Source organism: Haliotis rufescens, unplaced genomic scaffold (assembly GCF_023055435.1).
Source record: "Haliotis rufescens isolate VD_foot unplaced genomic scaffold, xgHalRufe1.0.p SCAF_77, whole genome shotgun sequence".
NCBI classification, from domain to species: Eukaryota; Metazoa; Mollusca; class Gastropoda; order Lepetellida; family Haliotidae; genus Haliotis; species Haliotis rufescens.
Genome location: NW_025964369.1, coordinates 1,003,833 through 1,073,795, shown reverse-complemented (window position 1 = coordinate 1,073,795; position 69,963 = coordinate 1,003,833). Strand labels below are relative to the sequence as shown.

General features: G+C 39.6%; 2 protein-coding genes across 2 annotated transcripts; one reads left to right on the top strand and one right to left on the bottom strand.

The window, feature by feature from the left end:
- Positions 1–9,874: 9,874 nt before the first annotated feature.
- LOC125376782 lies at positions 9,875–40,128 on the top strand. Its single transcript, XM_048388705.1, has 5 exons — positions 9,875–9,990; positions 34,151–34,603; positions 36,453–36,599; positions 38,107–38,353; positions 40,122–40,128. The coding sequence occupies exons 1-5, from the start codon at positions 9,936–9,938 to the stop codon at positions 40,126–40,128; spliced, it is 909 nt and encodes a 302-aa protein (XP_048244662.1). The 5' UTR covers positions 9,875–9,935.
- Positions 40,129–40,268: 140 nt separating this feature from the next.
- Positions 40,269–46,697, bottom strand: LOC124111662. The gene is made up of 3 exons (XM_046471417.2): positions 46,649–46,697; positions 43,682–43,960; positions 40,269–43,346 (listed from the first exon to the last, which is right to left on the bottom strand). The coding sequence occupies exons 2-3, from the start codon at positions 43,956–43,958 to the stop codon at positions 42,232–42,234; spliced, it is 1,392 nt and encodes a 463-aa protein (XP_046327373.2). The 5' UTR covers positions 43,959–43,960; positions 46,649–46,697; the 3' UTR covers positions 40,269–42,231.
- Positions 46,698–69,963: the final 23,266 nt, after the last annotated feature.

Sequence of the window (69,963 nt, the reverse complement as noted above, 5' to 3'; positions counted from 1 at the left end):
ACAATATGTCTGATTTGGTATAGTTTGACCATAGCCCTGGACAAAATGTATTTAGATACACGTATAAAACGATCTGGTCATGCATACACTGAAGTTTTATCTTTATTCAAACATGTAAACGTCTGGGTGCATAGTCAGAAAGAAATGCCAACATTAGTGACTTGTGGTGTAACAATATAGTTCAAGATCATTTTTGTCGTTAAACGATATATCACATGACCAACCACGGGTCTGGGTAGTTCTGTGGGTACCCGGGTCCTTCTCAGTACCCACCTGACCCGAGTACCCGAGTTATCTTTCCCAACCTTAATACACATGTATGTCCATTGTTAGCGGCGCCGTTAATGTACAAGAGTAATGCAGAACACTTGTGTTACTCATATAGAATAATAAACGAGCTCCCGTGTAATACCAATTTTATGAAACGAGTGAATAGTTGTGGTATCTGACAAGCGAAAGCGAGTCAGATACCACAACTATTCACGAGTTTCATAACATTGGTTTTACACGGGAGCAAGTTTAGTATTTTATTTATTACTTGCCATTTATAACGTTTTTAGAATTATACTGTTGAGTATGAATAGGTTGACACCTTCACGATCCACGGCATAGTCCAATTGAGTTTAACAGAATAATACTTCAAACACGTCAAAAGTTGAAGCGTATGAATTTAATTCCATACAACGATCCACCTTTAGAATTCACAAAATTATCGTAGGGCTAAGACTATCGCAACTCACATTCTTTAACTAAGACTAACGACTGTCGTTGCGCTACAATACGATCGCCTTGTGGAGCGGGCCTTACACCTCAATGTTTACAATAACTTCACAATACCCGATGACGTAATTTGTGGAATTTTGTTGCAAGATCCATCAGCGAAACAATGCCATGTGACGTCAGCCTAGCAACAAGGTTGCTGGGGTCATCGAGTGTGCATAAGCTCCTCTCAGTGATCTATCAACTCCACACGCAATGTCGTTGAATAAGCCAAGGGATGTCGAGAGCTTTCAATATTTGTTCGTGAAACGTGTTCCGAGAGTACATAAGCACGCGTTTTGGTATTACACAATGTGTAATACAGCTTTGTGTTTATTAAACGGGTGATCTCTTCACGGTCAAGTAATAAATAGCTCTAGTACACATGTATGTCCATTGTTAGCAGCGCCGTTAATGTACAAGAATAATACAGAACATTTGTCAGTCATTGCCATTGGTAGTTCAATTACAGATGCCCAAACATTTCATTTCCTCCCCGTAATTGATTGTGTCAGTTCTTTTCACAAATTATTTACATGTATAAAATATCACGGAGAGCAAATTGTGATTGCACCGGTGACATGAGGCATTCTACAGTAAGACTATCTTGACCAATGAGAGCCATGCTGTCAATTCACGTAGTGTTAAACTATCCATTACTCTGATTGGTTGTTGTGTTTTATAGATCCATCTTTGTGGGTGCAGACAGGGAACTGGCCTTCTGTTTTTACCCTACTCATTACTCCTCCCTCTGTTGTTAGGGGGACGGTCGGGTAGCCTAGTGGTTAAAGTGTTCACTCGTCACGCCGAAGACCGGGGTTCGATTCTCGACATGGGTACAATGTGTGAAGCCCATTTCTGGTGTCACCCGCCGTGATATTGCTGGAATATTGCTAAAAGTGGTGTTTAACCATACTCACTCACTCACTCACTCTGTTTTTAGGCATTTCTAAATTCTGTGATGGTCTTTCAATGTTTAAGTTGTCTTTAGGGACTGGTCATTTATTATGAGGTGGGAGGTGGGGTCATGGAAAAAAGATGACACATCACAAGAGGGGGGCCAAAAAATTTCTCAGAGTAATTGTGGCACGGGGCTATGAAAAAATTACAGTTGATTTTTTTCAAATTAAAACATCACAAACTTGAAGCCAATCTCTGTGTGTGTGTGTGTGTGTGTGTGTGTGTGTGTGTGTGTGTGTGTGTGTGTGTGTGTGTGTGAGCGAGCAAAATATAATTGTTAAATCTTTTTGTCCTTTATTGATTTCCTTTCTTGCTTTAGGTTGTTTGTTTGTGGGTCACCTGTTTCAGAATAACGATTCATACTGTTTTTTTGGTTTTTTTAAATATTAAGGTGCTTCAAATATTTTTTGGATTTTATTAATTAACTCATGATGCGTATTTTGCAAGCTTAAACGTGCAACAGGAGCTGATATGTCTTGAACTGTTTGTTGCATCTTGTAGTATTTTCTGTGTATAAAACACTTTCCTGCTACTTTGTATAGTGTCACCATTTGTTTACCATGTCACTTTTAATGTATAAGGGTTGTAATTAGAATTTGATACCATGTGATTTTAGCTGACGAATGTGCACGGGCGTTGATACTTCAAGGGAGGTAACTACGGTATGGAACGTTGAGCTGGGGGCGTCAGTGACGGGCTATCTGTCCCACAGCAGATCAGCCTGAGATTTTATTTATCAAAACGTGTTTTTTTATGTTTTGGATGTGGGCTATATATTTATTGAATAAACTGTTTTATTATCAAGTTTCTATATTTGTAACTTGTTATTAGCAGAGACCTGTGAAGATCTGGGGTAGAAAAGGTCATCAGCTATCCATGCTTGCTGTAAAAGGCGACCATGCTTGTCATAAAAGGCGACTAACGGGTTGGGTGGTCAGACTCGCTGTCTTGGTTGATGCATGTCATCATATCCTAATTGCTGGATTGTCTGGTTCCAGACTTAACTATTTACAGACCGCTGTCATATAGCTGGAATATTGCTGAGCAGCATTAAACAACAAACCAACAATGTTATTAGGAGAAGTTCTATATCACAATGGTAATGTTGATAATAGTGTGTGGACCAGTCAACGATCACACACTATCAGGGTATGATGTGCATGGTACACACAATCAATCAGGCATATGGTCACAAGTATCACAGCCTCAGATTGCATGATGTTGCCGATATAATCAGGCTTCTTCAAGTGGGGTTGGTCGGTTAGCCTAGTGGTTAAAACGTTCAATCGTCACGCCAAAGACCCAGGTTCGATTCCACAGATGGGTACAATATATGAAGCTCATTTCTGGTGTCCCCCGTTGTGATATTGCTGTTTGTTTGTTGTTTAACGCCGCACTCAGCAATATTCCAGCTATATGACGGCGGTCTGTTAATAATCGAGTCTGGGCCAGACAATCCAGTGATTGATATCATGAGCATTGATCCACGCCATTTGGATACGATGACATGCATCAACCAAGTCAGCGAGCCTGACCACCTGATCCCGTTAGTCCCTTTTACCACAAGCATAGTCGCCTTTTACGGCAAGCATGGGCTGCTGAAGACCGAAAAGGGGTGTTGGATCGTAAAGACGTGTAAGTTTCCCTAAGACCGAAAAGGGGTGTTGGATCGTAAAGACGTGTAAGTTTCCCTAAGACCGAAAAGGGGTGTTGGATCGTAAAGACGTGTAAGTTTCCCCAAGACCGAAAAGGGGTGTTGGATCGTAAAGACGTGTAAGTTTCCCTAAGACCGAAAAGGGGTGTTGGATCGTAAAGACGTGTAAGTTTCCCTAAGACCAAAAAGGGGTGTTGGATCGTAAAGACGTGTAAGTTTCCCTAAGACCGAAAAGGGGTGTTGGATCGTAAAGACGTGTAAGTTTCCCCAAGACCGAAAAGGGGTGTTGGATCGTAAAGACGTGTAAGTTTCCCTAAGACCGAAAAGGGGTGTTGGATCGTAAAGACGTGTAAGTTTCCCTAAGACCGAAAAGGGGTGTTGGATCGTAAAGACGTGTAAGTTTCCCCAAGACTGAAAAGGGCTGAAAGTCACTGGAGCCTGGGCATTGAGACCAGCGTCCTTAAATTGTTGCGTCAGTCACCTCTATCTTAACTCTGCGGTTGTGTTCAGTGGCATGCGTGAGTAGGATGGTGCCGTTACTGTCATCCTCCTCCAGCAGACCAATCACAGCAACAGCCTTAGACTAATGGAAGGTGGGTTTTTATCTGGGCGCACGGATGGCCCAGTCGTCTAAGGCGCCGCGATTCGCTGTGCAGAGTTGCGTCCCTTGGAAACGCCAGAAACCTATGATTATGGGTTCGAATCCCGGTTCACCCCGATTATGTTTCCAGGTTTGTCAGCACCATACCTGTGCTCGTGGGTTTCACCGAAGTGGTAAACGTCTGAGACCTGCATCACTTCGGGCTTTCCTCCCACATTAAGCTGACACGCCGTGATATAACTGGAATAATGTTAAAAGCGGCTTTAAACACAACCAACTCACTCACTGTTATTATCAACCATAGAGGAGTCACCTGTGATTATCAGAGCATCAGGTTGACAGAGAAATCATATAACGTTGTCGCAAAAGTTTTTACACGTACGGGACATGAATTCTTAATAAATGAATTCTGTTGAGACGTCCTTGGAGACAAGATCGTGTATTGATGTCACGTGATCACTTGGGAGACAGGACATGTTTACATCAGCTCTCGTCTTTTTCCATAGTTATGGCTTAATTTGAACTCATTTTACTCAAAATAAGGCGAGAGGCGGATTTACATGATCCTCTTGTCTTAAACCATGCCAAGACAGCGACCAAGCAAGAAGAAACGGCAAGTATCTTCAAACACTTCGTCTGACTTGGACAGCTCAGCCTTCATGTCAAAAACAAACATGGCGTCACCCACTTCACCTCCGATGTCGTCAGACACAGGTAGTTTGATAAGAGAGTCACTGGACACTGTCAGGTCTGTTTTTTCTACACCATCTGATCAAACACATGATGTTATATCCTCCGAAAAAATATTGTGCAAAAAAATGTGACCTCCACGCCAACGGAAGCTGTCCTCCACACACACGTGGATAACTCCACGCGAGTGGGCGGAGGCTACCCACAGGTGGGCTACATGTACCCCTCTCCACATGACATCATACTTGAAAAACTGTCAAATATCGAAAAGCATGTGTCACGACCTGATATTATTGAAAAGAATATTGATGGCATCAAGACAGATGTTGCAAGGCTCGAACTTAAAGTTCAAGCTTTGGATAAGTTGCAAGATGACGTGAGGGGTCTAGAAGCTAGTACAAAGTACATAAGCGATACATTCGACGAGTGGAAGGTTGATATTGAAAACATGAAGAGTGACATTTCTGTATTTAAAGAAAAGACCAGTGCTCTAGATGATTTGAAATTACATAATCTTTCTTTGAAAGAATCCCTTATCGATCAACAGTGCCGATCGATGCGCGATAACCTGATCTTTTCCAATATCCCTGAAAGTCCATCCCCGGTACGAGGGCAAAATGATCAACGCTTTGAAACTGAGAACACAGAGAAGGTTCTGAGAGACTTTATTGAAAAACAGCTTAAATTTGACAGTGAGAACTTACAGTTTCAGCGAGTTCATAGAATAGGTAGGAGACGTACCCCTCAATACACGGGTGAAGTCAAATACCGCCGATTATCGCCAAATTCTTGTTAACAAAGGAACGAGACGCAGTGAAGAGATGCGGTAAAATGCTGGCCGGTACACCATATGTAATCTCAGAACAGTTCCCGGGGGAAGTCACAGATTATAGGAGAAATGTTCTTATGCCCCTGATGAAAGTTGCAAGAGCTGAGAAAAAGAGAGCTCACATCGTTGTAGATAAGCTCTACGTTGATAACCGTCTCCAGCCCGTGCCCGTGCCTCCCCCATACAGAGCCCCGGCAAGTACATTGTAGTGCAGCGAGGGCCACGAACAGTCGCACACAGGACAACAAGCAATAGGGACACGCCGGTGTTCAGGAGACCGCACAGCCGCACACAGGACAACAAGCAATAGGGACACACCATGGACAGGAGACCGCACAGCCGCACACAGGACAACAAGCAATAGGGACACGCCGGTGGACAGGAGACCGCACAGCCGCACACAGGACAACAAGCAATAGGGACACACCATGGACAGGAGACCGCACAGCCGCACACAGGACAACAAGCAATAGGGACACGCCATGGACAGGAGACCGCACAGCCGCACACAGGACAACAATCAATAGGGACACGCGTGGACAGGAGACCGCACACACTGACTCTGACTCTGACTCCAGCTCACATAGTGAGAGTGTAATAAATGATCAAAATGACTTTAATACGTTATCTCAGGAAGGTGTACGTTTAGTTAGTTTGAATTGTTGTGGTTTACGAAAAAGACTCGAGTACCCCGAGTTTATTGATTTAATTGAAAATAATGATATTTTATGTTTTCAGGAAACAAAAACTGACTCATTTGATGAATTCAGGTTGAATGGTTATAAAATATTTTTGCAACATCGTTCTAAAGCAAAGAGACGTTCTGGTGGCATTACGCTTGCAGTAAGAAATACTGTTGTACAATATATAACGTTATTACACGCTGAACATGACAACATTCTCTGGTTCAGAATCTTAAAGACTCTGCTCAACATCCCACAGGATATGGAAGCTGGGGTAGTTTTTGTCCCGACTGAAGGATCGAAATATGCTCCAGATGATGTGTTTTATCAGGTAGAACAGTCGGTTTTGCAGGCCCTGACACGCACAGATTATGTCATGTTGCTCGGTGAGTTTAATGCGAGAACGCCAACTGTGAATGATTATACTGTTCTTGATAATTTTGTTTTAGAGGAATTTGGTTTAGACTGTGATGAAATTAGTAATGAACATGATCCAGATGTAGTATTGGAAAACGCTGGTATGCCAAAACATAGGCATAGTATGGACATGGGTAAAATCAACAATTATGGTAAACAGCTTATTGACTTGTGTAGGAGCCTTAATTTATACATATGCAATGGCCGAATAGGTAATGATCTCAATATTGGAAGAACCACCTGTAATGATAAGAGTTTAATTGATTACGTCATTGTCTCTGCTGCTGGTATGCCTTTGATTAATGATTTTGATGTTCTTGATTTCTCACCTGTGTTATCAGATGTACACTGCCCTGTTACCCTATCGCTGGCGAGTAAGGTTAAAAAGAGAGATGAATCTGTCTCTGATACTTCCAATTCTTCAAAAATTAATACCGGAAACAGGCCTACAATATTGATAGGGCTAGTGTATTCCGAAATAACATAGATGTAGAAGTTATAAGGCAGTTGCGAGATAGAAGTGATGCTGTTTGTTATGACAGTGTTGATGTTGATGCTGATACTGAGGTCAATAGGTTAGCTGAGGACATAACGCACGTGCTGGTCGATGCCGCACGGACTACCTTCGGAGTCAAACGAACTACATCTTCCGGTAAAACACGTGAGCGCGTCAAGACGAATAAGCCCTGGTTCAGTAAGGAATGTCGGGACATTAGACGGCTTTACCGTAAATCGAAACGTCGTTTCAAAAAAGTTCGTAATCAAGTAAATTATTCAATGTATCGCCATCATGGCAAGTTGTATAAGAAATGCTTAAATAAGCATATAAGGGATCATAAATATGAAACAAGTATAATGTTACGTTATAAATTTAAACACTCGCCCAAAGAGTTCTGGAAAACACTTAATTCACAGGTGAATGATAATAATTCACTAACACCGAACATAGAAGTATTTCATATTTTTTTCAAATCGATTAATGCCTCATACCTCGGCGACAATGATGTTATAGAAGAAGATCTCAACCCCTGTTCATATGATAACTCGACTCTCAACAGAGATATTACTTTAGAAGAAATACGCTCAGCTATCTCGCGACTGAAGCGTAATAAATCCTCAGGCCTTGACTTAATTGAAAATGATTATTTGATTGATTCAATTGATATTCTGGGTGACCTTTACGTTTCGTTTTTTAATTTGATTTTATCCACTGGTGTTATCCCTGACTCTTGGTTGACGGGAGTGATTCGCCCAATATATAAGAAAAAAGGTGACTCTCTTGACCCGAACTCTTACAGGCCCATTACCATTCTGGGCTGTTTAGGAAAGTTATTTACTTGTCTTTTGAATTCCAGATTAAATAGTTACTTAGAATCAAATGAAATTCTTAGCTCATCACAGGCTGGCTTTCGAGAAAATATGTCAACACTTGATAATATATTCATCTTAAATATGCTAAATCAGTATTTCAAAAAATCAAAACGAAAACTTTTTTGTGCTTTTATCGATTTCACAAAAGCGTTCGACAGTATTTGGAGAGTAGGCCTATGGAACAAGATGTTATCATACAATATAGAGGGGAGATTCCTCAAGTTAGTGAAAAACATGTACAGTAATATAAAATCTTGCGTTATGGTTGATAACCAAATTTCTAACTTCTTTTATAGTTATTCCGGGGTTCGACAAGGAGAAAATCTCTCTCCATTATTATTTTCGATTTTTCTCAATGATTTAGATGTATATCTTGAGAGCAAAGTTTGTAGGGGCGTTGACATCAATTGTGTTCATGATGATTATGTGTATAATTATGTGTATTAAATTCTTTATTTTGTTGTTGATGCGATACTTTTAGGTGAATCCCAGAAAGATCTCCAAAATTCTCTTGATGTGTTAAAAAAATACTGCGATGTGTGGAACCTCAATGTTAACATTGCCAAAACTAAGATTGTTATATTTGGAGGAGGCGTGGGTAAAAAATCTAAATTATCCTTCCAATTTAATTCTAAACCAATTGAAATTGTAGATAATTATACATATCTAGGTATCAACTTTCATCGCAATAGGAGATTTAACACCGCAATAAACGATTTACTGTCTAGCTCTAAAAAGGCCATGTTTGCACTCCTGAAAAAATCAAGAAACCTCAATCTAGCACTTGATACTGTAATCCAATTGTTTGATATCTTAATACTACCTATAGCCTTGTATGGATGTGAAATATGTTATTGTGAAAATGTTATAAACATTGAAAAAATTCATCTTAAATTTCTAAAGTTTGCTACTGGGTTGCGATCATCAACTCCTAACTTTATGGTTTACGGTGAACTTGGACGTTTTCCTGTGAACATTACAATTGCTAAAAGAATGATTTCATTTTGGTATAGTTTAGAAACCATATCTTCTCCTTTCAAGTTGTCATCACGCATCCTTAAACTGTTCAAATTAGACCACACCCTCAATATTAGTAATAGTAACGTATGGATATCTCACATAAAAAGTATTTTAACAGTTGTGGCTTGACATATGTATTTGATAATCCTGGTTGCGTTTGTAAACAGTGGCTTGTCTCTATGGTAGAAACAATACTTAAAGATCATTTTATACAACAATGGAGGGATGATATAGATAAAAGTTCAAAAGGTAATTACTATAAATTGTTCAAAGATCTATCGTCGTTTGAAAAATACCTCCTGTTACCTGATTATTTCTCTCGACCTATTATGTCATTTAGGACATCGAATCATTATTTACCTGTAGAGACAGGCCGCTGGAAAAATATACCCAGAATCAATAGAAATTGTAACCTATGTAGCTCACCGGCGATAGCCGACGAGTTTCATTATTTATTTAAATGCTCCTTTTTGGATACCATGAGATCACATTATATTCCAATTTATCTTTGTAAATGGCCGAATCTGGCAAAGCTCAAAGTTTTGTTTACCTCAAATAATTGCTTAATCGTGAAAAATATCTCCTGATTTATAAGAATTATTAATAATGCTGTCAGAAGATGAGTACAACACTATAATCTACAACTTACCAAGTGATCACTACAATTTATTGTTTATCTTATAACTTTATTTGTATTGTTCCTGTACCACCTATGGTGGTTTGTTGGAATAAAACATTGATTGATTGATTGATAACACACTGAGCGTGCAACAGGAACGCGTCGACTGGAAGCAATAATAGAATCGTGATGGCACCATCAATTAACAATCGCAAACAACACAGGGACCCAGTTGCCAGCTTGGATCAAGTGTTTGGTGGGCGAACTTACAAGACACTTTTAAAGCGAGGCAGGAGGTTGACGCAAGCACAACGTGATTGAATGACAACAACATGTTAACCGCTCGCAACATATCCACGTTTATCCTTGTGATTGTTCTTTTGAAAGGTAAGACCCTGCTTAATTAACTTAACATAAGTTGTTAACACAACTTATTTGAACACTAACACAATATTAAATTGCATACATGGCTGCCCACAGCTCTCGGTAATACCTTAATTAAAACCCGTGAAGATCCGGGTTAAAATTGGTCTTCAGCACCCATGCTTGCCGTAAAAGGCGACTATGTTTGTCGTAAGCTGGAATAATGCTGAGTGATTCGTTAAACAAGAAACAAACAGAATGTAATATGATATGGTTTTTCAGGGCTATTTTGAGTCGATCATAACTATATGCAATAAACTACGGTTATAACGAACTCAAAGGGACCACTATTTTTAGTTCTTTATAACCGTAGTTCGTAATAAGGTTCCATTGGTATGCGTACGTCTTTCTCAGCGAACAGGTCAGCATGATTACAATTTCCACCGCAGCCATTGTCGTAGTCGCCGAAATTGGAGACCATTTCATCATATTTGTTTCTAAAAGGCAAGTGTCGCAAAGGTTTTTTTGTCACAATATTCTAAATGTCAACACGTGAGAACTAGAGCCCCATTCGTCTAAGGCGCCGCAATTCGATGTGCACGCCAGAAAACTATGACCCAGGGTTGGATTCCCCGTTGGCCCCGATAATGTTTCTAGGTTTGTCAGCACCATACCCATGCTCGTGGGTTTCACCGAAGTGGTAAACGTCTGAGACCTGCATCACTTCAGGCTTTCCTCCCACATTAAGCTGACACGCCGTGATATAACTAACACGTCCCATTTTAATTCTGGAAACCCAAAAGTCCAGAAACTCTACGGTCTTTACCCAGTCTCGGTTAAAGGTATTTACAAAATTAAACATGCTGTTTTCATGGGAACATACCAAGGAAGAAAAAAGGAAAAATAAATTGTTAAAAAACCCAATATTTACACTATGTTCCTTTACCCAAAACTCATGTTTTTGTATCGCAAATACATTAAATGTATTTATTCAAGTATCATGACACAAAATTTAACTCATTTTAACTTAATTCAACTATTTTATAGCGATATTGAAATATTTCGCCCATGGGCGAGAAAAAGGTTTGGCCCATGGGCGAGAATATTTTCCTTTACTCAAAACTCATTTTTTGTTTCGGAAATACATGCGGGTGTTCTTAACATTTTCATGGCACATAATGTAACTCAATTTTACTTAATTCAGCTATTTTATAGCGTTATTGAAATATTTAGCCCATGGGCGAGAAAAGGTTTGGCCCATGGGCGAGAATATTTCCCTTTGCTCAAAACTCATGTTTTAGTGTCGCATATACATAAAGGTGTTCTTAGAAGTTTCATAAATATTTCGCTCTGGACGAGAAAGATTGGCCCATGGGCGAGAATATTTTCCTTTGCTCAACAGTTTTAGCTTCGCAAATACATAAAGGTGTATCTACAAGCATGACACATGATTCAACTATTTTACGGCGTTATTAAAATATTTCGCCCATGTTTTCGTCAGTCCCTTTAAAGCATCAACTAACCGTGTGCAATGTATAGTGTAGTGTGTTAAATATACTTTATATTATATCATTACATTACTATTTAAAGATATACCTCCTGTCGGTCAATTACGATCTACCACACCACGCGTGAATAAACAGTTATGCAGGTGTTGCTGTGGGCAAACACCTAGCCTGAAAATGTTTTTTTGTTTGTGGATACATGTTTTACAAATGTTCGTTGATATGTGGATATATTAAGCACAAAGACAAACAATTGTTTATGAAAGATGAATTAGTGCCTCGAGATATTCATCAAGATGTGTATCATCGTTTAATGGGGTAGGTATGAAATATACAGGTACGCGTGCGTGTATTTTAATGAAAAAAACTATTCGTCTTTTATTGCATAACGTTTGGCTGAGTATCTTACATTCTAACGAAATCTCGAAATAATTATTTAATTACATGCGGTGGCGAACTGACCAGTGGGAAAAATCCAAGTCAGAAGTGTTCAGTACGACTTGGGCCGCGCTGTCAAAATCAAATTAAACCTCACAGATGTGTCATCAAATGGATTCACATCTATAGATTAGTATTATATCTACCTAAATACCACTTTATAGTGTCTCAGATCGCTGTACTTAAAGAAAACAAGGGGCTCAAAATGAAGCCCTTTCCCCTCTATATTCTCAACATAGTCTCTGGCTTGTGTTGGGTCCGACTTGGCCCCGGGCGGTCCAAATCGACTTTAAACACACAGATGTATCTTCAAACGTGTTTACATCTATAGAATAGTATTATACCTACCTATACACTACTTTATAATGTCCCAGTGTATTGCATTTAAAGGAATCTGAGCCGTTAAAGTCAAGCACTTTTACTGTATTTTCTTAATACAAAATGTCAAAATCAACTTAAACATCACAGATGTATCATCAAAAGGATTCACATCTATAGCGAAGTATTATATCTACCTATATACCACTTTATCATGTCACGGTACATCGTATTTAAAGAAAACAAGGTGCTCACAGTGAAGCCCTTTCCCCTCTACATTCTCAACATAGTCTCGATCAGAAGTGTTTGGCTTGTGTTGGGTCCGACTTGGCCCGGGCTGTCGAAATCGACTTTAAACACACAGATGTATCTTCAAATGGGTTTACATCTATAGATTAGTATTAAATCTACCTATGTACCACTTTACAATGTCACGGTACATCGTATTTAAAGAAAACAAGGTGCTCAAGGTGAAGCCCTTTCCCCTCTACATTCTCAACATAGTCTCTATCAGAAGTGTTTGGCTTGTATCTTCAACTCTGCACAGCGAATCGCGGCGCCTTAGACGACTGGGCCACCCGTGCCCCCGACACACAAGAGACTCAGTAACATTCACGCACAATTGGGGATATCAAAGTAAGTGTATACAGCAAACTACGGTTATAACGAATTCCAAGGGAACATTAATTGTAGATCGTAATAATTTAGTTCGCAAGACAATGGGCAATGGGCAAGCATCGTGTCCTGGAGTTAATGGAATCAAATTCCACACCAACCGTCAACTATGGCAAAACTCAACGATCGTGTCAATTATGAAAAGTGTCATTAATTTGACTTGGGGTGTGTAATTCATGATGCAGTATAATATGATCTGGACATTAAAGCAGTAGAATAACGTGCAACAAATTATTCATGATAATTTCCGTCGTTGTGTTCATGGCTTTTCACAGTGACAAACATAAACAGACGGCAGACTATCGTTGTCACAACATAATATCTCCTTGTTCAAGTTGGAGATATAATTTATTCATCTGGAAGATATTGGAATTCAAACCACAGTTAATTACGCTACACTTCAGTGCATTTTTACAAAATAAATCATATGAAACCCATACCTATTGCTGATGTGATCTCTGCTGTCACGTTGTCATTTCCGGTTTGGTTGTCTCAAACAACAATCAGTAACGTAATCAGTGGCGTTGCTTTTCAGAGGCCTATTCGGGTGCTATTGTGGCCTTACAGTAATATTGATCGCTAAGCACGCCGCAGACTCGAGTTCCATTTCAAATGTGTATCTTACTCATTCCAGAGAAAAAGTGTGTCAAGGTAAACACAACAGGTTCTCAGGATTTAGATTTAAGTCCCAAAAGGAACAGAGGCTGTGTGTGTTTTGACTAAACACGTTATGCCATATAACACAAGGCGGGTTCTCAATATCCCAAAATTTAAAAAAATCCAAAAAAAACTTTGTATTTATGTTAATGTTTTAAACTCTTTTCCGCGTCCCTTTCGCGCGTCGATGCGTTTTTAGCAATTCCACTGTTGTAACAATCGTTATATCAAACTGGTGCAGAGTCTTGGGGAAATGTAATGACTGCAATACAATCAAGCATGTCAGAAGAGAAATGTCGTTCCTTTTGTGAAACCATTAAAGTCTGTAAGTGATTAATCACATATTCTTATTTGATAATATTTCTTAAGAAAATACAGTAAAAGAGCTTGACTTTAATGGCCCAGTTTTCTTGCCATACACTGTGACATTATAAAGTGGTATATAGGTATATATAACACTAATCTATAGATGTAAACACATTTGAAGATACATCTGTGTGTTTGAAGTTGATTTTGACCGTCCGGGCCAAGTTGGACCCAACACAATCACTAGTGAGAGTGAGAGTGTAGAGGGAAAAGGGCTTCACTTTGAGCCCCTTGTTATCTATAAATACTGCGATCTGTGACATATAAAGTGGTATATAGGTAGATTTAATACTAATCTATAGATGTAAACACATTTGAAGATACATCTGTGTGTATAAAGTTGTTTTTGACCGCCTGGGCCAAGTCGGACCCAACACAAGCCAAACACTTCTGATAGAGACTATGTTGAGAATGTAGAGGGAAAAGGGCTTCACTTTGAGCCCCTTGTTTTCTTTAAATACCGCGATCTGAGACACTATAATGTGGTATTTAGGTAGATATAATACTAATCTATAGATGTGAATCCATTTGATGATAGTGAGTGAGGTTTAAGTTGATTTTGACAGCCCGGGCCAAGTCGGACCGAACACTTCTGACATAGATTTTCTTAAGAAAATACAATAAAAATGCTTCACTTTGAGCCCCTTGTTTTCTTTCAATACGATGTACCGTGACATTATAAAGTGGTATATAGGTAGATTTAATACTACTCTATAGATGTAAGCACATTTGATGATACATATGTGTGTTTAAAGTAAATTTGGACAGCCCGGGCCAAGTCGGACCCAACACAAGCCAAACACTTCTGATAGAGACTATGTTGAGAATGTAAAGGGAAAAGGGCTTCACTTTGAGCCCCTTGTTTTCTCTAAATACCGCGATCTGAGACACAATAAAGTGGTATTTAGGTAGATATAATACTAATCTATAGATGTGAATCCATTTGATGATAGTGAGTGAGGTTTAATTTGATTTTGACAGCCCGGGCCAAGTCGGACTGAACACTTCTGACATAGATTTTCTTAAGAAAATACAATAAAAATGCTTCGATTTGAGCCCCTTGTTTTCTTTCAATACGATGTACCGTGACATTATAAAGTGGTATATAGGTAGATTAAATTCTAATCTATAGATGTTAACACATTTGATGATACATCTGTGCGGTTTAAGTTGATTTTGACAGCCCGGGCCAAGTCGGACCGAACACTTCTGACATTGATTTTCTTAAGAAAATACAGTAAAAATACTTCACTTTGAGCCCCTTGTTTTCTTTCAATACGATGTACTGTGACATTATAAAGTGGTGTATAGGTAAATATAACACTATTCTATAGATGTAAACACATTTGAAGATACATCTGTGTGTTTAAAGTTGATTTTGACCGCCCGGGCCAAGTCGGACCCAACACAAGCCAAACACTTCTGATAGAGACTATGTTGAGAATGTAGAGGGAAAAGGGCTTCACTTTGAGCCCCTTGTTTTCTTTAAATACCGCGATCTGAGACATTATAATGTGGTATTTAGGTAGATATAATACTAATCTATAGATGTGAATCCATTTGATGATACATCTGTGAGGTTGAAGTTGATTTTGACAGCCCGGGCCAAGTCGGACCGAACACTTGTGTGACTGTTGAGAGTATAGGGAGAAGAGGTCTACTTTAACCAACGTGTCTGCTTTAAATACGACGAACAGTGACATTATAAAGTGGTATTTATTGAGATATATTACGTTCCTATAAATAAAAACGCTATGCCGACAGATGGAAATTTGTATCACGATAGCTAGAAGTATTTGATACGTTTTAAATCTTATTTCGGTTAACGATTGCTCTTTTACAGGTTAGCTAGATCAGCGACGCTTACACACAGCTGCACTTTCTGGTTTTCAAGCGATTTACTCCGAATTACTTAATTATGGTGCACTTTTTTGTTTGGTGATTGTTCATTCATGTCATGTGTTTATATTGCATCAATTATATGAAGGTATGATCGCCGATAATGAAGTAATTAGCCAATAACACTTTGGCCCGTCTTGGCCATGTACATGTATATTTTTTGTGGATACATGTATAACATATTTGCGTTGAGATGTGGATATATTAAGCACAAAGGCACAAAAAGTTTATGAAAGATGAATTGGTGCCTTGATATATATATTCAACGAGAACGAATCTTGTATTTTCTCCGCGATCCTGATGTGTATCATCGTTTAATGGGACATTCATTAAAAGTATGTTGTGAGGCGATATTAAAGGAGCCGCTCAATTTACACAGTGTCGTCCGTTTCGGTGAACTACCACCCTACCCTGTCAGTAAGAGTTATGTAATCGGTACACAAATATATTTGGTGCGATGTCAGTGTGGAAGGAGTTTGAATTAAGTCCGCCACTGGCCACAGAAATCCTCAAAGTAGAGTAACAATCAACAAGGCCAATGCCGTACTAATAACCTAGTGACTCACATAACAACGGCTGTCAATCTGTCTGCTACAGCTACCATACCATCACCCCTGTCACAACTGGCGTATTAACGGCTTATTCAAAATATTACTTGTAGAAACGTCGTTAACAGACTAAAGTACGTCGTATTCAGTCCTCAACTGGATGTTACCTTCCTTATATCATCTAACAGCCCTGTTTGTGAAAATATGTACTAGACATAAGATTTAAAGACTAATTAAATCAATTGTAAGACCGCATAGACCATAAAACCGAATAAAATATGTCTTGGTATCATCTCTTGTGTATTAGATGATGGTAATGACCTGAAATGTTATAACGTTAGATTAAGAAGGAGAAACACTGAAGTGTTTTACAATACTTGGAAACATGAGCAATAAGATGTAGCAGCATAAACCTGCATGGAATAGGGAAAATGGTGCAAACAAATTGAAAAGGATTTTAATACAAACTTTTTACACTAAATAAGTTGCCTGAACAAAAGGGGTACCCAAACTTGTTTGACAGTTATTCGTGTGTTGTAGACAGTCGAATGGGACTCATGTGTGTACGAAGGGTACGTATATCTATTGCCAGTTTTAGTACTCATACACATTCTCTTTTTGTGTTGATATGATTTCTATTTTCGTACATGATATGATTTCATTTTTATCTTTGGCTGCTATGTTTATATATGTTCGAGTAGCTGTCTGTCCCTCATAAATTGACATTGTTCTGCCTCGCTATTGCATCTCTTGACTACAGGAGATCTACAGCATATAGGGGATCTAACTGCAATTCTTGTTTTAACCAAGCCCGGGTTTGACATTCCAGTAACTGGATTCAGGTTGATTGCAAGATATGCATACCTCGTCATAATGATTGTTGTGATTGTTTTGTTTGTTAGTTGTATTAGCAATATTTCAGCTGTATGACGGCGGTCTGTAAATAATCGAGTCTGGACCAGACAATCCAGTGATTGACATCATGTGCATCGATCCACGAAATTGGGATACGATGACATGCATCAACCAAGTCAGCGAGCCTGACCACCCGATCCCGTTAGTCGCCTCTTACGACAAGCGCTGTCGCCCTTTTACGCCAAGAATGGGTTGTTGAAGATCTTCACGGGTCCATTGACGCAGGGATTTGTGTAAAGTCATTCAGACAGTACACAATGCCAACTCAAAAATTATACCCAGTGTCTCCGCAAAGTAATATAGTACGGTACTTAGGGTATATGTGAGATTATACTCAGGTTAAGGGGATGTTTAATCCATATAACGTGTTATCATTCTACCTAACAATGTATTTAATGAAATGAATGCAAAACAAACTCAACGGCTAAGAGGTTTAATTGAAAAAGACTACCCCTGGTCTTGCCTAATAAAACAACTGCAACCCGACACAGATTAAACGCAAGTTACAAACACAATCATAATCTGGTTAATCTGTATCACTCAACGAGTTGGAGCCGCTTACTCTGCCGACAGTATGGCAGTATTGGGCAGCTCGGTAATTAGGAGGTAAAACCAGGCAGGTACACTGGTCACACTTGACTGGTCTGACTGATGATTAGGTCGTGTGTCAATTGGGAGTGAACCATAGCAAGTAGTATCTGCGAAACTATTTGCTCCTTTTATGGGACCGATTAGTTTTATGACCATGGGCCTCGGCATAAGCGTGGTGTTGGAAGACAAGTTATACATGTACATCCGATATGGTGACTGTTTTTCGCTATTCATATTCTAAATACATTCATAATACCACAACATTTTAGTTCTCCTTGAGTGAGTGAGTGAGTTAAATTTTAAGTCACATTGGCAATATTTCAGCCATATCGTGACTATCAATAATTAAGCATAATACATATATTGAAACTTGTATAAAAACCTGTCAACAAAGGACAGTAAAATAACTAGATTCATCACAGAAAAAGATATAAAACTAGTATGGAATTATAAAATAGAATAGCACTATACATAACGATACAAGATAAAAACAGGCTATAGATCGCCAGCAGCTGAAGGTAGACCACCATGCTAGGGTCCATGGGGACTAACAGTACTTTTGCTACCTGCATGGACCCCAGCCGGATTTACATCATCCCTTCAGCTGTTGGCGATTATGACAAATTTAGCCAAAGTTAAACCAACAGATATACTACTGTTAAAAACGTGGTAGAAATATATATACTTTGAAAGACGTAGTCTTACGTACCCTCTCAGGGGGACAATAATTTTACACTACTTCAACCCCCTTCGAAGATACAGCCACTAACAATCTCAGTTATCAAATTTATTTTACCAATTATAAAAACTATACTATATACAAAACATATCAATCAAAATTTAAGCAACAATTCAATTTCTTTTAAAAAGTCAATAATTAAATGAACACTGATATTAAAAAGATCCTTTAAGGATGAAACTTTGAAATATTTATCCCTTGTGATGGAAAAATCAACACAATCAAGCAGGACATGCTTGACGGTGATTCTCTCATCACAAGGCATACAAAATGGAGGATCCTCACCTTTTAAAAGATATTCGTGTGTATACCTGCTATGGCCAATACGACATCGTCGCATAATGACCTCTTCAAATCTGGACTGACAGCCCAAGTAGGTGTAACCAATATTTGGTTTAATTTCATGTAATTTATTGATACCGACTTGGGAGTCCCACTTCTTTTGCATCAGATCACAAATATAAGATCTGATTACAGGTTTATAATCAGTGTATGGGATAAGAAGTGGTGTCACAGATTTGTTGAGTGCTGCTTTTGCAGCAGCATCAGCCATTGAGTTGCCTTTGATGCCCACATGACTGGGCAACCAACAAAAGACGATGTCGTATTGGCCAGTAGCAAGTTCATTAAATAATTCAATAATTTTGATTAAAAGTGGATGTTGACATTAGATGTTATGGATAGCCTGCAGGCAAGAAAGAGAATCGGAAAATAGGATAAACTTCTGATATTTTGACTGTTTACTGATATATTGTAAAGCTGTTAAAATGGCATTGGCCTCAGGTGTGAAAATAGAACTATTGTCAGGTAATCTGGAGGAGATAGTCCTGGATCCAATGACAGTGGCGCTAGCAACAGCGCCACTATCCTTGGATCCATCAGTAAATATAGATTTGTAAGTATTATATGTGTTTCTTAATTCATTATATTTTTGTTGATAAATAAGTTGATTTGTTTCCGATTTCTTTTATTTAGTTAAAGATTAATTTTAGCGGCAGAAATATCAGATTGAAGTCAAGTGGGGGGAGAACCGATGATTTTTTATTATAGAGAATTTCATAAAGGGGGTGAAAAACACAGTCATATGCTGGATTCGAGGTATTAGAGCGTAATTTAGTGACATATTGTAAGGATAATTTAATTCGGCGTTGTTTGAGGGATGGTTCATCAGCCTCAACGTACAGACTGTCAATAGGAGAAGTTCGGAAAGATCCAAGACAGAGTCTCAGACCTTGATGGTGAATAGAGTCCAAAAGTTTAAGATTACTTTTGCAGGCTCCACCATAGATGATGGAGCCATAATCAAGTTTAGAGCGAATAAGTGCTCTGTACAGTTGAAGGAGGGTTTTCTGATCCCCTCCCCACTTTGAATTTGAAACAACTTTTAGGAGATAAAGGGCCTTCAGGCATTTATTTTTCAAATATTTTATGTGAGGTAAAAACGTTAAATGGTGGTAAAAAAAAAGACCCAAGAACTTAGCCTCTTTTACAACTTTAATCGGAGTGCTATCTAAAATTAAATCAGGGTCTTTATGGGGTTTGTATTTCCTACAAAAGTGTATACAATTTGTTTTGGATTTTGAAAATTTAAAACCATTTTCTAAACACCATTTATTTATCTTATTTAGACATAATTGTAATTGTCTTTCGATTGTATGCATGTTTTTACCACGACATGATATGTTAAAATCATCAACGAATAAAGATCCATCAATGGAGTCATTTAAAACCTTAGAGAGGCTATTTATTTTAATACTGAACAATGTGACAGAAAAAATACTGCCTTGTGGGACACCGTGATCCTGATTATAATGATCAGACAGTGTAGTACCCACGCGGACTTGAAATTGTCTGTCAGATAAAAACTTGGATATAAATTGAGGCAAACGGCCTCGCAATCCAAAGTCGTGTAAGTCTTTTAAATTACCGTGCTTCCATGTAGTGTCATATGCTTTTTCTAGATCGAAAAAGATAGATACTGCATGTTGCTTATTTACGATGGCATTCTTAACGAATGATTCCAGTCGAACTAAATGGTCAATGGTACTGCGATTTTTACGGAAACCACATTGGATATTTGTGATTAAGTCATTTGATTCCAAGTACCATGTTAATCTGTTATTGACCATGCGTTCCATGGTTTTGCAAACGCAGCTTGTTAATGAAATTGGTCGATAATTTGAAGGATCAGTATGATCACGTCCAGGTTTGAGTATGGGAACAATTATAGCATCACGCCATGAAGAAGGAAATTCTCCTGACGTCCAGATTTTATCAAATATCATCAAGAGGGTTTCTAAACATGATTGCGGTAAATGTTTTAAGAGTTGATAATGTATATTATCAGACCCTGTAGCAGTATCATGAGCAGTATTGAGCTCATGAATGGAAAAAGGTTTCATTGTAATCTTCTCCGTTATCAGAACTAAAATTTACAGGTTTCTTTTCTTGCTGCTTTTGAAATTTTTGGAATTTAGGGACATAGTTTGAGTGAGTGAGTGAGTGTTGAGCCAGAGTTTCACCAATTTTATTGGCATTATCAGAAGTATCGGTTAGTAATTCTTTCGCATTTTTAAGGTGATGGATACTAGATTTAGAACCCTTTCCTTTAATCTTCTGGATCATGTTCGATACCTTAGATATTGGCGTACGTGAATTTATCTTGGAGACATAATGGTGCCAAGATTGACGCTTGTTTTGTTTAAATGTACGCCTTGCTTTGGCGTTTAATATTTTAAATTTATTTAAATTGTGGACCATAGGATGGCGACAGAAATAGTGTTCAGCTTTTTTCCTTGCCTTCCTAGCTAGCTTGCAATCATTGCTGAACCATGGTTTACGTATGTGAGGATTTGAGGAGGACTTCGGAATACATTCATCAGCTATTTTATTAAGATCATCGGAAAAAAGTTTAATAGGATCGGTAACATCAAGAAAACCATCAGGTTTTAGTTGATTAGTGCAAAGGACTTCGTATAAAGCCCAGTTTGCCTTAGTAAAATTCCATCTTGATGATGGAGGAACATCAGATGGTGTCGGAGATTTTAAAATGGTAGGAAAATGGTCACTTCCACAGGGTCATCGTGGACTGACCATTCAAATTCCTGAAGTAAATTAGAATATACAACTGACAAGTCTAGACAAGAGTAAGTGCCAGTTGCAGGATGTAGATATGTGTGAGTATCATCATTAAAAATGCACAAATCGTTATTTATGAAAAAATCCTCAAGTACTTTTCCTTTATTATTAGTGTCACTACTACCCCAAAGAGGGTTATGGCCATTCAAATCTCCCATGATAACACATGGCTTAGGGAGTTGGTCATATAGTGCTTGAATATCAGACTGTCGAAGAGAGTACGACGGTGGTACATACAATGAACATAATGTAAAAACAATATTTAATGTTACACGTACCGCAACAGCCTGAAGAGGGGTATTGAGAGGAACAGGACTGTGAATGACGCCCTGCCTCACTATAACAGACGATCCTCCAGTTGCCTTATCCCCCGGAGGGGAAAAGCAATGGTAGGAGTCGTACTGTCGTAAATCAAACATCGGAGGTTTTGAGGAAAGTTTCCTGTAAACAAATAGTTGATGGTTTCAAATCTTGAATTAGTAGCTGAAGATCATTAAAATTATTCCGAAGTCCTCTACAATTCCATTGAAAGAGGGTAGCAGAGCAACTCATGGGGGTTCAACTGGAGATCTTGAGCGGGAGGAAGACCCTCTCCGTTGAATTGGTGGAGATGGGGTGACTTCCATATCTAGAGGTTCAAAGGGGTTATGAACCTCCAGAGGGACTGTCAATGGTAAAGGCACCTCGCTGTGTTTCAGGGCCTTTGATTCTTTTTTCTTTTGTTGTTTTTTTCCTTTTCTTGTCATGCTTACATTATGCAGCATTTCAGTGATAGTTTCAGGTTCAGGTTCAGATTCAGGTGCAGATCGTGGCCGAGGTTCTGTAGTTTGTGAAGCTGTTGACGATGAAACAGTGGTCTTGTCAGCACTAACTGGAAATAAAATGGTCTGTTCGTCTAAAACCCAGTTAATAGCCGTTTGTCATGAAGCATCAACTTTGAGTGGAGACGAGGAGACTGCAGCAGAGTAATTCAGCCTAGAAGAGGAAGTAGGTGACTCTTGGTCTAAAAGCTTTTTAGCATCTGTGAAGGAAATGTCATTATTGTATTTGATTTTTAGAATTTTTGTTTGTCTCACATAACAGAGGCACGATTTAAATGAGGGCATGTGAGCACCGTTGCAATTTGCACATTTGATGGCATCTGTGCAGTCTGTGCTCTCATGAGACTGGCTGCAGCGGGAGCAAACAGGTGAGTTGCGACAAGATTTAGCACCATGTCCAAATTGTTGGCATTTGAAACACCGGAGTGGATTTGGTATATATACAGCCACCCCGATGTTGAAATACCCTGCTTTGATAGACGATGGAAGCTTTGCGAGAGCAAACGTGAAAAGATATGTATTTGTTTTTACGAAGGAGTCACCATCTTTCCTTGTGAATCTCTTCACAGAAGTCACACCCTGATTTTTCAGCTCTGTTGCAATCTCCTCCTCAGACATGTCGGAAAGGCATTTTGCACGATCACGTACAATACCTCGACATGAATTCAGAGTCTTGTGCACTGAGACAACAATCTCAGTATTTGCAAAGTGATGAGCTTGGAGTAGATTTAGAGACTGTTGTCTCCGTGCACATTCCACAAGCAAGGAGCCGGAACGGAGACGAGTAACATTGGTCACATTTCCACAGATACCGTCTATGGATTTGGAAACTACAAAGGGGTTGATTTTGAGGGGTACACCATCAACTCCTTCTACAACAAGAAAACGGGGCCAAGAATCAACAATATGTGCAGACTCTTCATCAGAAGAAGTTGCATTATTTGTGTCAATATGACGTCTTTTTGTTTTTGATCGAGAACCAGTGGACATGGGGGTAGCCATGATGAAAGAAAGATATTCGACACCCCTGCTCCCCACCCGCCATGGAGTGTCAACAAGGGCAGTGTTGTAGTGGTAACCGACTACAAACACCAGGGTTACAAGGGTGCTATACTCCAGCAAAAAGGACACAGGTAGCTAAAATTGTCAAACAGGGTAAAAGTCAGGCTGGTTCCGCCCAAGACAGTTACCTGAAGACCAATAGAACCTGGAGGTCAATAATGCCAGATTGGCCCATAAGCCACCGCCTTCTGGCATAGTTATTTACAACATGACTTTTATTATAATATTACATGTTGAAGACACAGTTATAACAATGAATTGGAAGTGCAACTTATCCATGCACAGGGCATGTCGTGACCAGCCGATTGATAGAACCGGGCCCATTCTACCACCCGTCTAGGTGAAGTTAGGGTCAAAGTGGTGTGTTGGGCAAAAGGAACACTGTTCCTGGCTCCAGTGCCCTCAACCACCAGAATCCCTTCCTCCACCGACACAGGGGCGCAACCCACGGCAAACGGGCTGCCCACTTTGGTCGCCTCTTACGACCAGCAATGGGGTGCTGTGGAAATATTCTACCCCGGTTCCACACGGGGGAAGAGCTATTAGCGCTACCCAGCACTCACCACGAGGAGGTTGCTCTTCACGAGTGCCTATTTCTCCTTGAAACTTTACAATCACTTCAATATGTACAATAGATTGAACCAGAACAAATGATATATTGCAGATTATTAAATCATTGTCTCTATTATAAGCCGCTACGTTTGTATCGTTTGCATTGTACAAAGAAATATTTTGTCTGTCCTTTTGCAGATTTAGCCCCAGAATGTGCTTATTCGAAGTAGGAACGAAAATAATTGCTTATCATGAGTATATATGATACAGTTAAAAGTTACTTGTACACTGTAGACGTATTCACTTTAAAGTCGTATACGACCTTCGCGAGCGAGTTGAATGATCCAGGTTAATTGGAACGAAGTCTAGAAAGGGTTATAAAGTTTTTTTATTTGGTAATATGTAGGTTTGTTAAATATAATTTTTTTTAATTCCTTTTATTTCAGTATGTAAAAACATAATTATGCGCTTAAAAACAGAGCTGACTTGATGGGAGATATGGCGTTAGCCACCTGAGATTGTCTTTTGGACACGGTTTAACCTTACTGTGTCCTCACCCTGGTTGTTGTTACCGTTGTTGTTATAAGGGAATAAGAGCTACGGCTCATTGCATTTTTTGGTTACAGTCTGTATAACTAAAGTGGACATGTGCAGGTGAACTCTGTTCATTTAGTATATGAAATGCCCAAAAATGTGAACTCCAGACAATAATAACCTGAGAGCAAATCCACGTGCGTCTGCCTTTCCCCTCGTTCACCTTCAAAATCCTTGATTATTATATCATGCCAGAGTTCTGAAATTCAGTGACAATGTTGCTGAACGGTAGAATCTGATGGACGTATTGTGCAGAACCTGTTTGACACTGTGGGTTCCAGGACCACTAACACTCTGAGCTGAAAAAAAATTGGTCCAAACCGCCCCAACATCTACAAGTTTGTAAGCTTGTAGACATCATTAAGAAGAAATTAACAGTCCCATGTTGAGACCTTTCTCAAAATTCAGACTATAATTAATCACCTTATTATTGTCTCTCCATTTACCATGACCGACTTCACTAATACCCTTTTAACAGTGGACACCGATTTCAGTATACATGTAGGCTTTTTGTTCAAAAAGGAATATGCAGGAAATTAAATGTAACAATTAACTGTGTACTAATTACATGTTTGAATGTTATCAGTTTTACGTTCTGAGATACAGTGATGTAAGCATCTTCTACAATTAACAATACATGTATATAATAAAATACAAAACTCTCTGCCGGAATTTTTTGTGGAAATCATTCGATCAAGTAAACATGACTGCTTCACAAGACGAATCAACTATTTATACCCGATAAAAGAAACTGCCTTATATTAGGAACAGTGCTATAACAGGACATTTGAAATTTTTAACAAGCAGATACATTAGAGACAGTGACTAGACTACATGTACGTAATCCGTATCAATCAAAGGTGTAAAAAAACTGAAAATCACATCTGTCGGAGACCTACCAAATTACCAAGTTTTATCATTACTATATTTATTACAATGCAAATACTTTAGTGATACATTTTTCAGAGGAGATGGCATACAAACAAGTATATTGCTTCCATGTGTGAATGCAGGTTGTACTTGGCATCTCAGTTTCATACCGGTTGTATATCTGAATTTGTATATGGAACCATGCGTACAACACACATAACACGGTCAAACAATTTTGGGCACCGCTTTTGCAAGTTATTTAGTACAATAATGTTTTATTAAAATCTATTTCAATTTGTTTTCACCATTTTCCCTATTGGCAGTCGTTGTTAAGTGCGTCACTAGGTAATTAGTACAGCATTGACCTTGTTGATTGTTACTATACTTTGAGGATTTCTGTGGCCAGTGGCGGACGTAATTCAAACTCCTTCCACACTGACATCGCATCAAATATATTTGTGTACCGATTACATAACTCTTATGGACAGGGTGGGGTGGTAGTTTACCGGACGGCACTGTATATTGGGCGGCTCCTTTGATATCTCCTCCAAACATACGTTTATTGAATGACCCCATTGAACGATGATACACATCTTGATGAATATATCAAGGCACTTACTCATCTTTCATAAACATTTGTTTGTCTTTGTGCTTAATATATCCACATATCAACGAACATTTGTAAAACATGTATCCACAAAAAAACAAACATTTTCAGGCTAGGTGTTTGCCCACAGCAACACCTGCATAACTGTTTATTCACGCTTGGTGTGGTAGATCGTAATTGACCGACAGCAGGTATTGTAGAATCACTTGTAAATAACGCCGACACTGTAATTAGATACAACGTCCTAATGAGAATATGAGAATTATCATAAGAAGGCTGTTGTTTTTTTCTGAACTGTTACCATTTTCATACCCCAAGTGGCAATGCAGTTAAAAGGTGCTTTAGTGTCACAATATTCACTCACGTTTTCCTCAATCGCATTGAAACATAATTCTCCACTGGTCAGTTCGACACCGCATGTAATTAAATAATTATTTCGAGATTCGTTAGAATGTAAGATATTCAGCCAAACGTTATGCAATAAAACACGAATAGTTTTTTTCATTAAAATACGCGCACGCGTACCTGTATATTGCATACCTAGTGTCACGTAATTGTCAAGTGTGATGTATCAACGGGGAATAAAATGATAAATGAAATAGAAACTAACTAAACTTTAATGTTGTGGAAAATAACTCCAATGAATTGGAGTAAACGCACATGGATTCGTATGATAAACTGTCAAAACGTTTTGAGAGGTAAGGCCGGGTTCGCTACAAAATGTAAAAAAGGTGAAATTTGTAGAACTTTTAAATAGTAATGTAATGATATAATATAAAGTAGATTTAACACGATACAATATACTTTGCACACGGTTAGTTGATGCTTTAAAGGGACTGACGAAAACATGGGCGAAATATTTTAATAACGCCGTAAAATAGTTGAATCATGTGTCATGCTTGTAGACACACCTTTATGTATTTGCGAAACTAAAACTGTTGAGCAAAGGTAAATATTTTCGCCCATGGGCCAATCTTTTTGTCCAGAGAAAAATATTTCAATAACGCCGTAAAATAGTTGAATTAAGTTAAAATTTGTTAAATTATGTGACATGAAACTTCTAAGAACACCTTTATGTATATGCAACACTAAAACATGAGTTTTGAGCAAAGGGAAATATTCTCGCCCATGGGCTAAATATTTCAATAACGCTATAAAATAGCTGAATAAGGTAAAATTGAGTTACATTATGTGCCATGAAAATGTTAAGAACACCCGCATGTATTTCCGAAACAAAAACATGAGTTTTGAGTAAAGGAAAATATTCCCGCCCATGGGCCAAACCTTTTTCTCTACCATGGGCGAAATATTTCAATATCGCTATAAAATCGTTGAATTAAGTTAAAATGAGTTTCATTTTGTTACATTTTGTGTCATGATACTTGAATAAATACATTTTATGTATAATTTGCGAAACAAAAACATGAGTTTTAAGTAAAGGAATATATTCTCGCCCATTGGCCAAACTTCGCCCATGGGCAGGCCCATGGGCGACATAGTGTAAATATTAAGTTTTTAAACATTTCTTTTTCATTTTTTCTTCCTTGGTATGTTCCCATGAAAACAGCATGTTTAATTTTGTAAATAACTTTGACCGATACTGGGCAAAGACCGTTCTGGACTTTTGGGTTTCCAGAATTAAAATGGGACGTGTTAACTGGAATTCTCTCTCTCTCTCTCTCTCTCTCTCTCTCTCTCTCTCTCTCTCTCTCTCTCTTCCCCCCCCCCCCCCCCCCCCTCCCCCCCCCCCCTCTCTCTCTCATGCATGCTTGTCGTAAGATGCAACAAAGCTAGCTAGCAAAGATACAATAGGCGTCTAACGAGATAGGGTGGTCAGTGTCGCTGACTTGGTTGATGCATGTCATCGTATCTCAAATGCATATATCGATGCTCATGATGTCTATTGTTGGACTGCCTGGTTACTTACAGACGACCGACATATATCTGGGATATTGCTGAGTGCGGCATAAAAAAACACACAAACAAACAAACAAACAAATGTATGAGAAACATAAACAGGCCAGGGAACGTAGGTTCAAACCTGTTTCAAAATGTAATGGTCCAAACTCATTGTAAATCAACCTCTGTAAATGGAATCATTTACATCAAATTTCATTTCCACCAATCTGCATCAGTACAGCCATATAAGGCGTGGAAAGATGCTGTGCAGTATCCGTCGATCGTGGGTTCGAATCCCAGAGTCGCCTTGGTTATGATCCTTAGTCTGCCTCGTTTCACCAAGACCATCATCACTGCAGGATCTTCCCCCCGCATTAAGCCGACACGTGTGGCGTTATATAAATGAAATATTGTAACCTCTGCTAGTACTGGGATATGTGGAAATGTAAGGCACCTCGGCAACTGGGCTACCCTATACAAAGAACAGTTCAAAAGTAGGCATGAATTTCAGAAAAAAAATGACAAATTATTTTTTTAAATTTCTGAATTGCAGACCAACTAACACGATTCGGACAAATGGAACATTTAGCTATTAATATCATGATATCACAACCATGCCAAACACGATCCTCACCACTAAGGACTAATTCCGTGGAGATTAGACGATGGCAGCTGAAACGAAGCCTCGTATACCAGTCATGGACAATGGTTTCACATAAAGGCAAACACCCTTAGCCAGTGGAATCACCCAAACCACATCAAACACCTCCATAGATGCATTACTGATTACCAAGCAAACATTCCCCGATAGTTTCCCAAAGGAAATACATGTACTGTGAATGTTAACAGTTTTATACCAGCAGATAGTAATACGACTGTTGTTTTAAGTTGCTGAACCCGGTATAGACACTGTGTTACATGATAGGATATAATGTTTTTTTAAGAATATATCAATACTAATCAAGTCTTTTCAGAGAATTAAGTCTCCACGCAAATTTCAGGAACCATTTATTTTGTATCTGCACATCTTGTGCAATATTGGCTTTTTTTCAATTTCTCATGACCATCGCTTTCTGAAAACAGTGTTTCTAGACACTGGCCAGCAACAATTCCCACATGCTTCTCTATCTAATACTCTTCTATTTCTGTATTGAAAGTAACTCTCTGTTTTGTATTGGGAGTGTCAGTCGGTGGTTTGTCCATCATACACGACTCTAAAACCAATAATCACCATTGGTAGTCCTTCAATGCATTATTGTCAGTAGACCAGCGAAGATCCTGTTTAGAATAGGTCTTCAGCAACCCATGCTTGTAAGAGGCGACTAAAGGGATCGGGTGGTCATGCTCGTTGACTTGGTTGATGCATGTCATCGTATCCCAACAGCGTGGATCGATGCTCTTGATATCATTCACTGGATTGTTTGGTCCAGACTCTATTATTTACAGGGCGTTGTCATATAAGCTGGAACTTTGCTGAGCTAATGGGCGTCTTGTTGAAGTATCAAGTCACGTAGGCTGTAATCCCCAATATGACAGGAGAAAATCCCGTAATTATATAACATATAAACCTACGTGTTGTTGGAGAAATTATGAAAATTTAAATCTACGAATCAATATAAAACGTGAAGAAGATCCATAATATTCCTCTGTGTGTGTGTGTGTGTGTGATTTTGTGTGTGTGTGTGTGTGATTTTGTGTGTGTGTGATTGTGTGTGAGATTGTGTGTGTGTGATTGTGTGTGTGATTGTGTGATTGTGTGTGTGTGATTGTGTGTATGTGTGTGTGGTTGTGTATGTGTGTGATTGTGTGTGTGTGTGATTTTGTGTGTGTGAGATTGTGTGTGTGTAGTTGTGTGTGTGATTGTGATTGTGTGTGTGTGATTCTGTGTGTGTGATTGTGTGTGAGTGTGATTGTGTGTGTGATTGTGTCTGTGTGTGATTGTGTGTGTGATTGTTTGTGTGTGTGTGATTGTGTGTGTGTGATTGTTTGTGTGTGTGTGATTGTGTGTGTGTGTGTGTGTGATTGTGTGTGTGTGTGTGATTGTGTGTGGGTGTGTGTGATTGTGTATGTGTGTGTGTGATTGTGTATGTGTGTGTGTGATTGTGTGTGTGTGTGATTGTGTGTGTGTGTGTGTGTGATTGTGAGTGTTTTATTGTGTGTGTGTTTTATTGTGTGTGTGTGTGTGAGTGTGATTGTGTGTGTGTGAGTGTGATTGTGTGTGTGTGATTGTGTGTGTGTGAGTGTGATTGTGTATGTGTGAGTGTGTGTGTGCATTGTGTGCAACAATGTGACGACCACACCACGTCGTCCATTGTGTTAAGTGTCCTTATTAATACAGTACATTGTTGTGGTGTTGTCTCCGTGTACAACAAAGTGACGACCTCGCCATTTCGTTCATTGTGTTAAGTGTCCTTATTAATACAGTACATTGTTGTGGTGTTGTCTCTGTGTACAACAATATGACGACCTCGGCAACTTGACGCCCAACGCTCCGCCGCCACGCTTACAGTAACCAATCCTTTTGTATTGATACACCCATCGCTCAAGTTGTTAATAACTGTTTGCAAGGCCAGGCAGAACCAATCACCATGAAAGGCAACGCCCCCGCCGCCAGTTTGGCATGCAGCATACGATATGCATTCCCCTTTATTGCGAAGGTAGTCGATTTAAAGACAGAACTCCACCATCGAATATCTTGCCTCGCTTTGGATCCCAAAGTCACGTGGTGGTGTTAACGTTTTACAGTAGCACTCGGGTCAATCAACCGCCTGAGACACGTGTGTGTAGCTAGATATGTGTGAAACTTATCAGCAACGCGGATTGCGTAATTTACATAATTGTCCTCTCCGTTGGGGTTTGATATTGACAAGAATATCGATGACATCTGATTAAGTCCAGGGTCACCAGGAGTAGTATAAATGAAACACTGAATAATGTATTATGACTGATGATAATACAAAACACATCACAACGATGAGCTCTTTCTTTTTTGTCCACGTATCTAGATCATGTCCAGTGTCAAGGTTATTGACTCATCGAAAGACTTACAGTACACACTGTACATCAGCATTATGCTTCAGGCTGCAGCAACGTGGTATTTGTAACACGACAAGATGGTACTTGTTGTTACCCTGTCTGGCGCTCGGCATTAAGGGGCTAAAACAGGAACTGGTCGGCACGGAGTCAGTATACTGTGTCTGAGTGGGGTATTCATGTTAAACTGCGGCATGGTATCTCATTTGGCTAGCACTGTAAATCGGTATCAGTCCGGACTAGTACAAGCAGCCACACACACACACGTCCGTGCACGTCGCTATATAAGTGCAATGCTCTTGGACGCGACGTTAAACCCAATTTCACCTCACCTCACCTCACCTCACCTCACCTCACCTCACCTCACCTCATCTCACCTCACCTCATCACACCTCACCTCACCTCACCTCACCTCACCTCACCACACCTCACCTCACCTCACCTCACCTCACCTCACCTCACCACACCTCACCTCACCTCATCTCACCTCACCTCATCACACCTCACCTCACCTCACCTCACCTCACCTCACCTCACCTCACCTCACCTCACCTCACCTCACCTCACCTCACCTCACCACACCTCACCACACCTCACCTCACCTCACCTCACCTCACCCTGTAACACAACATGTGCCTTCAGTTTGAAACCTTTAGCCAGCGCAGGACTGAGGTCATTGATCAGAAACTACTCCTGTTGGTCGCGACAAAGTTAGAGGCTGTATCTATATCTATTATCAATTAACACGGCGTTTTTAGTTTTAAAAAAACCGTCACGTATTCGTGACAATGTTTTGTCTGGTCCATCGATCACTTGACTGTCTGGTTTGTTTAGAGGCCGTCCCATGACAGACGTACTCTTCTGCAGCACCAGGCAACAAACAAACATGTCACCTTTTAACCATATTGGTTTGGTTTGTTTTATTTGTTGTTAAACGCCGCACTCAGCAGTATTCCAGCTATATGATGGCGGTCTGTAAATAATCAAGTCTGGAACAGGCAATCCTGATATCATGAGCATCAATCCACAACAATTGGGATCGATGATATGCATCAACCAAGTCAGCCAGCCTGACCACCCGATCCCGTTAGTCGCCTCTTACGACAAGCATAGTGGTCTTTTACGGCAAGCATGGGTTGCTGAAGACCAATTCTACCCGGATCTTCACGGGTCTTAAGCAAATTGTGTGAGTGGCGGGTGGTACAAACTGGGCAGGAGTTGTTTATCGTTTTCGCGAAGACCTGATTTTTAGTGATCCATTTATATAATTGTCGCCTTTATTTTGTCTTTTATGCCCAATGAAATCTAATCCTAGCGGGTAATCGAGACAGGTTAGGGTCTGGTGTTTTGACCCTTCTTCTCATATCGTCAAAGTTTACGTTTTTTCTTGGGTGTCCCATCAAACAGTGGCCCCCTAGATCAATGATTACAATGATTGAAAACTAGCCAGTACATAGCTTCACTTTGGGGTACCAATAAAGAGACATATAACCTCCAACATAATGTTGGACAGATCAACAGATCAGTCAAACCCAATCGATGACAATCTCTTTAAATAATATGCCTTCACTAGAAACTTGAACATACGTTGAAATTTGTACATAATTGTGTTTTGATCCTGTTAACTATAAAACCACTGCCAAAGTATTTTTCCGAATACAGTAAACTAATTTTATAGCAAACACGCTTATAACGAACTGACCGATATAACAAACTTCCCTTTTAGTCCCGGCCATTTGTTGTATATTTGCTGTATAAATGCTTATAACGAACTACGGTTATTCCGAAGTAAAATTAGTGGTTCCTGTGAGTTTGTTATAACCGTAGTATAAACTTTTAGTCATTGAAATTATAACATTTGTATGTGTATGCCTAGACTGAGGAACATGCAAGTCGCATTTATGTGGTGTCATCACTGATTTTCAGCTGTCCTTTCAAGTAATGTCCACAGCTATTTGCCCTTTATGCAAATCTGCATAATGTGGAATCTGTTTCGGCAGAAAATCTAGGATGGTTATTCTCCTGCATTGCCATTTTATATTCCATGTGTGTACAGTAAATTATCATAATATGTCTGATATATGCTTATGTACATTGTCACAAGTTACTGCAGTTCTCCCACAATGCGTTTCTTCATACGTTTCGCGACACGGATGGCCCAGTCGTCTAAGGCGCCGCAATTCGCTGTGCAGAGTTGCGTTCCTTGGGCACGCCAGAAACCTGTGATTGTGGGTTCAAATCCCGTCTCGCCCCGATTATGTTTCTAGGTTTGTCAGCACCGTACCCGAAGTGGTAAACGTCTGAGACCTGCATCACTTCGGGCTTTTCTCCCACATTAAGCTGACACGCCATGATATAACTGGAATACTGTTAAAGGCGGCGTTAAACCTAACTCACTCACTCAGTCACTCAAGTTGTACACTGAGGTTGTTCACTGAGGTTGTGCACTCAAGTTGTTCACTGAGGTTGTGCACTCAAGTTGGTCACTGAGGTTGTGCACTCAAGTTGTACACTGAGGTTGTGCACTCAAGTTGTACACTGAGGTTGTGCACTCAAGTTGTACACTGAGGTTGTGCACTCAAGTTGTACACTGAGGTTGTTCACTGAGGTTGTACACTGAGGTTGTACACTGAGGTTGTGCACTGAGGTTGTACACTGAGGTTGTTCACTGAGGTTGTGCACTCAAGTTGTACACTGAGGTTGTGCACTGAGGTTGTTCACTGAGGTTGTGCACTCAAGTTGTACACTGAGGTTGTTCATTGAGGTTGTTCACTGAGGTTGTACACTGAGGTTGTTCAATGAGGTTGCTCACTGAGGTTTTTGACTGAGGTTTTTCAATGAGGTTGCTCACTGAGGTTTTTCACTGAGGTTTTTCACTGAGGTTGTGCACTCAAGCTGTACACTGAGGTTGTTACTCACTCAATTACTCTTAATACGTTTCATTTCCCTATGCCCAGGTTCAAAGACAGCCTTGGTTCAGCTGACGACAAACAATATATACTCAACATACATCGAGCTGGTGGATAACCACTTTGACATCTCAAACGTCACGTCATTTACATTCGAGGTCACGGTTTGTAATGATGGATTTGTAGGCCTGGCGGAATATTACGGAGACACAACTAAAAACTTCTACGAAATCTTACTGGATGGGTATGGTGGGCAACACAAATTTGGAGTTCGGGATGGGGCTTCAAGTGCTTTAGAAGCTGACACGAATGACCCGACCATGGTCAGCTGCAGTGGCTTCAAACCCTACTGGGTGAGCTGGTCAGGGGGCGTGGTCGCTCTGGGTGCTGGAGACACCCCGGGGGTGTCCGGAATAGTGGAATGGGATGATCCAGACCCCCACCCTGTCAACTATGCTCTGATATCATCTGGCTTTGGGGCAGTAGGACAATGGAAATTCTGTAAGTATTTCGTTCGCATATTCTATTCATTGCTATGTGAGGTTTGTTTGTTTGTTTGTTTGTTGTTTAACGCCGCACTCAGCAATATTCCAGCTATATGACGGCGGTCTGTCATTAATCGAGTCTGGACCAGACAACCCAGTGATTGACAACATGAGCCTCGATCCATGCAATTTTGATGTACATGTTAGATACTTGACTTAGAATATTGCTGAGAGCGCCCAAAAAAAACAACCAACCAACCAACCAACCAACCAACCAACCAATCAACCAACCAACCAACCAACCAACCAACCAACCAACCAACAAACCAACCAACAAACCAACCAACAAACAAACAAACAAACAAACAAACAAAACTTGTCCCGTCCGTACATACTACCACATTCAGAATGAAACTCACTGCACTAATCTGATCACGTGATTGTTTTTTCCAGTAGATACATATCGGACAGAGAAAAACAATTTAAATAGTCCCTATTTTGGAAATTCTGACATCCTTTATATTATTGTAGAACTGAGATAGTCATAGCGCTAAGATTGGTATAGTGTTAAAATTGTCCTAGCACTTAGATTGTTGTAACACTGAGATTGTCATGGTGCTGATATAGTTATTGCGCTGAAATTGTTGTAGCTTTAAGACTATTACAGTGCTAAGATTGTTGTAGTGCCAAGATTGCCCTTGGGCTAAGATTGTCACTGCACTTAGATTGTTGTAGAGCTAAGATTGTTATAGTTCCAAGATTGTCCTAGCGATTTGTCAAAGTCTTGTTGAAGTCAAATACACATTAGCGTGCCCAAGCTTGAAAATGTTAGAATCAAACGCTATCTGCAGGTATGTTGACTTAAGATAGATAGGTAGTGAGTGAGTGAATATGGCTTTTTACGCCGCTTTTAGAAATATTCCAGCAATATCACGGCGGGGGACACCAGAAATGGGCTTCTCAGATTGTACCCATGTCGGGAATCGAACCCAGGTCTTCGGCGTGACGAGCTTTAACCACTAGGCTACCCGACCGCTCCTACGATAGATAGGATGGACAGAAGACATATGTTGAAGGAACGCAGATGATAGAATACAGAGTGAATGAGTGAGCATTGTTAAACTCAGTATTGAACTGTATTCCTGTCATATCGCGGCGTGTCAGCTCAATGTGGGAGGAACGCCCGAAGTGATGTAGGTCACAGACGTTAACAACTTTAGTGAAACCCACGATGATGGTGCTGACAAACCTAGGAACATAATCGGGGTGAACCAGGATTCGAACCCACAATCACAGATTTCCGGTGTGCCCAAGGGACGTGCATTAACAATCTTCCTGCTACAACAGTCTGGGAGCTGTAACAATCTTACTGCTAGAACAATATTATCGCAACAAAAATATTAGCCTTGTCATAAATATTCCTGACGTTTTTCACAGGATGTTTTATACCAAGAAACGTCCGTAGTCTAGTGTTTGAGCGTCCCCCCGGAGAGCGGAGGGTCCGGGGTTCGATCCCAAGTCGCGTCATACCAAAATACGTTAAAAGATGATACTTGTTGTAACCCTGTCTGGCGCTCGGCATAATGGGGCTAAAACAAGGACTGGTCGGCACGGAGTCAGTATACTGTGCCTGAGTGGAGTATTTATGTTATTTATGCGGTATGATATCTCAGTGAGCTAGCACTATATATCGGCGTAAGTCCGGACTATTATAAGCACACACACATACACATGCACGTGGCGATATAAGTGCAATAACCTTGGACGCGACGTTAAACCTAATTTCACCTCACCTATTGCAAGAAACAAACGTGGTGTTCCTGGTAACTGGCTGAGCTTAGAGATGTTGATTTTGTTTATCACAGACAACAAAGACGGCGGATGGAGTCCCTGGACACAGTTGTCACGTTGTCAAGGGGAGCCGACTGTGGAACGTCGGGTCCGTTACTGCAACAATCCACTTCCGGAACTAGGCGGAAACTGCACTGGAGCCGGTGAAGACATCAAGCCATGTAAGTCTGAGAGGTTTCTGTTTAGATTTGATGGATATGCAACGTCTTAGCTTAAGCTTGTCAATTACGAAGGTCATGTATGTATGGAGTCGTATGTGTCAGTGTATTCTCGTTATTAACACGGTAATGATAGTGCTAGATGTGTTGTTTTGTCTGTACTCAGCCTCATTCTAGAAGTGTCACCCGTCTGTGAAGAGTGTCAAAAATAAACGTATTCCAACAAGCGTCAATAGGTCTGAGTATGTTCACAATGTGATTAATAGTAGAAGAATATGTTTTTTTATACATACGTCATACCAACTGGATGCTATTATGGAACTGAAAAAAGACAACGATAATTAAGAACAAGGAAAAGTGCGAGATAGAAGGTAATGGAAAAAGCTCCCCAAAACAACAACCTGAACGCTTCCAGCACTTGCACTTGTGAATCATTCAATGTCGGTATAATATGGTTCATTCCATATGAAATGCTCTCTTTGAAGTTGAAAATGCGACGTGGTTTCTCTTATTATCTGCGTGACCCATCAGACGCTGAGTATATATATTTATAAACCTATTCATTTGGATCGCTATTAAGTAAGACTTCTTTCTATAGGCATTAAAACCTATTGACGCTGAGTATATATATTTATAAACCTATTCATTTGGATCGCTATTAAGTAAGACTTCTTTCTATAGGCATTAAAACCTATTGACGCTGAGTATATATATTTATAAACCTATTCATTGGGATCGCTATTAATAAGAGACTTCTTTCTATAGGCATTAAAACCTATTGTGAGGTTTTACTTTCCAGTCGGGTTAAATCTACTCAACAGGGACGTTGTAATGTCCCTGGGATTTTATATAATGTCCTGGGTATTTTATTAATATAACTTCCGTTCAGATTGTAACATGTAATGAAATGTAAAATCAAATGACAAATGTTTTCTTTATATTCCCGAGGATCGAACTCGCAACCTTCATATCTGTAGCCCAGTGAGTGTACCACGAGGCTAGAGAGGTGTTGATAAGCGTCACTGGTTTTTAGAATGTCCTTTTCAAGATCCGTACGCCAGCAACAGATATTTTACGCGCGTTTCCTAAAGTTCATGGAAAGTATGTTCGAAACATAAAAATGTTGATAAATGTTGATTTAAGTTTCTTTTTTTCGGTTTATAAGTCAGATAAAACACTTATCCTCGGTTTTGGTTGAAAATGTAAACCCGCCTGGTCGGAAAGATCCTGCGGGCCTTCGGGCCTTAGGATTTTCCCTTCCAGGCGGGTTTACATTTTCAACGAAAACCTCGGAACGTGTTGTATCCTTCACTTAACGCATTAAGCACCCATTCACCTTGGTGCTAATTCGATGTGAAGTTTTAAGATATGTTTTTGTACTTTAAGTTTTCAAGACCCTTTAACGTTTTGTGATCGAACCTGGAAATGTCATGTGGTATTATTTAATGTGTCGAACATATGCATTACTCCTTCCTTTTGTGTGAACAAACTGTTTATACACATGCATTAGGCAGCCTGTACTGGACTCTCCTGATGCCAAGAGCCAAGATGTCGACGGCTATTCTGGCGACGGCGTCTGCAAGGTCAAGGATAGACTGCTGCAGTGCCTGCCTCCTGCACCCTGGATGTCTTGGCGTCAGTTACAGCACAACTACGTCGTCATGCATATTCGCCGACGGGAAACCTACAGTTGGCTCCCTTGAAAAGATGATGGCTGGGACTCCTGGATCAAGAACTAAAGCATTCGTGACCAACTGGTGTTATTCCGGGACAAGCCGAATAGCGACTGGTGCCCCTCTCATGGCCATTTTTGCGACCAGGTTCCGTCTCAATTAACTCGTTGCGTAATGGTTCACAGATATTTCCCCATATATTATATATATTTCAGATGCAATTTAAAGCACATCTGGAAACGCGGTCTATTTTTAGATGCAAGACATATGTAAAATCAAAAACTATGTCTAAGGGATTATTTGACGATGAACTTGAAATCATACGCGCATTCTGATTGGTTTGTCGTATTTTCGCACATAACATTCATCCATAAGGGGACGAGTCTTCTTGCAGGTTACGGAAAAGGGCGAGTGGTGAGTGAAACGAAAGAGGATGACGTTTTAGATTTGAGGGAAGAAACTCATTTAACAGTTAATGTTGTTTTGGTTCTTTGCACAAGAAAATAAAGATCAGACATTTTTATATCTCAGGCAGTTCACCTATTGTTCGTTTTCACTGTCAGTTCAATAGCTTACTTTCATTCAATACAGCCTGTCATGAAGTTTATGCTGAACATTTTAATCAATATTTTGGTTTTGAAAACGAGGTTTAATAGGGATTTTAACCAAGATGAAAAAAACAACCGATTGAGCGCAAACTCTGCCAATGCGGCGTCGGCATTCTTGTGAACACTGTAAATAGTGATGTCACTTTTTATCCCCCGCCGGGCCAGAATGGCCGAAGGGGGATTATGTCGGGGCGCAGTCCGTCCGTCCGTCCGTCCGTCTGTTCGTCCGTCCGTGCGTCTGTCCGTCTCACAGAGGGTACTTAGCTTGTGAAATCAACTCCTCCTACAGTTTCCAAAGAATATCCCTGACACTCTACACACAAGATGTTGACATGTTGATGATACGCATATCGCAGTCCCGTTTTGTTTCAACTAATTTTGACAGAGTTACTGCCCCTGTTTTACGGAGCTTCATTTACCTTATTGTGAGAGAGGGTACTAAGCCGGCTGAAATCAACTCCACCTACAGTTTCCAGAGATTACCCCTGAGACTCTACACACAATATGTCGACATGTTGATGATACGCATATCGCAGTCCCGTTTTGTTTCAACTAATTTTGACAGAGTTACTGCCCCTGTTTTACGGAGCTTCATTTACCTTATTATGAGAGTGGGTACTAAGCCGGCTGAAATCAACTCCACCTACAGTTTCCAGAGAATATCCCTGACACTCTACACACAAGATGTTTACATGTTGATGATGCGCATATCGCAGTCCCGTTTCATTTCAACTAGTTTTGACAGAGTTACTGCCCCTGTTTTACGGAGCTTCATTTGCCTTATTATGAGAGAGGGTACTAAGCTTGTGAAATCACCTCCTCCTACAGTTTCCAGAGAATATCTCGAAACTCTACGCACAAGATGTTGACATGTTGATAATACGCATATCGCAGTCCCGTTACGTTTCGACTAATTTTGACAGAGTTACTGCCCATAAAATCCCAGCAAATTACAACATTGAAGAATGCTTGATTATGATTGGTCAGAAAGAGGTTTCCATTTTGCTACGGAAACCCCATTTTAAATATATTAAGCCTCTTCACACAAAAAACGTGCCCATTAATACATCGATAGCCCATGTATCGATATGTCCTCTATTACACGCTGGGTCTGTTATACAAGCCAGGTCTCTAATACATGCTGGGGTAAAGACTCTCGCGAAAATAATAGATGGCCTAGCATCTAACAGAGGAAGTAAAGTAGTTTCATATCAGATGTTTTTGGTAATGATATGATGTTTTAGGCCGTAATCCTTATGATGACATTGCAAGACTTTATGAAGAAATATTTTTTTGCATGCAAATGAAATGTTAATGAAACTGTTTGATGGCGATTCGGAACAGGCAATTTCGTCATTGAAACAACAACGAAAGTAAAATATAACATTATATGGGTTAAAATATACTTTATTCATGACAACATGTTGTTTACAAACCTTTTTGTGATCGATATGCATTGTCAACCACCACGGTAAGGAATTGACAGGAGGGGATTTGAAAGTCCATCAGAAAACAATCCTCCCTTCGAAAACAATGTCCCAACATCACTCAAATCACAGCTTATCAAACTTGATGAAATTCATTTAGAACACGCCCCACTATTTCTGGGCCAAAAATATCTCACTGCTTTCACACGCTGGCTTTGAATCTTGAAATCTTGAAATTGGCCGGTCAAATCATGCAGATTCCTTGGGTCAAAATATCCCGTTGGCCTTATAAGCGGCTCTTTGGTAATACTCAGTTCCATTGGTAATCATATTGTACCAGCATGTTCACTCCAAGTAAATCTACAGGTTAATGTTGAATCACGGCATAGATCGGGGCTGTCATTTTGCTTCGTGTAACTTGTCTGAGGCAAGGAAAATGTAAACACAACCTTGTCAGCCATTGACTTTTGTGAGGAGTGAGTAACCGTGGTGTAGGTCAAGTTCTGCCACATCCAAGTTCGGGGGTTGATCGAGGCATTTATTTTGAATCTTTTTAAATATTTACTTGGGGTAATTGCAAACTAACTAATAATATTTACACATGTAAAATAAATAGTAGAAAGTTAATTCATAACGTTTGTTGGAGAAATGTTTTCAAACCTACAATGGAAATGGTATGTTCGATTTCCAAGAAGTGACGTCCCTCGCTGATTTCCAAGAAATGACTTGGTGAGTCCAAACAGTGCACAGCAGGTTGCGATAAAATTAAAACATCTATCTTTGAACTAAGTTTGGAGGTTATTTGTCAACTTCTTTTTGAAAAAACTATGTGTTTTGAACACATATTTTGAACTACTCAAGACGTCGACTATGGGTATTTTAATGTTGAACTTAAGTAATATTTGTTACATATATTACTACCTGTGGCTATTTTTCGGAATGTTCTAAGATTGCGGACCTTTGTACCCTGTTTACGCGTTGAATGAGAGCACCGTTTTCAAAGCGCTGTTGCCGTCATGGTAGAATGGAGATAAACCTACTGTGTTTCGAAATTTGATGTTGTCCAACTGTTGAGTAGATACCTCTTATTTATACATTTGAAACACCGCACTTAAGCTAACAAGAGGTATCTACTCTACAGTGGGACTACATCAAATTCCAAAACACAGTGGGTTTATCTCCTAAATAACATATACACAATGAGAGGAATACCTGCTCTAACATCATATGCAACATGATTAGGGGAGTCCTAACATAACCTCTGAGCCGCGCGAATATGTCCTGCTGAATCTCCGGATTGTTATTAGGATCTACATGAAGTAATATATTTCATACAGTTACAATGTTAACACTTACAGATTAAGTGTTGAATAAGAAGGTGACAATCTTCTCAACCGTCCAACTCCGACCTATGCGTCAGCTCATAAATATATGTACAAGGGTAGTGCATAAAATACACACTTAGCTTACATCACAGTTTGCTTCATCCATGACAAAATAATTAAAAACAACTTCGTAGAGCATGCAATGCTGATTGTGTCGGATCAGCGCTGTCAGCATCTGTCTGATGGCTAAGTCGTCATCGGCGTCGCCAATCGTGTGTATAGTTGGATTCTTTTGAAATGGACATTGGTTCGCCCTGATTTGATCCCAGGCGTATCGACCACGATGGTCATTTGCTTCACTTCGATGTTTCCTGCAACATTAAGCCGACACCCGTGCAATAACTGAAATACTGTTTAAGCGTCGTTGAAGTGTCTCAAGTTTATTGAGTGTATCCTTGGTCAAATGACTTTCACCATCAATGAATCTGTTCGAACGTATCAAAGGAAAGTTTCAATTCAGCTTCTCTGCTGCCTAAGCATGCACAGCGAAAAGAGTACCATAATCAATGTTGTGATGCAGAGTATGAATAACCATGTTTTTTCTACGAATTATGATCTGATAGCTTCACAACAGCAACAAAGTTATAGTCACAAATCACAAACATGTACCCTGTGTTGTCTAAAGCAATGGCTGACGGCTTTCTGAATCGCTCTGATTTCTCCACAACGTTACCAACCACTGAACCCATTTTGTCCAGCTGCAAAATTATTTCGAAGTTTTGTTCAGCCAAGAAAATGGCACCACTGGAGTCGACAGCAGTTCCCATTGGGTTTTCATAACTCTTCCTCTTCTTCTTCTTCTGCCAAAACAATTTACCGTTCCGTTTAATACATGACAGGGTATTTCCAGAAATATCAGTGGTGATTATTTCCCCACCTGGAGTGACAGAGACATAACAATTGTCTGGTCTCAACACATTGGGCATTGTGATTTTGTGCTCGGCCAGTACTTTACCATCATAGTCAATGAAGTCAACATCTGTTAGATTTGTCACTACAAATAGCCCATCTTCCAAACATGCAATTCCATCATAGCTTTTCTTCGTTTTAATTCGATTTTGAAAGAGAAGCTCACCCTCCATTCTATAGAGTGCAATTGTATTTGGATATGACGTTGTTATGGCCACTACGTTGTTGTCGATCTTGCATATGCGACTAGGTGTTGCATCAAGGTCAAGGGGACATCTGCTGACCTCTTCCATTTTTGGATTAAGTGTAATAGCAAGAAGTTTCTTCGCCTCGAAATGAGGGGTCAGTATTATTCTCTTCTTGCCCTGAACAAGAACCGTGAGGTCATAGCTAACCTGATCCCCAGCAGCAAGGGGGATACATGTCTCAACGGATCCCAAAATTGCACGGCTGCTATTGTCACAACTGGCTTCTTGCAAGTCGCTTGCATCATCTGTGTGCAGTATGGAGCTACTCTGGATATCATGATGTTGACTCTGTTCGTTACTTTCGGTATGGGCATTATTCTGAATTGTTCCAATTGGCACTTGCCGTGGTTCCTGCCTCAGCTGGGGTAAAGGTGGCATTTTGGGTCTGGGCATCTTGGAAGTTGGCATGTCCGAGGGTGATGCCACTGAAGCTGCTGCTGAAGATGCTGCTGCTGTTGATGTCCCAGCAACTGCTCCACTCCCGGAAGTGGCCTCAGGGACTATGAAGATAAAGTAAAAATATGCAATGTGACACTTGACTTCCATACCTGGCACTGCATAGGTCATGTCGATATACAGACACAGTCTATTGTCAAATATAAAGATAACTGAAATAGAACAATGCATAAGAGATGTGTAAATTCCACACAATATAACAAATAACAACGCAATGGAGTATCACAATTACTGAATAGAAAACAATATTTTCTATATGTGTAATGGGGAAATTACTCCCAAAGAGGGATTACCATGTACAGCCATATTGAAATTTAAAAGAAATATTCACCAATAAATCTTTAACACAATAATACGAAAAGAAATTAAAACTGATTACCATATGGTTGCAAACCCTCAAGTATATTTGTCAGCTTGAAATCGTGTTTGAATTGATTAGCCCAGGTCTCTTTTCTTTTGTTTGGATTTTTTGGTCGTGTTGATTTTCGGCAAAGTGGGCATTTGAAGCTTCTTTTTTCTTTAACAGTGACAATAATGTGCTTGTTCAGACATTCGTAACAGAATGCGTGTTGACACGGGAGGCTTCTGGGGTCCGTATAGATGTCTTGACAGATGGTGCATGTCAGATTCTCCTTTATGACAGCAGACAGGTCCATGTCTGTCACAAAAAAATAAAATGAATGTGAGATATTGTCGACGAACATGCTTAGGTAGCTAGGTCCGACAGTTAACTCGCAAACACATGACAAAACAGGGTGCTCATATTTTTTAAAAAGAATATTGCTAAAAGTGGCGTTTAAACCATACTCACTCACTATCATAACCGGGATTTTAGAATGAACCATAGTGAGGCCAAATGTTCGATAAACCACTACATGCACTACACTTTTACTACGACAGCAGTATGATTCATCCTAGGAGTGATTGATGTGTTCCGAGCCTCACATTGAAAGACGTGATGATAAATTGATTTATTTGTCAACACAATGCCCTTCAACATTGATACAGTTTTGCCAATGATGTTGGAGGGATTGTATTCCAGCGTCCACTGCGACGTCATCGTACGAGTCAACTTGAGTCCTTCGTCAGACTTGGGGAGATGAGGAGACTGAGGTGGGGGCTATAGGAGTTCAAAGCCACATTCGCGGATTCTAGCCGTGACGATGTCTAACTTTCTGGACTAGAAGCGGTGAACCCAGGTTTCGTCAATACTCACAAAAGGTTGCAATAATCTTTCCCAATCAGTTTCTGGAACTTGTGCAAGTACACTGCACCTTTCATATTCTAACAACTTCTCAACGACGACAACCTGGTCGTTATTTACAGGTTTTCTTTAAGTTGTCATTACTAACATGCCATTTTGACGATTTTCAGTCTTGGTACACAGGTGTATCTTAGGACACTATACAATATGACTTGATTTACGTTACCACAGAAAGCAGCATATGCAGAGTTGACCGATCGATATTTAGAGATTTTGTTCAAAGTTGGAATTTAGGAATAATGTATTTAAGGACTCAACTGAAATTTTGACAATGTAACCGATGCATCTGATTGCCCGAAAATTAAATGTTAGATTTTGTTCAAAGATATTTTGATATATTTTTGCACACAAAGCACATTTTATTACAATAGCAAAGGAACGGAGTCCTCTGATTGGTCGGAATTTGAGATACTTAACCATATTTAAGACTATTTCCCTGACTTATTGGTGCTCTCTTTGAAAGTAGGTGTGGATGATCAGCACAAGGAAAAACTACAGGATACTATAGGATATGCTTAACTGCTATAGAAAAGGTATAGACTTCACATCCGCAAAATATATGCTTTATATTGAAATAAAAATTCTCTTTTCATGGCTATATTTGACTTGACACGGTACTGACGGGGTGTTTTTTTAAAAACAAAATGACCATTGCATTCGACTTTCTGTTGTTGTTGATATGATATGGTTCTGGTGTATGCCTAATATTTACGTGATACTGCTTCAAAATGTCCATTATGTTATGCCTAAAACTCTGTTAATGGATCATTCTAAAAACGCACCACCATGTACGACTAGATCTGGACCCCTCCAAAATGACTCCACCGAAAGTCGCATTCGCGGAAGCAGTTATAGGTTCATGGGTATGGGCATTGTGGTAGGGTTTCCAAAACACATATACACATCGAACAAAATCGGAAAATAACTACATTTCATCAACCAGAGTCCTCCGTTCCTTCTGTATGGTGTTAGGATAGTAACGGAAATGAGGTTACCTTGCATATTACCCTTTGTACTACAGTAAGTTTGATATGAATCGTTTAAAAGGGTCAGAGTCATAAACCCTTTTACAAAACCTGCTTATAGCAACCAGGTGGTCGTTGTAGCGAGGGAATATAGAAAAAGTCATTTGCACATTTAGACAACGTAACGATCAATTAAATCTGCGAAGTTTCATGAATGTCCGATAAGCACTTCATAGTGATAACCCAAAATGTAGAAAAAAATATCTAGCTGTCACTTCAACCCTTAATGTAATTGTTTTACATTAAGAGTAATTTTACATTAAGAGTTGTACGAGGATTAACCCGCAACCCTTGACGTAAACAAAATGCATTAAGAGTAATTTTTACATAAAGAAATGTAACAAGGGTTAACCGGCAACTCTTAATGTAATATGGTTACATTAAGAGAAATGTTTGTGTTAGGAATTGTAACAAGGGTTAACCCGCAACTGTTAATGTAATTCGGTTATATTAAGAGAAATGTTTATATTAGGAATTGTAACAAGGGTTAACCCGCAACCCTTAATGTAATACGGTTACATTAAGAGAAATGTTTATATTAGGAATTGTAACAAGGGTTAACCCACAACCCTTCCTGTCATTTTGTTACATTAAGAGTAATGTTTACATTATGGGTTGTGACAAGGGTTAACCCGCAACCCTTAATTTAATTCAGTTACATTAAGAGAAATGTTTATATTAGGAATTGTAACAAGGATTAACCCGCATTTTCATAAGGTCACATACCCCTGTTTATGTTACTACGTTGTCAAGGAAACACAATGTGCCCAATTAACTAAATTGTGCAGTGACTCGTCTACCTGTCTGTTTCCTGTTGTTACTGCACATGACTCACAGTAAACATGCTGAGCTCAACAGCAGCACTCTCTGAACATTGCGAATATGTGATATAGGACACGATAATGCGTTGGCAGTATACATAGACAGAAATCTGTTTCATTTACTACAAAGACTTCAAAATAATGAAATGTAAGTGTTATATTCCGAATTATACTAAGCTAGTAATCGATAGGAGAGAGAAAGATAGATAGAGAGAGGGAGAGAGAGAGATACAAACCTTCTTTGTGCCACGTCCCTGCTATCGCAACGCGAGGCTAGTTGTAAACATTAAATCGAAAGTAGACTGGAAATTCCATGATTAAGCAGTCAGGTTTATTAATAGCGACATGTCATTGCAGTAGTTCACAACGCAGTATGGCTTGATCAGTCATGCTTATCTTAACTTCATGTTCTAGCTGGGGTATTAAATGTTGGTAACAGGTGCATTTAAGTATAAATGAATCTTTGTGTTGTGCATATCTCGGATAGTCCCTAGTTCAGTCGACCTGCACGTGGACACTTATCGTAGTTAAATATCTGTTTTTGTCAAGCAGGTGTGATATGTTTTAGTATTAGTAATGTGTATTGCTTTATTGTGTGTGTTCTACGCCTCAATCACGTCTGGACAAGGCAAATCAGTGGTTGATATCATGAGTAGTTTAGGATATTGTTGCGTGTATGCATTTCCTTAAAACTGTAAATAATTGTCCGATCGTGATATCTTTCTGGATGCATTTCTTATGAGAGAGTTTATCCATATTAACACCACCAATGTCCCAACCATAAACTATTCCTCATCTGAAAGAAATTTATTCTGGATTAGGTATACCTAGTCCTCAGAATAGAATTCGTCAAGCACATACGCACGCACACACACACACACGATGGCACACACACACACACACACACACACACGCACGCATGCACGCACGCACGCACGCACGCACACACACACACACACTAACACACACACACTAACACACACACATTAACACACATTAACACCACCAATGAAAGAAATTTATTCTGGATTAGGTATACCAAACATATACATATGGTGTCAAAGACAGATACACGCGTAGACACACACTCACAGACAGATAAACACACAAATACAGGTATACACACGCACTATACACACATACAGATACACGCGCATACACACCCACAGACAGATAAACACACATATACAGGTATACACACGGCACTAAACACACAGACAGATACACGAGCGTACACACACTCACAGACAGATAAACACACATGTACAGGTATACACACGGCACTATACACACAGACAGAAACACGCGTATACACACACTCACAGACAGATAAACACACATATACAGGTATACACACGGCAGTATACACACGTACACGCGCATACACACACTCACAGACAGATAAACAACGATATACAGGTATACACACGGCAGTATACACACGTACACGCGCATACACACACTCACAGACAGATAAACACACACATACAGGTATACACACGGCAGTATACACACGTACACGCGCATACACACACTCACAGACAAATAAACACACATGTACAGGTATACACACGGCACTATACACACAGGCAGAAATGTCGGATAAATCCATTTGACAAACAGTAGGGTTCAGTTGGGTATTTCCCGCATATTCTCACGTAGATTCTGTTCTCCCACGGACCTATATATACCCTTATACACGTCCGTGGTTGTCCTTATACTAATATCATTTCCCTCCCACTATTGGATGCGACCGTTTGGCCACTGCGTTTACCTGCGTAGCCCAGCTACATCTATGGGGAGCAACTTTCTAGACACTTCTCTCTAAAAAATAACGTTGTCCAATATATGACATAATCGAGTTGCGCTTGCATATTCGAATCTGACGTCATGATAGAACAATGTTTTATCGTGAAACAGACCACGCTTCCTTCTACCTTGTTCTTTGCAATTTATCGCGTAGCCATCTTATATAAAGCCTCATGGCATTGTCTGGAAAGCTCTTCATCGCTTTGGAACCAGCTCACTCATCATCGTTTGGAGCCTTACCCATGTAGAAAGCTTGACCGCAGTCGCCGCTAGGTGAATATACATAATTATCACTGACTTTAGCTGTCACTGTATTTTTTGTATTTGATCCTGACCACTGCCATCACAGTATATATTGCTGTTGAATATTGTACCACCATTCTATAGTTTACTGTCATTGTAATTTGTGCTGATTTGTCAACTCAGTGAAGTTTGTAATACATTTGCTGATTGTAAACCACATGTTGGTTGTTGGTTTCAGACTAGGTTCTCTTCCGCACAGATTTCTAGATTAACATATTGTTTCAATTTGGGAATCGACCCGTATCACCACGTATGCGTGCTTTTATCCCAGGTGGCCCGTGAAGATCCGGGGCAGAATAGCCTTTCAGCAACCCATGCTTGTAGTAAGAGGCGACTAACGGGATCTGATGGTCAGGCTCGCTGACTTGGTTGAAGCATGTCATCGATCACAATTGCGTGGATCGATGCTCATGATATCGATCACTGGATTGTCTGGTCCAGACTCGATTATTTACAGGCCGCCGTCATATCGCTGGAATATTGCTGAGTGCGGCGTTCAACAACTAGCCGACCATTATCTCAGGTAGACGTTGGTGCTCTCCCGGATACTTCTTCATTTGACAACACAAGTCCGTCTGTGGGTCCACAACGTTTATTCTCTGATCGTATGCTGCTACATCATATCCGGGATCATTGTTTCCAGTTAGCCTCTCGGAGGCGAAAGAGAACCTACCTGCCTAGCCCCTGTCCGAGGCTGAAGTCTCGACTTACTGGACTGAGGTAATATATAAAACATATGTAGACGTCCTGTTTAAACCTTTACCCCGCCAAACTGCCTCATGTTTGATACATGCCATTTCTGTGAAGAAGGACGTATCCCACGTTCTAGTAAGAAATTGTGAATGAGGTACGGTGGACTATCAATCAATATATATCTATTGTAAAAACATATACATATAGCAATTTTCTTTTTTTTTAACCGGACATGATTTCAAATGAATTTAATTTATTCTACAGCGTATTGTGCGTGGACCACGTTTTTCGTTTCCTATCTTCAGACACCACTGTCGAGTTGGATACAATGTCCACACGGATACAATACGTACAGTGGGTACAGTAGTTGCATAGATGCATTGCTATTAACAAAGACAAGGAATATACAACGTTACAGCCAACACATAAATACTGTCGTACCATCCTGCTGCCGGAGCAGTTAAATAAAAGGGGAAATATTTATGTATGGTCTTCTTAAGAATACTTTTGTGCTGAAGCAAAGTTTTCAAAGCGTTTCAGATCTCATTGGGGTGTGGTTACAGTCGAGTGGAGAAGCGGGTTATGTACACAAGCGGGGGAAAAATGTCAGTAACATAAACAAGGGGATGACATGATAGAATGAAAAAAACACAATATTACTACTGCCAGTTAATGTAATATACACCTAGAAAACAGCTAACCAGTAAATGTACATTTCAATACAAACAACAATTATCATAATCTGTATCAATCTTCAATTCACGTGTAGAGCTCCATATGGATGAAGTGTGTTTAACGTCGAGTTCAAGATGATTGCACTCATATAGCGCGCGTGTTTGCATTGGTCCGGTTTTATAGTGCAAGCCCCCTGAGATACCATGCCGCAGTTTAACGTGGACACCGAGCTTTAGGAATCCTTGTTTTATCTTCTTAATAATATTTTTGGTGTCTGTATTCAGCTCTTCAAAAGGGTTTGGAGACTGGCACTGTTCCATTGTCCTTCGACTGCTCAAACAGCGTCTGCTTTTTTCTACTTAGAGATATACAGATTTTTTTATCTACGTTCGGGTCCCTTGTACATGGGCAGAACAATTACGTTACTCATGAAATTAAGGGTCCGACATATTGGATTATTCACTGTTTCTCCGCTGTATTGTGATATAGACATGTGCCCTGGACAAGTGTTCTACTTCATCTTCGTTTCTAGTTCTGTTCAAATAATAATGAGAAAAATAGCTATTTTAAGAGACATGCGTGTATATGATTGGATTGCTCTTTTAAGAGAAATGCGTGTATATGATTGGCTTGCTATTTTAAGAGAAATGCGTGTATATGATTGGCCTGCTATATTTAGAGACATGCGTGTATATGATTGGTTTGCTGTTTTTAGAGACATGCTTGAATGTGATTAGCTTTTAGAGACATGCGTGTTTATGTTTGGCTTAAAATTTTTAGAGACACGCTTGTATATGATTGGCTTGTTATTTTTAGAGTCATGCTTGCATGTGATTGGCTTGCTATTTTTAGAGACTAAAAATATCAAACCAATCATAAAGACGCATGTGCAAAATTATCTCAAGCAACTGATATAGTATAAATGGAAGAAGTGGTGTTCTGGTTTCTGTTTCTCAATCCATTCGTCGACGTAGAGTCAGCAACTACGCAGACACAGCTACATGTATTATGCACAATTTCTGGTTCCGAACACCCAATCTATTTGATTTCTTTCCTGATAGCTTTTGTCGACGTCGAGATACCCAGAGGTAGATAAAAAGCATCCAAAGTTGTGTTTGAAATCAAAGCTCAGACACCGGAAAGATGTTTCTAAAGCACACATGTGCCCACACTGTTCAGGAGAACGTGCCTTCACTTGTCTGTCGTTGTGGCCTTTAATTGCAAAATGCTTATAAATTGAAACGGTCGAACCGTATTGACGGCACCCTGGAACACAAACAGTAGACACCAATACTCCAGGAATAGAATACCACCAATATATGTCAAAAACACTGTTTTCTCCGTGTATAAGTGCTCATACAATTGAAGTGCTTGTACTTTGAACAATATTCATTTTCTAAAGAATCTTAGTAAAAAAAAATAAATATATCTTATTTAAATGATACTATTCTGAATAGAGATGATTTCATGAGATCTGTCTCCACCCATCGCCAACCTCATTCGAAGAGGAAAGACCTACAAAAACCATAGATTCTAAGCATTCTTATCAAGGACCGTGGTTTCATAACGCGGTGCTGCCTACTTGGACAAGGTAACGACCTGACTTTCTTGCACGGAGAAACATTAAGTATATGTACGTTGGGAGACATCGTCATTTAAATTTTTGTGATACTATTTGATTTGTAGCGCTCGCTGGGATAATATTCGTGCAACTGGTCTTGTTCTAACTTCTACACTTGAACGTAGATTTACGACAGCCGTGGAGCTGATATACTTTCACGCAAGCAGGGCCAGTCGTAACTTCTACACTTGAACGTAGATTTACGACAGCCATGGAGCTGATATACATTCATGCCAGCAGTGCCAGTCGTAACTTCTACACTAGAACGTAGATTTACGACAGCCATGGAGCTGATATACATTCATGCCAGCAGTGCCAGTCGTAACTTCTACACTAGAACGTAGATTTACTACAGCCGTGGAGCTGATATACTTTCACGCAAGCAGGACCAGTCATAACTTCTACACTAGAACGTAGATTTACGACAGCCGTGGGGCTGATATACTTTCATGCATGCAGGGCCTGTCGTAAATTCTACACTAGAACGTAGATTTACAACAGCCGTGGAGCTGATATACTTTCACGCATGCAGGGCCAGTCGGAACTTCTACACTAGAACGTAGATTTACGACAGCCGTGGGGCTGATATACTTTCATGCATGCAGGGCCTGTCGTAAATTCTACACTAGAACGTAGATTTACGACAGCCTGGAGTTGATATACTTTCTCGCAGGCAGGGCCAGTCATAACTTCTACACTTTAATATAAAACAGTTTTGGGGTATATAGATCAACTTGTAAGTAGGACCTATCATAACTTCCACATTTTACCGCTGATTTACAGTAAACGTAAGGATAACATATCTTTGTAAATTCTGTTGTTCTCCTCAGAAGGGTATAATAATCAGATGAATCGGTTCAAATGGGCGTATTAGTTTTGTTCTGTCTGAAAGTTGCATTGCATTTAATGATGAAATAAACTATAAAAAGGAAACTATAACAGTAAATATCATTTTAATAATTGATTAGTCTATCTTGTTAATGGAACATTATCAAACCTTATCGAATTGTGAGAAATTCCTAAAACTAAACATAGCGATTAGGATGTATTATTAGAATATCAGTAAAGAAAAGTAAGATATTAAATAGTTTAAAACCAAATGTCAGGATACTTGGAATGTCTGTTAAAGGTGACGAAAGACAACTTACTTCTGACGCATGCGTGCATACGTCTGTCGAAGCTGAAGCCCGGAGTGCACTTACAGTAGCCATTCAAACAAACAGAGTTGGTCACGTGACAGAGACTGTTCCACTTACACAACTGGTCAATGTCGCCAGTTCCTTCAACAAAAAATCACACTTTGAGATTGACACCAGAATTAATAACAGGAGTAGGGATTAAAATAAATGTTATAAATAAATAGTATGTTCAAATACAAAGTCGCTTTTAAAACAATAAGATTGAATTAATACTATGATTGAACATAGCCGGTCTCTTAAGAACTACGTCAGTAAGTCACCGTGACAAGGCGTCGTAATACATTTCAATTAAAAACATAGCGTCAAAATGGCCGACACGATAAACTTGATGGGAAATATTTCAGAAGTAGTTCATGAATTTGTGGCGATTACAAGTGCAAGTCATCATTAATTATTGATCGCGGTCATGCGACCTGCCTCTCGTTTAGTGGAAAAGCTGTATATCGTGTAATCTTCACAATGTGTTAATACATTATTACCTTATTAGTTTCTTTTTATAAAAACTTGGATTACCTGAATCAAATATCCATATCTTTGAACAATCGTACATGTTCGGATTACTTCAATAACTAAATCTCATTGCCCATTGCCCATCCCCTATTACCAATCAGTGATAATTTAGCTGTCCATGGCTATCAGCTATCAGGGCTAAGTAACTATTGGCTTCCCTTGTTAAGTTTCCACCTTCGTTATTGTATTACTGTTGTTCTAACAGGTACATACATATGTTCCCCGCTTAATTGCATTTATTCACCTGATGGAGGTGAGGGTAAAATGGGGTTAAACATCGCGTCCAAGATTTTTTCACTTTTATAGCGATGTGTGTGGCTGCTTGTATTTGTACGGACTGATGCCGATTTATAGTGCTACCTCACTGAGATACCACGGCGCAGTTAAACACGAATACCCCATTCAGACACAGTATACTCCGAGACGGCCTGTCCTTGTCTTAGCCCCTTAATGCCGAGCGACAGGCAGGGTAACAACAAGTACCATCTTTTAACGACTTTTGGTGTCACCTGATGGAGGAGTCATTATATACTCCGAAACGTTTTGTTCCTCATAATAATGAAGTTGACATCCATAAATGCTCGTCCTTATGTCGTTATTTTGATCCATTTTGTAACTTTACATTTTATGCCATGACCTGTTAAACATTCTGTTTTTATCTTCTTTGATAGGCATTTAAAACTTGGAGTACTAAGTAATTATAAGAATTTATGGATGAACATTCAGTAGGGTAAAGTCAAAGCCCTCACCACCAACCTCAAAGACTTCAAAATCAGAAAACTACAAAAAGCCAGCAACCTCAAAAGACTCCAACCGTCAATCAACCGTGACTAAGGCTATTACATACCCCGGCCTACCATCAACTCATCGAAAACCCCAATCAGCCATAATCCTGTTGTTTATATTACTGGCGTTATTCTTTGTTTATGTCACTGACTTCACCGATGATTGTGGTTACTACCCTTGTGTGTACATAACAGGCTTCTCCACTCCAGTATAACTACATCTGAAATTTACTCTACTGTATAAGCACTGCCTCCTACCTGTATATATACTTGTCACACATACTCTGTATATCACTTGCTTGATAGCGGTGTTAGAACTTACACTGAAACGTCGCTCTTAATTGTAATAAAAAGTTGCTCATCCATAAATCCTTACGTATTCTGTTTTTATCACGATTTGAAAATGAATTTGTTCATCTTCTTATGGAGTGAAATGAGATAATAGTTTTAATTTCAAATATAAAACAATTTAGAATATAACATACAATGCTAAGCTTACCTATCCACACCAAATTTTGATTTATGTAGGTATTGGTAACGTATTTCCATTTACTGGTACAAACGTTCGTTCCTTGCAAATGTGTGAACCTTCACAATTAAAAACATCATTAAAACCAAGTGATGTCTCATACAGCTGAAGTCATGATATAATACGAAACTTGGACCACTGACTGATCACAATAAACCATCCTGTCAAGTGTTTTATCCAAATCACAAGGCACTGATGTCTTTCTAGATGACATTCCATCAATGCTTTACATCTCGGAACACAATCTAAAGACAACAAACACCTATTATATTGCAGTACAGTATTGTGTTAAATTTGATAGAGCATGACTCCCTACGAAGCACTTAAAACAGAGTTATCACTGATCTAGAACACTAATTCATGTGGGTAACGTAGGTATCGTATTGCTTATTTAGGGAGTGAATTAAAATTTAACGTCGCATTGGAATTATTTAGACCCTGTTATAGATTATCTAAGGAGAACCAAACAGTTGGCTATATTGATCTCAGTTTCTGTGTGTTGAAGGTTGATCTGTATCTTCACAATTAATTAACAATATCTAAGAATATTGAAAATGACATCTTTTGTCTACGTTCCTGTGGGACATTACATGCACTTCATCATTGAGATTGAGTGACAAATGATACAAAAATTAAAACCACCTCATTTGTAAATGGTCAAAGACTTTATGAATCCACTAACTCAAGAACTTGTGTCACGAGTTAAATATCATGAATTACCTGGAGCGCCGTATGGCTGAGACGCAGATGGTGGCCTCCAATTCACCCCTCGTGAACCTGCAACACGGCCTTGAATATTCAGCACGGAACAGTGAATTACAACAAGGACACTGTTCAACTCTCTTGGTTCAAAGGTACCCTCTATCATCAAATGTGAGAATGCTAGTTATGGCCCAGTAACGACAGGAAGATCCGAAGCTGTCACGTCCAAGAGTGATATTCTCATTACTCAATGATTCACATAATCAACCGATGTGCGGTGCAGCATTATTTTAAATGTTAATGATGACGTTTCCCTACAAAGCTTTAAAAGCAGTCATTAAGTACATTGTGAGACAGGTATCGTGGGAATAGGTTTGGACAGTAAAGAAGTTCTCAACACGGAGCTGTGATTTATTGCTCTCAGTATCAGTGTGCTCAGAGTGGAACTATACTAAACCTCAAAAGAATCGTCACCATGGATAGAACTTTGACAAACCTTATTTGTCCAAACACTGTAAACATACTTTGAGACATATTAAAAAGATGAAACTTGGCCAAACTGATCATCAAGGTCGAAATAAAAGTGTCAAATGTTCTAAAAGTGAAACACAACACTAGTGGGACTATATGTACACAATTGATTAGACCTATTTATGTATATTATATATGTCATCTTTTTCCGACGTTCGTGTAGGGCATTAAATGCACTCCATTAGTGGAAAAACTATTGATATTAGGAAAATAGACGTCACATATTGGAATGTCAGTTATCAACAACACCTAACTTGTCAATGATAACGCTCCTGATGAAACCACTGACTCATGAACTTGAAGAGTGTGTCAAGAGTTTAATGTCATAAATTACCTCTAACGCTGTCTGGTTGATACGGATATGGTGCCCGCCCCCTTGTCCCCCCTGCACCTGCAAGAAGGCATTGAATAATCAGTACCGACCAGTAATTTACAACATGGACACTGTTCAACGCTGTCTAGTGTCAATGATTCACATAATCAACCGATGTGAGAATGGTAGTTATAGACTAATAATAACACGAAGGGGCGAATGCAGGATCTCGGATATTCTCATTACTCAAGCCCTGACAAACGAGAGGACCAAATTATTTTTGTCTTGAAGGGTAAAACACGCGAACTGTGACCTTTTACATATGTATTGTTGTGTATAGTCGAAAACAGATTTGTCACTTCGGGCTGTCATCTGCATGAAGTTGACACGGTATGATCGAACTAAAATACAGTTCAAAATGGTGTTAAATCAAACTCACTCACAATTAAAATATAATTAATACCAGCTAATTTTACAGTTCATGCACATTATCAATTCAAATTCACAACCAACTTAAACACTGGGGAATGTATGCTTCCCAAATTTTACACAACCCTAATTGCTAAAAAGCTGCACATACGATCAACACAAGACGAATCGTACAATTAGAGTCCCTGCTGCCTTGGAATGTAGCTAAAATGGATAGAATTATCATAAAACCGCCTGCAAGTTAACAGAAACAAGCGGGCCTCTGTAACATGATAATGCCTTCATATTGCTTGTTGACGGGCCATTATCACGCCCGTTGTTAGGTGACGTCATAGGATAGGGGTAGATGACACCATCTGGTTTGTTCTATGACGTTTCCATATTTGTAAAAGTGAGTCTGTGACATTCGTGTCGATTGAAGTAAATGTTTCAAAACCGATATTGTTGTTTCTTTAGATTTGATAACAAGTACCACCCCTTTTAGCTATAATAACGCTAAAGCTATTTTCCAGGGCATTATCATTTGCAGAAGCCATCAGTCCTTTTAATGGAAGGCCACTGTATATGCAGATGATAATGCCCTGAAAAATAGCCTTATCCTTGTATCAATGACTGGGATATTGAGGCACAATGAACCCGCCTGTCAAGTACCGCATCCAAACGACTATTTATCTGTTTTGGCAACGTCAATATCCACACAATGGTGACAGTCTTGCTTGATGAAGCTCCATCAATGTTTTACATCTTAGAACATACTTATAAAAGAAAAAAACCCAGCTATTATAATTCGGAGCAGTATTATTTTTAATGTTAATGATGACGTTTCCCTACAAAGCTTTAAAACAGTCATTAAGTTCATTGTGAGACAGGTATCGTGGGAATAGTTTTGGAAGGTAAAAAAGCTCTCAACACCGAGCTGTGATTTCTTGCTCTCAGTATCAGTGTGCTCAGAGTGGAACTATACTAAACCTCAAAAGAATCGTCACCATGGATAGATATATGATACACCTTATTTGTCCAAACACTGTAAACATACTTTGAGACATATTAAAAAGATGAAACTTGACCAAACTGATCATCAAGGTTGAAATTAAAGTGTCAAATGTTCTAAAAGTGAAACACAACACTACTGGAACTATATCTACACAATTGATTAGACATATTTGTGTATATTATATATGTCATCTTTTTCTGACGTTCAAGTAGGGCATTAAATGCACTCCATTAGTGGAAAAACTATTGATATTAGGAAAATGGACGTTACATATTGGAATGTCAGTTATCAACAACACCTAACTTGTAAATGATAACGCTCCTGATGAAACCACTGACTCATGAACTTGAAGAGTGTGTCAAGAGTTTAATGTCATAAATTACCTGAAGCGCTGTGTGGGTGAGATGGATATGGTGCCCTCCCCCTTGTCCCCCCTGCACCTGCAAGAAGGCATTGAATAATCAGTACCGTCCAGTGATTTCCAACATGGCCACTGTTCAACGCTGTCTAGTGTCAATGATTCACATAATCAACCGATGTGAGAATGGTAGTTATAGACTATTAATGACACGAAGGGGCGAATGCATGATCGCCGATATTCTCATAACTCAATCCCTGACAAACAAGAGGACCAAATTATTTTTGTCTTGAAGGGCAAAACACGCGAACTGTGACCTTTTACATATGTATTGTTGTGTATAGTCGAAAACAGATGTGGAAACATGCAGCTTCAATTTCGGTTCAACGCCTCAGTGCGATGGAGTACTGGTTAAAGTATCCTAGAATGGGGTTGCAAATGTGTAATACTTCACAGTTAAAGGACGCGCGCAAGTGGGTTTCACCAAAGTGGTAAACATTTGAGACCTGCATCACTTCGGGCTGACATCTGCATGAAGTTGAAACGGTATGATCGAACTAAAATTCAGTTAAAAATGGTGTTAAATCCAACTCACTCACAATAAAAATAAAATTAATACCAGCTAATGTTACAGTTCATGCACATTATAAATTCAAATTCACGACCAACTTAAACACTGGGGAATGTATGCTTCCCAAATTTTACACAACCCTAATTGCTAAAAAGCTGCACACACGATCAACACAAGACGAATCGTACAATTGAAGTCACTGCTGCCTTAGATTGTAGCTAAAAGGGATAGAATTATCATTAAACCGCCTGCATGTTATCAGAAACCAGCGGACCTCTGTAACATGATAATGCCCTCATATTGCTTGATGACGGGCCATTATCACGCCCGTTGTTAGGTGACGTCACAGGATAGGGGTAGATGACACCATCTGGTTTGTTCTATGACGTTTCCATATTTGTAAAAGTGAGTCTGTGACATTCGTGTCGATTGCAGTAAATGTTTCAAAACCGATATTGTTGTTTCTTTAGATTTGATAACAAGTTCCATCCCTTTTAGCTATAATAACGCTAACGCTATTTTCCAGGGCTTTATCATTTGCAGAAGCCATCAGTCCTTTTAATGGAAGGCCACTGTATATGCAGATGATAATGCCCTGAAAAATAGCCTTATCCTTGTATCAATGACTGGGATATTGAGGCACAATGAACCCGCCTGTCAAGTACCGCATCCAAACGACTATTTATCTGTTTTGGCAACGTCAATATCCACACAATGGTGACAGTCTTGCTTGATGAAGCTCCATCAATGTTTTACATCTTAGAACATACTTATAAAAGAAAAAAACCAGCTATTATAATGCGGAGCAGTATTATTTTAAATGTTAATGATGACGTTTCCCTACAAAGCTTTAAAACAGTCATTAAGTACATTGTGAGACAGGTATCGTGGGAATAGTTTTGGAAGGTAAAAAAGCTCTCAACACGGAGCTGTGATGTATTGCTCTCAGTGTCAGTGTGCTCAGAGTGGAACTATACTAAACCTCAAAAGAATCGTCACCATGGATAGATATATGAGACACCTTATTTGTCCAAACACTGTAAACATACTTTGAGACATATTAAAAAGATGAAACTTGGCCAAACTGATCATCAAGGTTGAAATTAGAGTGTCAAATGTTCTTTTAAGTGAAACACAACACTAGTGGAACTATATCTACACAATTGATTAGACATATTTGTGTATATTATATATGTCATCTTTTTCCGACGTTCATGTAGGGCATTAAATGCACTCCATTAGTGAAAAAAACTATTGATATTAGGAAAATAGATGTCACATATTGGAATGTCAGTTATCAACAACACCTAACTTGTAAATGATAACACTCCTGATGAAACCACTGACTCATGAACTTGAAGAGTGTGTCAAGAGTTTAATGTCATAAATTACCTGAAGCGCTGTGTGGGTGAGACGGATATGGTGCCCTCCCCCTTGTCCCCCCTGCACCTGCAAGAAGGCATTGAATAATCAGTACCAACCAGTGATTTACAACATAGACACTGTTCAACGCTGTCTAGTGTCAATGATTCACATAATCAACCGATCTGAGAATGGTAGCTATAGACCAATAATGACATGAAGAGGCGAATGAAGGATCTCGGATATTCTCATAACTCAATCCCTCACAAACAAGAGGACTAAATTATGCTATTAGTGAATGGTCAAAACACAATAACTGTGACTTTTCACGTCTGTATTGATTTTTTTTTACGAAAACAGACGCTTTAATGTTTATATTTTTCTTTTGTTTGTTGTTTAACGCCACACTCAGCAATTTTCCAGCTATATGCGGCGGTCTGGAACTAATCGAGTCTGGATCAGACGATCCACTGATTGACATCATGATCATTGATCCACACATTTGGAATACGATGACATGCATCAACCAATTCAGCGAGTCTGACCAGTCGATTCTGTTAGTCGCCTCTTACGACAAGCATAGTCGACTTATACGGCAAGCATGGGTTGGTGAAGACCTCTTCTACCCCGAATCTTCACGGGTCCAACGCTTTAGTGCGATTGACTTTTACTTCAGGCGATAGACCCATAGCGCCTTAGTACGATGAGCTGTCAACAAGACGATCTCAGGAAAAATCGTATGCTAAAATACATATATAATCGGATAAATATTCTAATTATTTTTATACTTTCGACGAGGCGGTGTTCATACTAGTTCGGGATTAATGGATCGGATGGTCAGGGTCGATGACGTGGTTGATTGCATGCCACAGCATATCATTTCATGTTCGGAATCTGATGTACACTCGCTGTGACAATCCAGTAGGTAAAATTAACTTCATGAATTTTACACCCGGACAGTCCAGGTTATGAAGTCACTTTACGACAATGTCGATGTCCTATTGGGTACACATTCTTCCTGGGAGGTTCATGCAATTACACAGTAACAATGAGTAGAATTTAAGTCAAAACGCTTTCTTGTTCTTAAAATATGTATCGTTAACTGTACGTATAAACATTACTTTAATCATTTTCGCGACATGTAACAAATTGATAGGGCCTCAGTATAGAGACATAAATACAGTAATCATCTTGTGATTAAGCTTTTCTTACGTCATCGTATCCCAATTGCGTGGATCGATGCTCATGATATTAATCACTGGATTGTCTGGTCCAGACTCGATTATTTACAGACCGGCGTCATATAGCTGGAATATTGCTGACTGCGGCGTTAAACAAGAAACAAACAAACAAACACATTTTCTCAAGATACCCCAAGTAGATAAAAGAGCAACCCAACTCACTTCTGGTGCAAACTTTCGTCCTTCTGAGGTAGTTGAAGCCCGAAGGGCACTTGCAGATGCCACGGGAACATCTAGACTTCGTCACGCGACAGTCACGTGTTCCTTTGCACCTTTGGTAAATACCAACACTCCCTTCAAAAGCAAGTAACGTTTACCGATATAATGTATGTTATCAACAGTGAGAATGAGAGTAGCTTCTTGAGAGTCACCAGCAAATCACATGGACAATTTTGTACTGAAAATAGATAACAGGGATTTAGCAATCCATGCTTGCCGCAAAAGCGACTATGCTTGTCGTAAGAGGCAACTAAAGGGATGGAGAAGTCAGACTCACTGAACTGTCTGGTTCCGGCTCGAGTATTTACAGACCGCCGTCATATAGCTGGAATATTGCAGCTTTACATAGATGGCACTGTTTGGTTTCAACTATACTAGCCACATAAAGAAACTGTGCACGGAGAAAATATAGATATAAGGGCACACCGTCCATATATGAAAGATAGGTTTGAACACAGCAATTATTGGAGACATGCAAACGCTCATGCACGTGCCATGCGATATGACGTCATTGATGGGGGCCTATGGACGTGCAATGTGTTACTGCACGTGCATCCTGTGCAGCATGTGCAACTCAAAATTCGCTGTCACTTTGGAAAGCATGATCTGTGGTCATTCAAAAATGCAAAACTTCTCAGGCGCAGACACAAGCATATCACAAGCAAATCATGCCAAGATTGACAGCTGCACAGCGTCATGAAGCCATTGGAATGATCCGAGCGGGAATGAGGCAACAACAGGTGGCAACACATTTCCAATGCCATCGTAACACGATATCGGCATTGGTGAGGCGTTATCAGAACACAAATGACGTTGCCGACCAGCAACGTTCAGGACGTCCCCGAGTAACGACGCCAAGACAGGACAGATGGATTCGAGTTACACATCTCCGACACAGGTTCCAAACGGCAGTAACGACGTCCCAGACAATTCCTGGACTGCGCCGTATCCATCCCAACACTGTCAGGAATCGTCAGTACGGGATTCGACCACGACGCCCTGCCATACGTCCCATCCTGACACACCGTCATCGAGTCAACCGTCTAAGATGGTGTCGAAATCATGTTCGCCAACCTCGAATATGGTGGAGAAATGTTGTCTTTACAGATGAATCGAGGTTCAACATTTCCCACAGTGACGGGCGCCAACGTGTCTACCGGCGTTTGGGAGAACGTTATGCACGCAACTGTATTGTGGAGAGGAATCGTTTTGGAGGTGGCTCTGTGATGATTTGGGGTGGGATAACAGCACGGCACCGAACCCCTTTGGTGGTTGTTCAGGACAATCTCACCGGTGTTGGCTACAGAGATCAGATTCTGAGGCCTGTGGTCATTCCTTTCCTGCAATGTCATGGCCCGGGATTGACATTTCAACAGGACAACGCTCGTCCTCACACGGCTAGGGTCGCAATGGATTTCCTTCACCAAAACAATGTCATGTTACTGCCATGGCCTGCAATTTCTCCAGATCTCTCCCCAATAGAGCATGTGTGGGATGAAATGAAGCGCCGTCTGCGTCGTCTTCCACATCCTCCAGATAACGTCCGTGACTTGGCACAGGATTTGAGGAGGATATGGCAGGCCATTCCCCAGGCCTTCCATGCCCATTTGGTGGACTCCATGCGTCGCCGATGCACTGCTGTGATTCACGCACAGGGTGGTCATACCCGTTATTGACTTTGTGACTTTGTCGTTTGACCCCCTACTCCATTTTGATCTTCTGACGTCATCGTAACAGATGTTGTTCAGGTCCCGTTGACATTTTCTTATGGTCCGATCATTCAGCTGCTACAGCGTCTGCATCATTTTGTTCTTGCTGTGTTGTATTTCAATCCAGAATATATATTTTCTCCGTGCACAGTTTCTTTATGTGGCTAGTATATATACAACGAAAACACTAAGCACTGGCTATTCCTTCTTACACCAGAAAGAAATTCATTTGACACTCACATTATGTTGTTGATTAAATGATTTCTTGCCTTGATGGGGCACTGACAATTTTTGAAACTGGTGTTGTCTGGGTTGAACCAAGGCCACCTCATATCTGTGTTATCGTGAATATCAAAGGAGCATGTCCGTCGATAACATTAGTTGATGTATTTAGTCAGATGTGGATCTTCCAAATCAATACAAACTCGACGTATTGATCTCTTTAACAATACACACCAGTGATTATCGGTGCGATGATCACATACACTCTGAACGCCAAACCCTTGACTAAATATTTCACATACACTATTGATATATATTTCCAGCCTTTATTAAAGTATATATAACCCGTGAAGATCCGGGTTAGGATTGGTTTTAAGCAACCCATGGTTGTCGTAAGAGGCGACTAACGGAATTTGGTGGTCAGGCTCGTTGACTTGGTTGGTGCATGTCATCGTGTCCAAAGGATGCTCATGATATCAATCACTGGACTGTTTCATCCAGACTCATCATATAGCTGCAATATTGCTGACTGCAGCGTTAAACGGCAAACAAACAAACAAGTTGCTGTCCGTTGCATATAGGTTTAGCAGCCAATTCCTTTGCATTTCAAAAACATGCACAAAACCCCGAAAATTGCAACAAATAATGCCGGAGGGAGCATGTGTCTCGGTCGTCTAAGACTCCGTAAATTCCCGTGCAGAGTTGCGACCCTTAGGCGTGCCAGGAAACTATGATCATGAGTTCGAGTCCAAGAATGACATTTTGTATTAAAGCATCCTCTTTACGTTTTGTTGACACTTGAAAATTGGATTTGACCGAAAAATAGTAAACCTTATCAAAACGTTATTATGCTGACAACAGTCGCCTAAAAACTGCCAACTTACGATGCAAACCAGCTAGGAATTCCGTATTAAATACATCACCGTCAAATAACCAGATCCTGTCTGTGTAAAGTTTAGCCACTATCAAACACGGTGTACACTTTCTTTTCCTACAGCACTTTATGTTGTATTACCTGCAGCTCCGCGTGATCGAGTCGAAGGCGTGGCGCCCTTTCTTGTTCCCCGAGCACCTGCAAGTTTTTACGTTAATAGCTCAGAAAGTTCAGACATGTTTTGTGTTTTCAATATTTAAGAACATTTGAAGATGGGGTGAATTGTTTTAGAGGGTGCGATTGAGTGTTGTTTTACGCCACAGTCAGAGATCGCTACATAGAGACCTGACATTGAAATCACTCAGTTCATCTTTCAATCAGCAAGTACTACAATTATTTCATGCCTTCCGTTGCTATTCTAATTTGTAGGAACATTTGGAAGTATTGACGCCGTGGGTATCGGTAGACACAAATTCAGCCAGAACACCCAATATGCCGACAGTTGGGTGATATTACAGAACAGAAGTCTGAACACCAATTTATTGACAGATGTTAGCATGTTTATCAGGGATCTATCCTGCCCACAGCAACCTACATGCCTTAATCTACTCTGCTAATAGACCACATACAGGCAGTGACATGCTTATATCCAGGTCATAAGGAATATACCCTGCCAATAGACCACGTCCAGGCAGAGACGTGTTTATATCCAGGTCATAAGGAATATACCCTGCCAATAGACCACCTACAGGCAGAGCCGTGTTTATATCCCGGTCACTGGCAATCTACCCTGCCAACAGACCACGTACAGGCAGAGACCTGTTTATATCCAGGTCATAAGGAATATACCCTGCCAATAGACCACATACAGGCTGTGACATGTTTATATCCAGGTCACTGGAAATCTTCCCTGCCAATAGTGAGTGAGTGAGTGGGTATGGTTTTACGCCGCTTTTAGCAATATTACAGCAATATCACGGCGGGGGACACCAGAAATGGGCTTCACACATTGTACCCATGTCGGGAATCGAACCCGGGTCTTCGGCGTGACGAGCGAACGCTTTAACCACTAAGCTACCCGACCGCCCTCTACCCAGCTAATAGACCACATACGGGCTGTGACATGTTTATATCCAGGTAATCAGGAATCGACCCTGCCAACAGACCACACACAGGCAGTCACATGCATTAATCAAGGTCATCATGCATCCACCAAACATGCAGGCAGTGATCTGTGTGTGGACCATCGTCCCTGGGGATCCCTCCTACCCTAGCCACGCATACACTGAGACCGTAACTGAGGCCTGCTCAACATGCATCCACCAAACATGCAGGCAGTGATCTGTGTGGATCATGGTCACTGGGGATCCCTCCTACCCTAGCCAAGCATACACTGAGACCGTAACTGAGGCCTGCTCAACTCGCTGATTAACCAAGTAATTTAAAAAAAGAACAATATGAGCAGACTATCGTTTCCCGATATGCTGATAATAAGTGTGTGTGTGTGTGTGTGTGTGTGTGTGTGTGTGTGTGTGTGTGTGTGTGTGTGTGTGTGTGTGTGTGTGTGTGTGTGTGTGTGTGTGTGTGTGTGGAATTTAAAAAAACTACAAACAAACAAACACACGAGCTGAAAATCAAGATAAAGTATCAATGGGTGGAGACAATGTTGAACTTTTATATACAGTCAAACCTCGAATGTGATGTCGAATGTATTGATACATCGAACCTATTCTTAGGTCTAGACCGACTCAGTAAATACATACATGTACATGTGCCCGTTTATCCCGAATTCAAGATAAGAATACATATTGAACATTTAAAAACACGTATCTCTGACTTTTACCAACTGTTTAATATTTCATTGAAAAATGTGAAGGATGAAATGAACCCATCAGCTTCACTGCATAACTTATGAGCCACCCATGAATAAGTGAATGTATCCAGGCCTCAATAAATATATCAGAAGAAACCCAAAATATATACTTGGAAAAGGTCATCCACACATATAAAGCTGGTTACAGAACCTCAGACTGAACCTGTACAATTTCTTTGTTATAATTCCGTTAGAAGAACCTTGTATGTGAAGGGGGTGTGTTTCTGTATGCGTCTATCATCTTCACCCTCTTTTTGTTGCGTTTATTATTTAGGATACTTTACAATAACTGAATTAGTCTTTTATTCACCAGGATTCAGTGCCTTTTGGTCATATGTGTAAAACTCTGTAAAATCGTGACCATCATTCATTTAAACACAACACCAAACATTAAAAAGAAAGAACTAAAACTAATTACAGGTCATATTTTATCAATTTATCAATTTGAAAATTTCATCAATAGTGAAACACAGTAAATTCCTTATTTCTGTAATGTGTTTTTATCTAATTTAAATATTGTGGCTGTTTCTCAATAATAATAGTGTAGCGATAAAAACCTTTCTACATCAAATGTAATTCTCTGCATAAAGCAGAGTCGATTGTACAATTCCGACTAGATACCAGTCTTACATATATGGATGTTGTATTTCACAAATGGTTGGACTTTTCATTAACAAAAAGGGGCGGTCGGGTAGCCTTGTGGTTAAAGCTTCGTCACGCCGAAGAGCAAGGTTCGATTCCCGACATGGGTACAATGTGTGAAGCCCATTTCTGGTGTGCCCCGCCATGATATTTCTGGAATATTGCAAGCCGCGTAAAACCATACTCACAAAACTTAACAAAACATACATTCTCTCCCCAGCATTTTGGATCAGTTTATTTTCTGATTGTCATCTAAACGGTCCTGAAGATTTTCATGTTTCAGATTTAGTGGTGATATGGAAGAAAGCCCTGTCAATAGAATCATCCAGCTGAAGTGTCTGACATTAACTGTGGTCTAGCTTCATTTCCCAGTACAAAGTACAATGCAATATTACGAGTTCACGTCTTATGTAACTAGTAATTAAAAAAAGATTTAAATAATATTTTAAAATACATATTACATGTCTACTTATAAAAAATATAACAATATTGTTGAAATAAACAGGATGGAATATTTGATGTTGACCAGATCTAACGTATTCATTTGTTAACTTCTTCTAAAGGAATTTAAACTGCCAGTATTTACTTTTTAGTCATTTACAATGTTACAATGAGATAAGTCTACTACATTTTCGGTGATCTTACTTGGGCTCTATGGGTACAGTTTGTTTGTCAAATATTCCAGTTAATACAAAATACACATATAGACCATGTCAAAGCAATATAAAGATCTTTTGCCTGGACTCAGTGATCGCACAAAATATTTTTACAAACAGTTGATGGAGAAAGCATCAAAATCCAACTATTCAAGTTGCACGCTATGGTAAAGGCATGGAAGATTGTCCGAGGTTATCAGTATGGGCGTGGCTTAAGCCTTCTTCTTAACTCTTTAAGAAATTCGTAACCAGTACAATTATTTTCTTTCCATTAAGGGAGTTTTGTGTTACATTTTTGGGAGGTTATTAAGGTACGGCTCGGAACTGTTTCATTTCTACTTTACCGATTCCATAGTGTTTAGCTTTTGAGGAAGAATCAAACCAGAATGACATTTTTTGTATTAATTGATCTTCAAGTAGCATTTTTACGTTATGTTTACACTTGAAAATTTGATTTGACCAAAAAAATTACAAACCTGATCAAAACGTTATTTGGCTGAAAACAGTCTCCGAAACACGGCAAACTTAAGGTCCAAACCACAAACAGGATCCCCGTATTAAATACCTCACAATAGAATAACCATTTCCTTTTTGTTTAATTTATAGCCACCATCAAACATTGATGTATACTTTTTGTGGCTAGCGGTTTATATTGAATTACCTGTAGCTCCGCGTGATTGAGTCGAAGGCGTGGCACCCCTCTTCGTTCCTCGAGCACCTGCAAGTTGTGCAAAATATGCAGATGAACTTGTTACGTTCATAACTCAGACAGTTCATATATATTTTTGTGATTTCAATATTTAAGAACATTTCAAATTGTGGTGAATTGTTTTAGAAAGTGCGATTGTATGTTGTTTTACGCCACAGACAGAGGTCGCTACATCGAGACCTGAACATACTCAGGTGATTGACATACCCACCTGGGGGACAATGAGGAACTTACAGTATCTATACATCGGCCCTATTCTTAGGTCCCGACCGCCTCATTAGATTGATACCTGTAAATTTGCCCGCTTATCTCGAATTCGAGATAATTATACTAGTACATGTTGAACTTTGAAATAAACGTATCTCTGACTTTTTCCAACTGATTAATATTTAATTGAAGGATGAAATGAACCCATCAGCTTCACTGCATAAATTATAAACCACCAATAAATGAGCGAAATGTATCCAGGCCACAATAAACATGTCTGTAGTGATGATATGGAAGAAAGCCCTGCCAACAGAATCAGATCATTTGTCTTTTGAAGTGTGTAAGATTAACTGTGGTCCAGCTTTATTTCACAGTACAATGTGCTGTGCAATAGCGCGATTGCACGACAGATGTAACTAGTAATCAAAATATGCTTTATAACTTTTAAATACATTTTCTATTACGAAATATACAGGATGAATAACCAGCAAAGAACGATGTTCTTTCTCAAGGCAATGAATGGTCTTTTGGGAGTAGCTAGCTTTTGTTAAGATGAGGCAGATATCAGTAAATCAGATTATTATACAGTAGAGTTTCGAATCATTTGAAGAAAGATAATGAAGTAAACAAAAAAGGTCTTATGAAATGTCAATGCTACAAAGAAGGTTCAAAGTACCGTTATTGTTCTCACTGACGTTATGCTTTCATCTGTTCTCATCATACTGCTTCAGTGACAAATATAGTTAATATTAAACTCCACGGAGCATGTGTATATCGGGAAATTAAACTTGTTCTTTCTGCCCTTTGGGTGCATGTGTATACTTACGTGTTTGTGAATAGTACACAACATATCCGTGTTTGGCCCTTGTACTTTGTACAATCTCATGCTGAATGGCAGACAGGTAACCCTGGCAGGTGCTTGTCGTTGCATCATAGACATGTGCTGCACACAACGTATCGGAAACACACGTCGCTGCACATCGCAGGTTAGTAGAAGCATTTCTTGAATTCCACAACAGATGCATTTTCCTCTTAACTCTGACTTTTTTAAAGTATTCTGACTCCCCAGGTGGCACCGTAGCTAGACATAACCACATTAAGCTCATAACCGCGTGGACGTGCTTCATGGTGGTGTTTGAAATGCTTCAGTTTCTGTGAGAACAATCAATTGTGGAACAGAGATTGTAACTGATAAATGAATTATTTATTATAAATATTGTTTGTGAAAATTTGGATTTTGAACAGGCCACAATGGTGAAATACTTTCAAACTACCGTTCCATTTAATGCATGACCCCTGTACCAAGACGGTCCAAAGATTCGTTATATAATAACGAATTACTCTGTTGAGTCAGCGAGTGAGTTCAGTTAAAACTGCATTATTTCACCTATACTGTTACGAGAACTTTTACATTTAAAAACTAATCTGGAACTCGTTAAAGAATAAATCATCAATCAACAACTCAATATTAAAATGAGCTACAGATCGCCAAAACCAAAGTTAGGCCACCTGACTATAAAACTTCTGCTATCTGCACGGTTCCCAAGCAGGCGTGACACCATTCCTTCAGCTGCTGGTGGTGGTAAGTAATTTAGCCATCAATTAATATTCATAAATAAACTACATTTAAAACTGTGGCAGGAATAAACATACTTTGAATGATGTGGTCTTACATATCCTCTTAGGGGCACAATAATTGTACACTACTTCAACCCCCTGTGAGGATACAGCCACCAACCAACCAAGTTACAAATTAAGCACTACCAGTATTATATAATTTAACTATCTACACAATTTAAAAATGTATCTACAAGT

Bases quoted from the DNA above. Each gene is read 5' to 3' on its own strand.
- LOC125376782 (XM_048388705.1), top strand. From the start codon at position 9,936: ATGTTAACCGCTCGCAACATATCCACGTTTATCCTTGTGATTGTTCTT. The intron at 9,991-34,150 runs GTAAGACCCTGC...CCCTATGCCCAG, and splicing joins TGTGATTGTTCTTTTGAAAG to GTTCAAAGACAGCCTTGGTT. The intron at 34,604-36,452 runs GTAAGTATTTCG...TGTTTATCACAG, and splicing joins AGTAGGACAATGGAAATTCT to ACAACAAAGACGGCGGATGG.
- LOC124111662 (XM_046471417.2), bottom strand. From the start codon at position 43,958: ATGGACCTGTCTGCTGTCATAAAGGAGAATCTGACATGCACCATCTGT. The intron at 43,347-43,681 runs GTAATCAGTTTT...TTATCTTCATAG, and splicing joins TGAGGGTTTGCAACCATATG to TCCCTGAGGCCACTTCCGGG.